Consider the following 72,089-nt stretch of genomic DNA (forward strand, 5'->3'; position numbering starts at 1 on the left):
ATCAGTATTTTCTGTAGAGCCTAAGTAGATTTTCAATGCTGTAACGCTTACACGCAAGAAGAAAACAAGTGTCACCGTAGGTATATCCCGCGGAGCGTTTTTTGTGTGCATTCAATGGTACACGGTCGGGCGCAAGCGCTGAAAATCTGAAAGCTGTCCGTTTATGACGTCATAACTGAGCTTCTCTGGACTTATCCGACGCTGTGACAAGACTGAACATCGCCACTGTTTTACTCAGCTATTACTTCACCATTTAAAATTCCAACGCCAAATGACTTGCCATGTTCACCTACAATCTCTATACAGTCGGATCCTTCGATGTCGTCAAATTCCCATAAACCTGTTCAGCTTTCCTTTAAACATACTCCCTCCGACTATACTTTTTACTATTCGTCACTAAGCGGAGAGGGATATGAGTGGATGCTGCACTGGCCCTCGTTGACAGGCGGTCTAGCATTCATACAGACGATTATTATTTCTCCGCTGAACAGTTCTACTCTGAGCTACACCGAGGCCACGATGTTTGGCACTAGTAGTCGTAGGTACTGGCAAAATCCATAGGGCCTGTTTTAACGGCAATAAAAAGGAAATGTTTTTCACACTTCCCTGCGGACAAAACATTGCAGGCTTGTTTTCATCTGGCCACAGAATGAACTTGGTATTGACGAAGTGAAGGTCATGTGAAAAAAGGGCGCGATATGAACTACCCTTCAAGTCGTGTACTTCGATGCCTCTTGCTGCTAAATATCAACTTTATGCCTAAGTTCTGTGTTGCATTTTTGCGAAAAAATGAAGCGAAGTAAAGCGAGATAATGTGTGCGGCTATTGGGCTGCCAAGCGCGGAAGGCGCTCGAATAGCTGAACACGTTTACAATCTGTGAGCCGAAAGGAGACGTTACATGCTTTAAACCTGGTGGTGGGAGAAACACTAGCACGAGAAGGGTACCGATGAGTGCGGGAGTAAAATACTCCGAAGATATGCGTCTCTCATGAAAGATTTCAATTTAACGGCAAAAAGGAAATGACGCGAGGCTCGCAGAGCACATATCCCTCAGCCATCTCCAGTCACTGGAGCACCTGTGCTGGTTGTGATGCATACTCAGTGTGGGCGAAAAGCACCACTAATCCGGTCTCTCAATTCGACGTGGTTGCAAGGGCGGTGGTATCAGGAGCGCTGAATTGAACGCAACCTCTTCCGAACGAGGCACTTCTCGAAGTTTCAGTCCTTGCTTGACAAAAGCTGGGCTTCGGCCAGAATGTCCAAAAGTAAATGCTGTACTGAGTATTTAACTATACATACATACCTGCTGTCAAGCACATAAACCTCAAAGGCGTTAGTGGTAAACCACGCACATTACTTCAATGTATGCGAATGAATGCCAAATTTCACTAGCATGCTTTAGAGAAGGTTACTCCGACTTTCATCTCAAGTGTGGCCAATTATGCAGCTATTCGATTGTTGCTCGTGCATCCTAGGAACTTTTGCCTATGTGTGTGTGTGTGTGTGTGAGTGTGTGTGTGTGCGAGCGCGTGCGTGCGTGCGTGCGTGCGTGCGTGTGTGCTTGCGTGCGCGAGTATCATCAGTAGGATATATAAACCGTAGGAAGTTGCTATCGCTGCATACAATCTAAATTATGAGCGAAAAATATGCTGGTAGAGTCCCTGCAGGGTAATCTACGTCATTACTAATACACTGTTTCACTAAGCTCGTATTTAACCAGAGCAGACGATGACACGGCCTCCAAGACAAGAACGACTCGCAAACATCAGTTGTGCCTCCCTATGTGATCCTTTCGGGCTGGTCTAAGGCCTGAAGCACACTACTTACGCAGTGCAAATAAATATGGACAAATGCTTCTAGTTTTTACGGCTGCCACCGTGCTCAGCCTGGCACTAAACCCTTATAATTTCCGCGGGCAATTTCGAAGACTCGGTACATGCCATTCATTTTCTATGGTCATCTGGACTGATCGATGTGACTGTAGGAAGCATTTTATAGGTTACAAGATTACACGTTTAACGCATACCACCGGCTGAAGTTCGCTGTATTCGCTATTGGCAGCCAACAGGTGACTCTAGTTGCTGATGTCGAGGAAAACTGGGCATGGCTTCCCGACGATGCTTCTACCCCTGATTGCTCACTCGATTGGTCGAGGCTACGGATCTGCGACCGTTAATCTCCTCATGGTGAGCGGTCTTTGGCATGAATGCAAGAATAAACAACTACGGTCAAAATTTTTGTATGGGCTATTTGGTGGTCGGTGTATGGAGGTGTGATATCCGTTTCAGTGGCTTTGATGCTGGCATTATATAATCTTTTGGCGAGTCATTATCTTCTTGGAATTGTGATGGCCTGTTTGTATTTAAAGCTCTGCCGTTTTCAATAAAATTTCAGTCGTTAGTTCAGCGCCAGTCCTGTTGGTTGTGTCTCTCTTGTGTCCCCGTTTTTCTTTTGCGCTGCTATTACCTTCCTTAAAAACAACTACGGCTATGAAAGTTCCTATACCTCCCTTTGGCCACAAATTACAAACGCTGGCACAAATTCCTCCTCTAGTTACGCTGATAACGGCTGACGCACGAGTTAGGGTTTCGGTGGAGGACTGTATAATTAGTCTGGACGGAAGTTGCCGGCGTTTTCCTCCATGGGGAACAAACCTGAACTGCAAGTACGCGCCGCAAGCTTTTTCACCAGCAGCCAGACTCTCAAGCACTGAAGGAGGGAAACATCGGCGAGCTTTGCAACGCTTGATAAAGAGCAGCGGTTCGTTCACACTGATCTTCAACGATTATCATTTTGGCACTTTGCCGGAAATTATAAGAATAAATTCATATAGGTGTATTCACGTTGTTCGGCTTTGATCTCTAACTTTGGATTGTACTTTGAATTAAAAATGAAAAAAAAATAACCAACACTCTCTCTGGTGATGAAAGTAGATGGAAGAACATAAAAGAGCCGCAGGAAATTCTGCGAGAGGGCGAGTAACCACCGTTAACAGGACCACCCGAGCTTGGCTTCCGGCTGCAAAGCTATCTAAGACGATACAGCAGCGAAGCGTTCATTTACTATCGCACTTTAAGTATTTCAGGGAGCGTGTTCTGGGTAAAAAGTATGTCGCAGCTTTACCTCGCGATCAACTCAGATGATATTCTTACCACCGGATAGAGCATGCACGTTCCCTCGAATATTAACACATTTCAAGCGACTAGATTATACGACTGCTCCGATATTATTTTTGTTTTCCACACACTCGCGCCACGCAAACTTCTAATAGCGATAGTAAAAGCTACCAGCTATAATATAGGGGGGGCGGGGGGGGGGGGGCGCTGAATTGTTCAATAAATAATGGCACCCACCGCGGTGGCTCAGTGGCTTTGGAGCTTGGTTTCTAAGCCCAGAATCGCGGGATTTTCCCGGCTGCGGCAGCTGCATTTTCATTGAGACGAAATACAAAACAAGTCCTTCGTCTGTGAGACTCCACGTTAAAGAACCCCAGGTGGCCTTTACATTTCAGCGATCTTTCAGCGATAAAATGATTTCCTTATTTATTTCACCTTGATTAACAGAGCAAATAAAGAGAAAATAAACATTCTCCTATGCTTCTTGGTTTTGGTGACTTCATACGTATGTCATAACGAGCCCCTCATTTCCCTTCCCTTTTCAGTACGGGCCTAATCATTGACGCATAGACTGCTGAGACCTGCAGGTTCTCGAGTGCTAAAGTGTGAACTTTGAATTTCTATATACGATTTTTCCAAGTGCCTCCGAACGCTTGATCGAACGAATTTCTTCCAGCCGAAGTAGTTCGTTTATGTTTATGTCGACTGACTGCTCCTGGCTACCAAATGTACTCTTCAAAATTATTTCGACCTGTCCTTAGTTCGGCGAAAACTGCAGGCCTTGAACACACACTGCTTCGCGTGTTGGAGACGTCATCAGGTAACTAAATTTTTTTGCGTTACTGATATTCTGTCAATTCCACACTCTAAATTTTCCTAATTAGCATCACGAAGCATTGGCTTTTCATCGTGAGCATTTTGACACCTTTCAACGGCATTTTTCGAATTTCCCAATTTTTTATTTGTTCCTTTAATTATTCAATTACAATGGTTCTATTAACTGCTCATCGCCCATCACACACCAGTCAATCATGAATCACTAGAACCACAAATAACCATAATAAGATTTTTTGTACGGAGTCCTCGATGATTTTCGACACGTGGTGCCGACTACGCCGACGGCTTTTCGATCGAACGAGCTGTGTGCGCTACGGTGCAAAAACAGAAAACTGGTAAACTGCACGTAGGCCGTCCCTCTTGATACACGCACTTCTGATGTGAAGCACACGCTGCTGCACGCCAGCAATGTACGATACCATGTCTTCTACGCTGGAGCGGGGACTCCGTGATTGCAGGCATGGAGAAAGACCAGCACAAGTGAATAAAATTAGTACGGTGATGGGCTTGACATCATGTACGTCTATGTTTTTCTTTTTTCAACACACTGCATTTACTCAGAAGCAATATACGAGGACCGCCCTAGTTCTCTGTGCTCAAGCGTCCAGTTCTCTACTCTCGTCCACAACCGCTTGAATGCTAGGAATTATGAACCCTGACGCTCACCTACAGGCTCAACTCTAAGCGCTAGCTCATTTCACCAGAATTGCAAGGCCCGGGCGATTAAATCCGTGCATCGAAAATTAAAGCAGACATAACTCCGACAAAGGGACCATAACTGATGCTCCACTGCCATGCTGCCCAGAGAGAGCACATTTTCTATTTCGGGCCAGAAGTATCTTAACAGCCGCCGCGGTGGCTCAGTGGTTATGGCGCTCGGCTGCTGACTCGAAAGACGCAGGTTCCATCCAGGCCACGGAGGTCGAATTTCTATGGAGGCGAAAATAGAGGCCCGTGTACAGTCCTATTCAGTGCACGTTAAAGAATCCCGGGTGGTCGAAATTTCCGCAGCGCTTCACTACTGCGTACCCGATAGTCTGAGACGCTTTGGCACGTTAAATCCCCAATAAACAAGTCTCTTAGCGCAGCTTCGCTTAATATTCTCCTTCAAAGCCCGTCTAAGATGGCCGATGGAGATGACGACGAAAGAAAGCGAAAGGCCGCAAAAGCGTTAGTTGCCTATAAACGCAACAAAAAAGTTTAAGCGACGACGAGACAGGCAGCAAGCGGCTGGTTTTCGCTTCCAAGAGCTCTGTCATGTTTCATCATTTGCATGGAGGCTGGCCTGTGTCGGTAAGCAGCGTGATCCAGCATTTGCATGGATACCGCATGGCGCACATATCTTTTGATGCAGCGATTTATTACAGCGAATGGGTTCTTACCTATCTCAGCCTTCCTTCTTTTTCCGCCTACAGGATAGGCTTATATTCTTTTTTCTTGCCTGTCGTTGATACACCGCCTCGTGCCATGACTGCCTGAAGGCAGGCTTAAATCAGGAGGCCTAGGTTTTATTCATCAGCAAGGCTGTGGCTTACACTTCTCGCGTTCATATTAGGTTTCCCTTCAAATCATCGTGCGCGATTTGTGCTTTTTCATTTCAGGATGGGGCCAATTTGAAATCTATGGCGCAGTAATCTGTGCGTTATAAGACCAGGTTCGCGTCCTTTACTCGCATCCTTTGTATTGCGCAAAGCTTTGGTTGCAAAAAGCCAATGTTTACGGACCAAGGCACGAAACTCGTCGTTTAAAATGCTGCTTCGTTTTCGACGACCTCCTAGCAGCCACAGTAGGCCGGTTTTAATCTCGACGTCAAGAAACTGCTGAGCTTTCTGTGCATCATAAGTTGCCCAAATCGCACACACTTTGGTAGTGACAAGGCAATTCAGTTATCGTAGTGAATACGCGTAACTTAGCCAGCTTTGCAATCCATCAACAACCATCGCAGGAATTTTCAGAATTTCGCCTGCTAGGTTTCTGCAGAGCCTCTTAGCGTTTAATTCCAGCCTCAATCCTTGGGAATCTGCCGTTGCTGAAAAAGAAGAAATGAGTGGCGTGCTTGGCACCCGCGAGGCACGAGCCAGCGGAGCGGCCACGACGCGCTCTTGCCCTGCAGCTCGCAGTGATAGCCACGCTCATCAAGGCGCAATCGGCAACCTCGCAATGGAGCATTCCCCGGAAGAAACACAGCAACAGCCTGCCGGCGACGAGCAGCAGAACAAGCCCATCGCTGAGGTGCCGCCGAAGCCGTCGCGCCCCGGGATCTTGAAGTCGACACAAAGTTCATTCGAGCCGCTGAAGCAAGCATCCACGAAGACGTTGAGGTTTCAGATGGATGAACCCGAGAACCCACTGCCTCCGGCGCCTTTGGTACCAACAACGCCGCCGGCACATAATCCAGTCTCTGAAGCGGGCGCCCAGACCACTCTGCACACCCAGGCCGCTCCGCCCACCCAGGACAAGCCCAAGGAAAGCAAAGAAGCGGGAAGCAAAATCGACATATCACCACCTATGTCCCTGAGCATCGAGGACAGCCTCAGCGACAGCCGCAGTTCAAACACTTCGTCTTCGCTGTCGCAGGGCAGCGGTGACTCTGACAGCCCAGAGCTGTCGGAGTTTATGGAGGGAAGAGGAGTCCCCTCGGCTGCGGGCTCGACGGTGCCAGCAACCCCGACCGCGCCGAAGTTCAACCTGCTTGGAGGACACAAATTCAAACTACCTTCCTGGTTCCCCGAAGACGTCATGCGCCACTTCGTAGCCGAAAGCCAAACCCAGGACGATAAAGCCCGAGGCGCTGAGCCACGGCGCCCGCACGCGGAAGGCGGCGACGCCGAAGAGGAGGACGACTCGTCTACGTCGCTGCCGTTAGAAGACGCGCCCTGGCGACCGTCGCTTCCCCAGCAGACGCTGATGGCGCTTCTCGGTGGCCTCGCGCTTGTTTTTCTCGTCTCGGCAATGGTGCACGATAGTCGAAGAAGCGGCGATGTAAGCACCAGGAGGCGCCAATTTGAGCCCGACGTGGCCGTCAGTACTGTGAATGGCGACGAAAACCAGGAGTCCATGCCTTTGCCGCAGATCCCCCTGAACGATATCGAGGAGACCCCCCGAGGGAAAGCTAGCCCGGACAAGCCTACCACGTTTGCGGAAGGAGACGCGGACTCCCTCCCCGTACACAGAGAGCACCCGGCCGAAGCTGTAGCACCCACTGAAGCTAGCGACTCTTCAGACCGGCCAAAGCTGCAAGGGGTCCTTGGAAAGGTGCGCCAAATCAGTAGCGACACTTTGCGACCTCTGCGTATATCAAAGGTGAGTCCAATTCTCGAGAGCAACTAATTCAGTGCGATTGCTTTACTTTCGGGATATCGCCTGCGTTAGGCATTCATGCGTACTAAACTGGAGTTTGTTACCGCAATCATGACAGCGAAATAGGGGGAGAAACAATAAAGCAGATAAGTCGCTGAATCATTGGCTCACCTAGGGTGGAAAACAGCGGAACACTTCCTTGTCCACCGATTAAGGATACTTAAGTGAATCAGTCTGGAATGCAGGTTTTGGAAAGGCTTGAATGTGGTATTATTGTTGTACTGTGTTTGCCGTCTAAAGACTGCTGACTTTGCTAGGATAAACACCTTCCATAGAATTTTTTTATGTCCTTCCTAACTACGACTCCCCTAAATGGACAAGCATGTCCGGCATTCTTCAACAAAAATTTTGAATATTTGAATATTGCAAGGTACTGTTGTGGAAACACTGAAGGTCACGGGTTATTCTTCTGGTGCGTGATAAAATCTTCCTTTCGAACACTACCCATCGCTCGCATTGAGCTATTGACACTACCATAGGAAACCAATGGGGAGGTTTTTGACGATAGCAAAAACAGTAATAGCAACAAAATGCAAACTGCATGCAGACGGGATATCTGCCGATATGTTGATTGTTATAGTGCAATCTCAGAATATATGAAAACAAATTCCATTCGTAAACTGTTTCCCGTTGAAAAATGATTTTGTCCAGAATTTCTGGAAGTGAAAGGCTGGACTACATATCCCGAATGACATATGAGGGTTTTTTGTGTTTATTGGTTTGGTTTATTAGAGTTTAACGTCCCAAAGCGACTCAGGCTATGAGAGACGCCGTAGTGGAGGGCTCCGGAAATTTCGACCACCTGGGGTTCTTTAACGTGCACTGACATCGCACAGTACACGGGCCTCTAGAAGCTCGCCTCCATCGAAATTCGGCCGCCGCGGCCGGGATCGAACCCGCGTCTTTTGGGCCAGCAGCCGAGCGCCGTAACCACTGAGCCACCGCGGCGGGGCGTTTTGTGTGTGCGTGTGTGTGTGTGTGTGCGCGCGCGCGTGTGTGTGTGTGCGCGCGTGTGTGTGTGTGCGTGTGTGTGTGTGTGTGTGTGTGCGCGCGTGTGTGTGCGCGTGTGTGTGTGCGTGTGTGCGTGTGTGTGTGTGTGTGTGGTGTGTGTGTGTGTGTGAGTGCGCGTGTGCGTGCGCGTGTGTGTGTGCGGGCGCGCGCGCGGTGTAAGTGGCAGTCATTGGCATTAAATATTGGTGCATTGCAAAGATATGGAGACGTGAGCCTAGCAGAAGGCTCTGTAAGCAACTGTGCGCATAGTTAGCTATAAAAAATTAGTTGGGGGCACTTAGATATCTCAAGTGCGGGAGGGCTCACTGATTTGAATTTGCCGCGCTAGAATTCATTTCACTACAGACGAGAAGAGCGTGGCATGAGGAAGCGGTGACGTCACACTGCGCGTGAGCTGCGCGTCGGCAGTTGTTTATTGGCGGCGGATTACACTGCTTCGACGTCCTTTCGTCTGATGTGACGTCATCATCCGGTTTTCCTCGTTTTTGAGCAATTTTACCCAAATCGACCTTTCCACAAATTGCAGCGCCGCGCCATCCCCTAGCGGATCCGCGCAAAGCATGATGGGAGAAAGGAGCGGTCGCCGCCCGCGTCGTCTGCTGTCAAGCGTGTTGCTGTGTTGTGCCGCCGTGTTCAGGCGTTGTGCGTCTTCTCGTGCGCGTTGTAAATGTTGCAGCGCACTGCTGTGGTGGTTATCTCTTAGTCTTTCTGCAATTATGTGGGGATTTTTTTAGAGATTCGACATGTCTGCAGATTAGAATCGCGGTGGCGGTGAAAGGTGCTGCGTGCCCGGCTGTAGTAACAACACCAGAAAGGACATCAACATTTCATACCACGTACTCCCCAAGGACAAGAAGCTGAAGCTAGAATGGGTGCGCAGGATAAATCGGCAAGGTTTGCAAGGGCGATTTACCCTGTGGAAGCCTTCGAAACACCACAAAATATATAGTACGCATTTCAACACTAGCGGGCGCAAGGGATACATGGATCGTCTCTCCACGATCTTTCCACACCGAGTGTATGCGGAACGGACGCCTGCTGTGATTACGCAGAGCAATGGGAACATGCGAATCTCCAACTTCGGCTGGTGACCGGGGCAGAGGGCGTCGCGACTAGGTACGGCCAGGACGCCACAACCGGCAGCCTGAAGGCCGCCCGCAATGCTGCTGCATAATTTTCGTTTTTTTTTTCGGGGGGGGGGGGGGGGGGGGGCTTTTATGAATAAAGTTATTCACCACCACCATGGGCACATGAGCGGCGAGGGCTCTGTGTATACATGCATTGGGAGAACGCCGTTCTGCGTCTGCTGGTGCTCGGCTGGTTATCCGTGGCCGCGGAACGCAACATCCGACTGTGTCACGCTTACTGTGTCAACCAACTGTGTCATGTTTAGCAAATAGCTCGTGTTCTGTCTAAGGGAGTGCTTGAAGATTATATATTACAGCAGTGAACATTTACCGCGTCAGCATGAAATTTCCCCAGGAGTGCGCCGATGAGGACAACTGCACTCATACTGTTGTTTACATCGCTGCGTACGAACAGTTAGTACTCGTTTTTATGACATAAAACGCAATCGGCGCTTTAGTTCTATTAATCAACCTGTTTTCTTTTTTACCGGCTGTAGCCGTGCTTGTTTACGCAGTGCGATAATGTGTGGGAAGCGATGGTGCGATCGCACGCCTGAGAAACACTTAACAACCGCGGGCTGTTGACATCGCGCAGGACCGGCGCTTCTCGTTTTTTGTCCCGGCTTCCTCCGACGTGACCAGTACTTTATTTTAAACTACTTTATCCAGAAGTATGTTTGGCGACCGTTCGCTTTAACTGAAACGGCCTAATTTGTCATCCACAAGCTAGCGACGGCGACGACTGCTGCTGGCCGTAAAGCACGGCTCGGCAGTCTGGGTCACACCGGCGTTTCACGTTCATCATATGCGTGCCCAGCGATCTAAGCAATAATTAATTTCAGGTCACTATTGCCAAAACTACACTCGGTGACCATTTTAATTCGCTAAAGCTAGTGATTCGCTCATCACAACCGCCGCAATCACAGATCATATCCCACGGACCCGCTAGGCCTAGTCGTCGCGGAAGGGAAGGGAGTCGTCGTCGACTGAGATTAATTTGGCAAGCGCTTATCGCTGGTGACTGTTCAGGTGTGCACATGTGAAATATGGCCGTTCGTTTCGCTCATTTAGAAGCGCGAACATATTTGCACCGCCGCCTCATCACCGTGTTTTCGCTCAGCCGCCGACAAGGCTGACCGTCCGCCGATCGGATTCGTCGGTGTCGTTGGCCTGAAAAACGTGTCCCACTGCAATCATATTATAGTAAACTAGATATTTCACTATAATCACATGCTGCTGTTGACCGTGATAGTGTCGTTGTCGGAGCAGTGTGACCACCGCCGTCGTCATCGTTGTACACTGAAAACGAGCTGAGGCTTTCGAATGCGCTTGGAAGGTTTCGTGTAGCACCGCGCGCGTCCGTCGAGTCCGAATGTCATTCGTTTTCGAATGTCATTCGTTTTCGAATGTCATTCGACTCAGATGTCATTCGAACGTTCCCGTGTAGCACAGGTATAAGAAACAGCGATGGCGACGAGATGGCAGAGGTAGGCTTTCCGGTGATCAGGCGCAGTCGGAGAGACGGAACGAAAAGACGCGAGCGCGGCGCCGCGGCGCTCCGTTTTCCCAGAGTGCTTTGCGCGGCCGCTTGGTGGCGCGGCGGAATTTGTGGAAAGGTCTATTGTACATCTTTCGGTACATCTATTGGTGAAGTACTAATTACGCTTAATTGCAGATTTTTCAGTCAATCTAATTTGACACAAATCCGGTGTTTTTCCGCCCATTCTGTGATAATTTTCACTAAGCTGTGACGATTTCCGGTGGATGTCCCGTCACACCTTTCTTATCAATATATCGACGCCCGAGCGACGCATTTCGTTGTTTTTTTGGTTTTCTCGCTCTAATTGGCTATAAGTAATTAATTAACCACTGTACAGTACTCAAACTTGGCATCGGGGTTAAATTTTGACCCTCTATCTGATGCTACCATTCGTTTTTCCTATCCTGATTAGTTGCCGCTTTATTCGTGGAAGAAAGCGTTACACCGGACGTGACCTTTGCCGCGAGTGTGAGCCATAAAAGGCCTTCGCCTTAAAAGGCATCTGCTGACACGCAAGACATTCGAACATCAGTCATAAGCTGCAGAACAGCGTCTTCCTTTCAGACAAAACGTGCCTGCGGCCCTCCCGTCTTCACGTACTGCCGCGCAACGCAGCCAGAATTTTACTACAACAATTCAACAGGACACTGTTCGGCGACATCAAAACGACACCAGCTTTGCAACCGCGGTCCCAACAGTTTTCCGTCGAAACAGAGCTGTCGCCTCAAGTGCGTGGAGACCAAGCGGCCAGAGAAGCCCTGCTTCCGTCCGGCCAGCTTCGTTATTTGTGTCAGGTGAGATGGCAAGCCAGCTCATGCGGTCACGCACTTTAGATACACCAGATGTCGGCTGCAGAGAACCAGTCACTGAAGCGCTGCTAACTAACAAGCAGAAAGCCTGACTAGAGGCTAGAGTGCTTCGTGCAAGGCTAAGTTTGTAAGGAGAAAGAAACCCGCACCGGAGCCGTAGATAAAATAAATTGCTTTTTTCTTCAGAGTAGTAGCTTCAAATGTCCATTTCACATTCGTCCCGGGGGCGGCAGAAAAATTTAACTGATGGGGAGCCTTACGGAACTGTAACGTGACCTTGAGCACTAAAAATGTCGTCTAAGGACTGAGTGCTCTCTAGGATGTCGTGTGGGGTCATGTGACCAGCAGCTGGTGCTGTGAAACGCCGCCCACAGTCAGCTGAAATGGAATCTCTCGCACTGTATTTAGAGAACGTAAAGGCGGATATGAATACGTGGAAACGGCACAAAGCACACTCGTCTTCACGTCCGTCTTTAGGGAATGGTCGCAGTGCAGCGCACACGCTTCTATGTCGGCCCAAATCACTAAACAACTAGCCCTTGCTGGTCGGGTGAGTGTCTCGCGCTTGTTTTTTTTTTACTTTGGGTGCTTGCTCTATAGCGTAAGAACAACGCAGTGAGCTATGGAAAGTAAAATAATAGAAATAACATTTAGAGACTAAGAGAGCAGCGGGTGTCAGGGAACAAGCACGAGTTATTTGACATATCCTAACTAAACTAAGAATTTGAAATGGGCAGGGCCTCTAATGCAACGAGAGGGCAACCAATGGTAGGTAACGGAGTCTATTCCAAGAGAAGACAAGCGTAGCAGTGGGCGGCAGGAAGTCAGGCGGGCGGATGAGATTAGGACATTTGCGTGTATAAGGCACGGCCGCATGCAGCTGAGAGCCTGGCGCAGAAAAGGGTTAACTGATGATCAGTGGGCGAGGTCTTTGCAGTCAGACTGATTATGATTGTAATATCGCTGCGGTTTCGCAATTATGTGCTGTCAGTAATGGTGGCCGCCTTACAATCTAATCTTACGTGGAGGTTTTGTACGGAGGAAAAAGGGCAGGGGCTAATTCAGGTTACCTACTCAGATTACTTTTTTGTTTTATTAAAGACTGTTGTTTTCTTAGGAGGATTTTAGAAAGAGGCAAGGCGTGGACTTGTACAAGCTGCGTTTAACAAGAATTTTTGTACAAAAATAAAAGATGGAGTCTAGTACGATGTCAAACACAAGCAGGTAGTAATCAATACTTTATTCCAAACAAGTCAAAGGGACTTCTGAGCATAAACTTTTTAGCGCCAGCTGTGTTAAATATTAACCTCCTTCTTGCACTATGGAACATCTTTTGTTTGTATCATCCTCCCACTCAGGAGAAAAGAGCACAGCGCAGTGAACCTGGCAGCAGGTCTGCCCTCAATTTCGTTATCACAGCTGTCGTCCTGATATTTTGCACTGCGAGTGCCCGGCTGTGTGTCTCGAACAAAAACGAAGAGTAATTTTTTTATTATTCGAGATGTTTGCCATTAGGCATAATGAGAAAGGGAGAGGAAGTTAGAAGAAGGAGTGTAAACAAGCCTCGTTTAAAAAGTGGCAAAAGCTCTCTATAAAGCGATTATCATGTGTACGCTTGCGCTAGTCGCCTGCAGCATCCCATCGCAGGCCCACCTTCCTTAGAAAGCGCCGTTTCACGGAGGCTGTAGCCGGGTAAGTCCTCAACAAATGTTTTTCTTCACACAGGTTGGGCGCAGCACCACAATCGGGACACTTGTCAGTCACTTCTAAACGTTTTTCACGCAACCGATGACATTCAGAGGGAGTCCGAGCCGCTCCTCAATAAATCCGGCGTGCAGATACATCCTCCTGGGTGAGGCTACGGGGGAGAAGCCTGTTTCTCGGAAACATGAGACAAGAACGGATCTGAGGGAAGAGGGGAAGGTGGCGAGATGACTGATGTGTCAACGTGTGTCATTGTATCCACATGAATATTACGCGGATAGCGAGCATGGCCGCGAGTTCCGTGTATACGCACAAGACAGGGGTATTTTGTGCACAGTTGGTGAATGGATTGTGTAATTTGGAATGTGCGCCGGACAGCCTCAGTCTCCTTAAGTGCGGCAAGGGAGTCAGTGTAAATGTGAACAATATCGAAAGTGGGTACGAGTGGAAGGGAAGCAGTTGCATTGTGTATCGCTTGAAGCTCCAAGGCAAGGGGGGTGCAACTTTCTGCGCTATATAGCAGGAGTTAAGGTGAGGATGGGAGGGACTGTAAACTGCGGTAGCTCCCAGCAGCGCTGTCTGTGATGCATCGCTGTATATTATGCACACTGAAGGTAGATGCGCGGTTGATATCGATGGCGAAGCAGAGGAGCGATTGTCTGAGTTAGTAGGAAGAGTCTCCGAGTCTGCGTTCTCTATTCCTTTGCAGAAAAGACCCCAGGGATGTCCTCCGCTGGTACTTTGATGGAAAGCGGTGCCTCCAGTGGCGCTCCCGGTCAGACCGATGTCCGTCGCATGGGAGGCAGTTGTTCACCACTGCGCAAGACTGCAGGAGGAGCTGCGAAGCAGCGAATTCCTCCGAGTGCCGTGCCCCAAACTCGACGGCATGCGGGTCCCAGCTGAAGGGCGCTTATTTCGCACACAGGGAGGCGAAAACGGGACTGTTCCGCTGTATCGGCATGTCGTCCATCGCAACCGGACGCAGCGGGAACGTCTGTCTCAAGGGAGCCAACCGATTCTCTACCCTGCAAACTTGCAGAAAGGCCTGCGTTTACGCCGAAAGATAATGTGTGGCGTTAGTGGACATGTGAAATACAAGCTCTCTGCGGGCGGGCCTCTTGCGTGGTCTTCTGGGACCGTAACACAGGGAAACAGTATTTGCATGCGCACAGAAGCAGCTCATAGGGCTTTTGATGCGCTGTCTTCGACATTCGCCAGGATTACACATTCGTGTAATGCTGCAGCCATTTCAAAATAAACTACTTACGAAAAAGCACGTACTGAGGAGAACAAGAATACAATGTATGTATTGAATTCACCTAGCAGATTAACACAAAGGATAAGTACGTGCATATACAGTTACTCCGCTCATACGAGGAAACGAACAAATTTAGATTGTGCTAACTTCTTGAGAAAGCCAAACCAGGCTAGAGAAGTACAGATAATAGAAAGTTTGAGCATAGCTCCACCCGTGTTACGCTACCCCCATCCGCTTGCACAAGGACCCAGTGGCGCCTGCGCAGTGACGGGAGTGCGCCTGAAGCTGGCACTCGGGCCATCTGGCACTCGCAATTGGCGCCTGTATGAAAGGGACTGTGGTAGCTGAATGCCGATCCTGCTATTATAAAATGCACTACTGCTACAAAGCACTTGTGTTAGTTTTTGCATTGTAGCTCTTTGGTACAAGTTTGAGTCTTCGCGTTGGTGTGGTTCGCAATCCGAGTTTCGTAGAGCCGCCGCATGGCGCGCTAGCCGCCCAACCACGCGACAGTGACGTCCCAGCTGGCCATAGTCCCGTTGAAGTAGGGCTTGCGTCATTCTCTTCCGGCGTGGAAGAAGACGGCGCTACTCTGTAGGATAAGGTAAGGCTGTTCTGCGTCTCGCGCGTGATCGAGAGTGTAACCTCTAGCCCGCGCGGATCCGGAGAGTCGTGCCACAGAATCGGCGCAGCAACGGCACGCTGCACAGGGCCGTCTGCGCATGCGTAGACAGCCTTTGAGCCGCCGCTGATTTCGCACATTACGCCATAATCGCGAATGTCATAGGATAGGGCTAATTGCAGAGAGATCAGGGAGTCCTTTGTCCTGCAGTGGTGTTAGTTCAGCTGTTGATGACGTCATAAGCGTAAACGTCGCCAGTTGGTTTGTTGACCAACTTGGTAATTGACACATTTTCCTGCTTCCTGACGTATGCCTCCCGTAAAACGGCAATTTAAAGTATTTCTGTGAGGCTATGCAGAAGCACAATTGTTATAAAGTGAAAATTAAGCAATAGCTCTAGTTTTATAATGATTGTAAAAAGCCAATACCATCTCGCCACGACGCCCAGCTTTGCGAGTGATGCAAGTGAGTCAGTTCACGCAAAATAAACCACAGATGGAGCTAATTCGAGCCGGCCGTGTGTGTTTGGGCGTATGCGCTTCGCCCTATGAGCCACCCAACGGACTGTAGAGAAAACAGCTCCAGCATGTCAAGCTGCATGATCCGAGACATAATGATCCACGCTCAATGGTGCGCTGTCATCGAACCACTACCCCACGACTCCCTGGCCATCTCAGCAGCCTCTCAGCGCGTCGACGATCAGCGAGCAACGAGCGCTATTCTAGAAGTGTCAAAGTCTTCGGGTGTACCACACCAGGCCCTACGATCAACGGACTCCCGTACCGGCGGATGCATACTACGTGTATTAAGGCGAAAGCCTTTAATGGCTCATGCTCGCGGTATCCGTCCATGCTCGCGGTGTCCATCCGTGCGCTGGAATCGTACCAACTGTGGCCTCTTCTCCGCGCAGCGGCGCAACCTCCTCCGTAATTTCCTTTCCTGCAATTCATCTTCTTCATTACGGCCCCTCTTTTTTTTTTCACTCCCACTTCCTTCCTCTACAAACGGATGACGGCTGTCCAGCGAGATATGCGAGACAGTTACTGCATAATTTCCTTTCCTCAAATACAATTTTCATTCCCTTCACTACGACCCCGCTTTGTCTTTCTTCTTTCACTCCCACATCCTCCCTTCCTGTACGGTGCGGTTCGGGTGTCCACCGCGACGGTTGCTAGGCAACGGCTCATACGGCCGCATCAACAGCACAACACAGCGCGATTCAGGCGTCCACTGACACAGGGAGCCAGTTTGCGCGCTTCTGTTCTTTAAAATGATCGGAGTGTAAAACGTCAACGCCAACGCCAATGTACGCAATGAACGCCGAACCGGCAACGGCGACGCCGCGAAACGGGCTCCGAAGAGCTGCGCTCTGAAACACAATAAAAAAAGCGACCGCAGTCGCCAAGGACAACAAAAACTGCACATGCGGGAAGCCCGCCACGCACCAAGCGGTTCGGGGAAGAGGCAGTGGGTTGACCACAAGGCTTTCGCCAAGCACACTTTAGAATTTCCAAAGTGTCTTCGGTAATTATTTGTTCTGCAAATATCATTGCTACTTACCTGCAAGTAATGTCGATAGGGTCCCTTTCTGTATTTTAATTGCTCTCTTATGCGTCGCTGGTTTTGCATATGTGCGTTTCTTTTTTCGTATACACGAATGCTTCTACCTATGCCAACCCCCGTGTTTTTACAAGGTGTCGGCGTTCCTCCGTAGGCCACTACCTTTAAACCCCAACCACCAAACCTCTACACAAAGGGGAGGGGGTGGGGGGGGGGGGGGGTGGGGGTTGGCCACCTCTGCAGTGTGTAACTGCATGGCGCTGCAGTGAATAGCCTAACTGCCTAACTTCTGGAACGCCTTTCTGTGTCTGCGCCAAGCCACACGTCGAAGTATGGCAGCCTTTACTAACAGCCATTGCTGAAGCCCGCTTGGTCCTTAAGATAAAACCAATCTAACGCAGTGTAGTGTGCTTCTCCCAGTTTGCATAGACTTGTTTAGGCAGAAGCAATGCTCACTTGTAATGCGGTCAGGTTGCAAAATCACATGTGGAAACAAATTCAACGAGTACACAGACCATTGTTACAGAACCCGACGCAGTTCCGAGCTGCGCCCCCAGTACGTAACTGTGCGCCATAATCCAAAAACGGAAGCTTCACGCGTATACGTATGCGGCGCCATAAATGCAAGAAGCAAGGACAGAACGTTGGCGGTTAAAGAAGCTTCATGTGATTTGCAGCGTCAGTGAATGTTTGCAGGGGCAGTTTTCAAACGACTTGATACGGCGAGTATTTTACGGTTGTATTTTTATGGGGTGCATGCGCACAAACGCTGTAAAGGCAACGACTCGTTAACTGATTAAAATCAGCACACGACCTATAAGTGGCCTCCCAACGCTTCGCCGAAGGCCGCTGATTCAAGTAGCTCGTTCATTTCACTTAAGAAAGCAAACAAAAATTTACCAGCACGAACTTTCAAACAGCAAACCTGTGCCACGAATCTTACCTCGCAATGATGTCAGGAGAAAGACTGTCTGTGAGAGGAAACACTGTCTTCACGCGCAGCAAGCATGGTATCTACTACTATAGGTTAACCACGATTCTGGATCGATTTCCTTAGAGCTAGTGAGCTTGTGTCATGTGGACACGCTCTGCTAGCGCATCATTGTTGATGACCGTTAAGTCCTTGCTAATTCGGTGTGTGTGTTACAACACATTCCTTACTTCGTTATTCATGACCCCATGCAGTGCGAATGGTCGAAAGTGATCGCGAACATTTCCTACACTTGTTTTCTGACGGGTAGCCTGAGCTGTCCTGTACGCTCTGGTTGCTTTAAGCTTGATTTTGCTTGCTACCAGCTCATCGCGTACTTTTCTTGCATTTAAAAATTTAGACTCGACTGTTTCGTGCTAGAGACAGGCTTGACAAATAAAAACAGGTTCAGCAAAGAGCTTCGACATGGAGAACATGGCACAAGAGGGCACAGTGGCACGAGAGGGCGACACACAGAACAACTAGTAAAAAAAAGAGCACCTCGTGTGAGGGTTCATGGGCGTGCGGGAGCCGCAGTCGAAGGCTCGGGAGAACTTGACAGTTTGCGACAGCCTTGTTGCAGTCGCCCCTTAGTAAGCTGAAGTTGCGCGCCAGGTTACACAAGCTGAGGCAGGCGGTGATGAAGAACACCTGATCTTCGGTGAACACCTTAGTGACACGTCCCGGCTGCGGTATGTCAGCAGGTGCCGCCTCGTACACGGCGTGGGCTAATTCTAGCGCCGGAACCTCCGGTAAAAGACTCGCTCCCGAAGACGACCCAGAGCACAGGGCCGACTCGTTGGAGAGCGCGTCGATCCACTGCTGTGGCACCCACGAGTTTGGGTTGAAGTTGCCGTCAGCGTCCACTCTGAGTACTCCCTGGTCGAAAGCCTTCACCAGCTGCAGAGCGTAAGAGAAGCCTAACCCGCCGTATAACATCGCCCTTGCTCCTTGGCCTTAGTTGTGGCCGATATGAGCACTCTATTGGAGAAATAATCGTATCTGAACAATGACTGCATGTAGTTCAAAGGCAAGTCCAGTATCTCTTCATACTCTGGTTTGCTCTGAAACGCTCGCTTAGCTATCATGGCGCTCAGCCAGTGCTCGACCAAGCACGTTTCACTGGACGAGAAATTAGCGTGCACAGTGGTCAGACCATCTTCGGTTAGCAGGTTTTCTGGTGGCTACAGCGCCACCCGAGTGCTGTCGAGCTTTGAGGACGCAGTGCGTCGGATGGATTCGTCGGGAGCCCAGGACAGGTTGGAAATTTTGTCACGGGCCAGCTGCGTCACGTGACTGAGATAGCCATCGACAGCCTTTCTGGACGCCGCTGTAAAACTATTAGCTACGGAGAGCGACTTGATCAGGAGCTGATACGAGCCGTCTACCTGAGCCACACATAGCCTGTTGCGCCTAAGGGCGGACGGCCAGTCCTCTTCCTGCCGTTTTGGCCGTGGGTTACGGTCTCCAAGTGGAGCAAACGCTTGTATGAAAAACCAGGACACGTGCATCAGCAAAGAACGTGCGTCAAACTTAGAAAGGATATTATACACAGATTGCAGGAGTGCTACATCGCTGGTCACAATTAAGTCTGATGGATCGTAACCACCTTGTACTCGTGCGTTTAAGTTCAGCTCTCGTGTCCAGTCAACTGAAGACAAACTGGCCGTGACATTAGAAATGTCTTTTCGCAAGAACTGAGCCGGCGTGGCAAGTTCGATGTCAAGGATCTCTTGAAGCTCTGCGAACACGCTCCGTTCTACACTTTCAATCTTCTCGATTTCGCCATCACTACGCCGAGGCTGGCTCACGGCGAAGGCGTCGTGGAACCTAGTTCAGTAGGCCACAACGCCCTCCGATTTTATAGCGAGTTCCTTATAAGCGATCCAGAACGGGGCGAAGTCAGCTGGCCTGAAGAGCAGGGCATGCTGTGCTTTCTTTGGCGTCCTTAGCCGTTTCAGCCGAAACCAGATATTCAGCCCTCAGTTGTACGCCAGGTCGACGAGGACAACGAAAGGGCTAGAGCCAGGGAGGGGATCGTCTGCCAGGGAGGGGATCGTCTGGCCATGGTATCTTTCGCTGTAACATGAACTGCCTCAGTAAAGAAGCAGAAGAACCATTAGCGCCACTGTTGGTCAGGCAGGCTTGCAACATGGCTTGCGCCTTCGTTACCGCGGAAACTCGGCGCGCGCCCCTCACTACCAACGAGTGGAATCCGTTGAACCAGGCCGCGACGGCGTGATAGGCCAGCGCCGATCCGTACGCGTGAGGGTCGTCGAGCGGCGGCCTCCACTTGGAGCAGACCAACGCTTCGAAGTCGCTGCACGGATCAACACTACAGTTCACCTTGGCCAAAATGAGCTGCCAGTGATAGCGGCACTGGGGGCTCAGGCACAGGCGGCCGTCCCGTTCCTGGGGTGCGGGCGTATGGGCCAGTCGAATATAGGCCTCCAGCGCGGCACTGATCAGCACGAGGACCAAGCAAGCCACTGCCGAGGCCAGAGGCGCCTGCGGCCCAGCGGCGGTCGAATCGGGAGACGCAGCCTTCGAGGCCTGGAAAGAAGGCGCACGGTAATGAAGCGGTTTCGCAGTTCTTCTTTCATTGGATTTATGTACGGCGTGCAATCAGCGAACCAGTGGGCCCTGCAAGTTCAAACCTAGAGCAGAAAACGAGTTCGTCGAAGCCTAAATTTATCATCTTCCGCCAGCGGTGACACACTAAAAAAAAACACTAACGATAGAAGCGCTTCATCTTGGTCTTAAGTGTCTGATGAATAATGAATAAGGTCGAGATGAAGAGATGAGGTTGGCCGTACAGACATGGACAAGCTGACCTGAACTGCCGGAGCGACTGTGAACACCTCCCGGTCCCTCCGTGCAGGCACGAAAATACGAATCAACAGAGTGATGACCACACATCGAGAAGAGGTGTTTCCTTCCACCCTCATGCCGGTGTTTCTCTCGCTATCGAGATATATGCTCATCTATAGCTGCATAACGCCACCGGTAGTTGTCGATCATCGCGCCGTCAGTTCTGGTTATATTCTCCGTGACTCTACAAATTAGCAATAGGCTTTAAAAGGTAGGAACTTCTAATCCTCTCTGCTCCTCTTCTTCGCCTTGTGTTGTGTTTCAGCCTGTCGGAGAAATGCACGTTTAAGTTCGCTTCGTGCATAAAATCTGAAATTCAGTGATATCAAGCGTAAGCGTTGTGACTTCCTTTTAAATTTTCCGCCCCTTTCACCCCTTCCTTAATCGCTATTTTTACACTACTGTACAGGTGTATATCTACAACAAGGCTGCCGCCAATCCTTCCCTTATAGCTGCTTAAAACGCACGCCCTCTGTGACTTCGGCAGAGCGAGGACGCTCGCACCTCGAGCAGCGCAGGAAGACGCGCACGTTGTCAGTTTTAGTCCATGAAATATCGAGCACAGACTTGCAGACGTTTGCGGCCAGCGTCACAGTCGCGTGCTCCCTCCGTGCAACCCGTCCGCCTGTTTGGGGGCAGTCGCCTCCCGGCTACGTGCAGCGCCTGAGAGGCGTCTGAAGCGCTCGGCGGCGTCTCACGACCGCGTGCCCCACCATACACTTTACACGAAGCGCGAGGCTCGAGGCTCGAGGTGCGTCCAGGGGTTGGTCGCGTGTCCAGTGTGAGCTCGGGCCTGTAGACGACGAAGTCATAGCGAGGCACGTGCAAGGCCTGGTCAAGTGATGGGTGTTAGTGGACGAACTTGTCGGCATCGGGCGACGTCGCAGATTGAACTCTCACTGCAGTACTTATATATATGCGCATATAAGCGATATATGCGTTTGCTTACGGATTGCGGTAGGGTTTTCGTGGTTTCCTGTCTATCCTCCCGTCCAGTGGCATCTGAAGGTGTACTGCGTTTGAAAATCCTGGCGTCGACATAACATCCGCTTTTACAGAGAGCCTCGCCGCCAAGCATTCCGCTGGCATTGCTTTTATAACCCCTTAAAAATTAATTAATTTTTAAAACCATAAATATATCCGCTAATATGCAATGCGGTGCTATATGTAAAAAATACTTGATTTGCGCCCTCTGCGTGGCTTACAAATGTCGGGAAATGCAGCGCTTCAGTGTTACAAGTATGATTAGAGCAGGGTAGGAAAAAACGAAACCACAATGCGCTCCGGAGTTTGAAGAAGCGTCTACTTGTGCGAGAATCATTGCGAGTACCAGGCGGTTGAGAAAATAAACGCATGCAGTAGAATGCTTCTCTCGGCTATACGAGTGGATTGTTCGAGCTCGAATTTCGCGCAGATTTGGTCGTCAGAGCTTTACCAAATTGAAAAACAAATCTGGCTGGGCTAGCTTCTTGGGAGTCACAAAGTTTCACTTTGTGCTCCGGCGGCCGCTAGGAAAGCGAAACACTCGTTTATGGGTATATGTTTAGGTTCAAGGGCTTTAACGTCCCAAATCAAGTCCGGCTATGCGGAACACCGTAGTGGAAGGCTCCGGATAATTTCGACGGCCTCGGGTTCTTTAAAGTGCACTGATATAGCATAGCGCACGGACGTCCAGAATTTCGCCTCCAGCGAAATGCGACCGCCGCGGCCAGGGCGATTTATTTTGTTCGTTCTTTTTTCTTGGGATTGGTTTTGTAGGGCCAGGACAACTTGAATTTTTGAGGAAATAAACAGCGCCTCCCTTCTAGGTGGACAACTGAACCTCGTCTTGAGGGGAGGGAGGCAGGTGTGAATGAAAGGAGAGAAAGAGGTGCCGTTGCGGAGGGCTCAGGAAAAATTTAGCCCGCCTGGGGATTAACGGGCTCTCAAATCGCGCAGCTCACGGGCGCCTTTTTGCATTTCGCCTCCATCAGAACTCGGCCGCCGTGTGACTCGGTTTGAACCTGGGTACTCGGCTCAGCGCCGAGCACGCTGACCACTAAACCAGGACTTAAATCCTGCTTTTAAAATGTGCCCCACGAAGGCAGTAGTAAACGTTCATCGAGTAATCAAATTAATATTATTAACTTTTAATAACGCCCTCTCGGGGCACTAATTAACGAGCGTTTCTATTGCACAGTCACTGCCGGGGTACCCAGCTCAACTGTAGGAAGCTAGCTCAGCCTGCTTTTTTTTGTGCGTTAGCATTAAAACAGTGCTACGAATGAAAACCAGTCTGTTGGCTTGTGTACGGTGTCACTGAAAGAGGAGAGGAGGCGACGCGCGGTGCAATGCAGCCCCGCAAGTTGTCGATCGGCTCACGTGCCTCTTCCGTGGCGTTCGGCGCTCGGACACAGACGGACACGTGTCGCGCGTTCCAAGAGTCGTGTTGCGTTTTGTGCGCTGTAAAGCTAGTGCTAATGCGTTACTGTTGCATCAATTCCATTTATTGCACTTCATTCCTTCCAATTTGGGGGAATTACAGTGAAACGTGGGATATATTCCAGTAGTATAGCAGGGGGCAGGGCGATCAGTGGAGGGAAAGGAGAGGGAAAGGAGAGGGGGCCTACATGCGCATTAGCCCAGGGCCTCCATTTCTCTTGATCCGGCCCTGCGCAGCCCTGACTACGCAGGGCGTTGTCGCCATTGGAACGATGTCGTCGCTGGTAGCCGCTCACGCATCCTGAAGACCTTTGTCCACCATACACTTGAGTGGCGGCCTCTTCTATTGGACTCGCGTGTACCGCGCGTCCCACACTCGACGATCGCCAAAGAGTGCTTGCTTGTAAGTCTATACTGCTGATGCCACGGCGGCACGAAACACACGCCGGCTACTGATGGCAAAGGCAAGCGCATCCGTGCATCGTTCTGTGGAGCAGCGGGCAGCTGCTCCTGTGACGCGCCGAGTGTGTGCCGAACAGCGCTGTACGCAACGTTTCAAAGCGAGCGTGCAATGAAGAGCTACCGATGTTAACGCGATAGGGTTAAGGGTCCCGTTCAGCGGAGAAACCGTCGCAGTTGGCGTCGGCGTGTCGTGGAAATCGGGATTGGTCGACAGAGTCCTGGCATCGCAAACGCATGACCTCGCTCTTGTAATTCGAACATCCCGCAACGATCATACAGTACAGCAGTGAGGATGTCGCTGCACATTACTCGACGTCATTCGTGATGTTATTCTACTGCCATTACGTACGGCCTCTAAGGAAGAAAAGCAACTGCGTTGTGGAGAAAAATGGTCGCGCTTCGATTCGATCGCTGCCCCTCTACTAATGAGGAACGTTCGCTCGACTTCGTTAAAGGAAGGCCGTGTATGTATTTTGGCAAATAATAATAATAATAATAATAATAATAATAATAATAATAATAATAATAATAATAATAATAATAATAATAAAACAAGATAAAGCAAAACGAAATAACGAGAAGTGTCCGTGTCTGCGAAGTGGTATGAAAAAGGAACCTCAGGCAGCTGAAGGGACCCATTAACTCCAACGCGTCATACTTTCAAGGCTTTCGAGCAGGTAAGGTTTGTTACATCCCGCAGCCGGAAAATTTCGTTTCGTTAAATAGACATGGAAGCCGTAAAATTTCTGAAGGAACTTGGAAAAGGGCATCGTGTTTTTGCTTTATAGACTGTTTTCTATTAAGACTTATAATTAGTGTTCAACGTTTTATCCACGACGGCACGGTGCTTGAGCGCGACGTTTGCAACAGTGCAATGGTTTCTATACCCTGCAGTTTTCATGCGCCTTGCGATCGTGGCTGGAAGGGCTAGCCGGTAAATTCATGGCAGCGAAACACGCAGAACAGCGCAACTTTTAAGACAATGTGCAGATAAAGGGCGAAAAAGCACCAACGCGCGGTGGTGTTCGTCTTTTATCTGGTCCTTGTCTCAAAAGTCGCGCTGGTTTCCATTTTTCGCTGCTTTGCATGTGCTTCTCGTTGCAACCGAATTTCTCAAAAAACGCAAGAGTTTGTTTACCTTCCACGCGAATAGAGGCGGGTGGTGCCCCGCGAGTACGTAGCGTCGTTGTGTGCTGCGTTTCTGTCCTGCGCGAAGCGTAAATGCTCGCGAGTGCGCATTGTCGTGTGAGTGTACCGCAACAGACATGTTAAAGAACTAGCAAGGAGCAACGGTGCCGTGCCTAAGGAACGGCGTCACCTCTACTTGTAAAACAGACTTCGAGGCTTCGTTTTGTTGCAAAATATGAAATTCGTCTTACTGTACAAGTACTATGTGCAGAGATGCCGGGAAAAATACGCCGGAAGGCCTAAATGACGGCGTTTTCGTCCCATAAAGACAGATGCATATTGATTAAAGCAGCTTCAGACTGCGCCTACAAAGTCGCCAGCTCTGTGCAATAGAGTAGCACCATCTGCAGGCCGTTTTGTTATTTTTCTTTGTAAGGCAGTATTTTTCCACAGTTGATTTCAGGCCCCGTTCTTATGCGCCGCTACCATTGGTAGCTACCTCCTGTGACGTTCACGCCTGAGAGCTATAATGCCAGCCCCATTAGCGAACGCTAGGCTGACCAGTAATAAAAAGGCTAACGAATAAATTGTAAAAATAACCGTTACAAAATACAGCCCCAGGCTAAAACGAAGGGCGGCCGGTTCGTCTGGCCGAGTAGCGTACGTCACATCAACACTAAACGAACTCCTCTTATGCATCGACTCCACAGGCGTCACGGTTGCGCTCGCCACTGCACAAAGTAGGCAAAATGACATACGCTTTCACCAACTCGAAATCCATTGCTTACTTAAGGTCAGTGCAGTGACATGCGCAATATATTTAGGGGAGAAGATTTCTTATACATTGCTGTTAATAACATTTGCAAGCAATGAATTTCAAAGAGAATATGGAATTCGGTCCGATGTGATGCGCAACACCTGAGACACCTGGCAGGTGACTGTAACACCTTCGAACTGGAGCCACCGCTTTCGCCTGGAGAAAAATGATGTTGCGCAATCATGACACCGGAATGGTGATGGATTTAAAACTGCCACATAGTGGAACAGTTGCGAAGAAGGAATGTAAAGCGGACTATGAAAAGAAAAAGTAATTTTTTGGCTTTTTGATGGTTTATACCGGTTGCCAAGGCAAAGTTCGCATGATTTTCTGCAAAAAAAGAGCCATTCCGCTACCTCAGTAGTTCGAAATATCAGAAGAATTTCATTTGAAAGTGTTTCATGCCTTGCTTTGGCTCAGTGGTAATGGCGCGGGGCTGCTGACCCGAAAGACGTGGGTTTGATCGCGGCCGCGGAGGTTGAATTTCGATGAAGGCGAAAAGCTAGAGGCTCGTGTACGGTGCCATGTCAGTGCACGTTAAAGAACCCCAGGTGGTCGAAATTTGCGGAGCCCTTCACTACAGCGTCTCTCATAGCCTGACTCGCTTTGGGACGTTAAACCCCATACACCAACCAACCAACCTTTTTGTTATTATTTTTCAGTAAACAACTATCAAGAAATTATGATCATTATATATGCTGGGTAACCGTGCGGTGGGCGTCGCGCGTTCATTCTTGGTCGTATTGTGGGAGCTTGGTTCTTCCGATTTAGGGGTCACAACAGCACCACATTGCCGACGAGTTTGGGGGCAGGTTTGGTTTGGTTTACGAGGGCTTAACGTCCAAAGCAACTAAGGCTATGATGGACGCCATAGTGAAGGGCTCCAGAAATTTCGATCACCTGGGGTTCTTCTGCACGCCGCAGAAACTATCGATAGCTTCAATCTCGAACATTGCGGTCGGCAGAAATAAAAGGGATAGGGAAGGGCGATAAGTCATAGGAAGTACAGATTGTAAATGACAAAAAAAAGGATTGTGGAGAGGTAAAAACAAAAACAAAGCTATTTACATCCGATTTACATATTTCTTACAAACATGCAGACTCGAAAGTATAAGCAACTGCACGAGTAAAAGTGCCGTATTACAGATTTACCCGCACGAGTTCACTGACATAAATGTTTATGCGTATGTGAGGAACGGAAAGGCGCAGACGCTTCCTAATGAAAGAGATCAAAGAGGGGCGGAATAGGAGACAGAAACAGGCACCGTAGTGGAGGGCTCCGGAATATTGCGACCACAGTGGATCCGTTAGCGTCCACTGACAACACACAGTATACGCGGGCGTGATTTGCGTGGCATCCGCCGAAATGCGGCCGGGATTCAGTCCTGCGACCTCGTGTACATCAGCAGAACGATATCACCACTGAACGGCTAACGCCTATAGGAGACTCACGCTGTCCTTGCTCTTGGCCCTACGCTGCGACCCCTTCTGGGCGCCCCCTCTGCCAGTGGCGTTGGTTCCGCACCGGGACCGTCGGACAGAAGGGGCGCAATCGGCCCGAGCCGAGGACGCGTCTGCCGCCGACTGCGCCGTTGCTCTCTTGCTGCTGCCGCCTGTGCGCTCTGGAAGCCATCGGGCAGAAGAATACTGTCAGCGAGGAATGCACGACTCCGGTGCACTCGGAGCCACACATCGGTAAACCGGAGCTGTGTGCACCACTAAGTCCTCACGACGAACGGTACAGTTCGTGGGGTCATCGCCTACAGCTGTAGCCGATGCCTTTGTGCAGTTTTGTTTGTTTATTTATTAATGCGAGATATATGTCGCAGTGCCACAAAAGCCGGCGTCCGCCATCTGTGGCACGAAATTCGGAGGATGTCACAACACATCTAAGTGAACATGCATAGTCATGAATGATGAAACGTAACGTACTATGACCTATGAAAGTCCTGACTCAGTCATTCTGCTACGTATCATGACTCAGCACTTTACGAGTAACATTCAGTAAGGTGTACAGAGTTTGTACATAGTATGCGTAGTGATGACGCATAGTCATGACGCATCACTCACCACTTTACTTCTGCAATGTAGCATGACTCAATACTTCACAAGTAACGTAATGTGAGGTGCATAAAGTCAGTACAAACATTACGCTTAGTTATGCCTTGTAGTCACAGTCATGACTGATGATTCAGTCATTCTGCAAGGTAGCATGACTCAACACTTTACAATAAACCTACCGTAAGGTATATAGAGTTTTCACAAAGTATGCATAGTCATGGCTCATAGTCTTTCTGCAACGTGGTGGGCTCGGCAGCTGTGCCACTGCGCGGACGAGTAACCCTCTTGTCTTCGCCATGCAGGTGCTCCTTCCTGTGTTCACACATGTGCTGTTGCCTGTTCTGGCTGCTGCCTGCGTCGACGTGCGGCCACGTTATCGTCATCACTACGGCAGTCATGAAGCTGATAACAATTCCATAACAGCGGCTGACGTCACGTTTACCTAGATTTCGCCACCACTTGGCTCTGGGACCATCTGTTCGTCGTGGGAAATGCAATCGCCGCAGACATCATGTTTTTCGCCACCTATAAAAGATCGCCCGTGGACCGCGGCGTCTTGTGGGCTCGGCAGCTGTGCCACTGCGCGGACGAGTAACCCTCTTGTCTTCGCCATGCAGGTTAGAAAATCATACTCTCTTTTTGCAAAGAAATCGAGCAACTACTTCTTAATTCAGCTGCCGAGCCCGCAGTGCTGTACTTGTATTGTCGTTGAATGCTTTGCTGTTGTCCATTCGCTGCTTATGCAATCCGGTGACATAGAAACTAACCCTGGTCCTGACACTGCCGCCATACTTGCAGAACTACAGAAACTAACATCGGGCCAAAGCACGTTAATAAGCGAAGTAAAAGACCTCAGCAGCAGGTTAGTAGCGACAGACAAATCGATCACCGAATTAAGTAAGCGCATTACCGAGTTAGAAACCCACTATCAGGACCTCGCATCACTTAAAACAGAACTTGAATCTATTACGACTGATGCCGCCACGTCGGCGAGCCAAATCAGTAACCTCGAATCCAGAGTAGACGATGCCGAAAACCGGTCGCGCCGCAACAACCTGCTATTTTATGGCTTCCCTGATACTAGCTCAAAGGAAACGTCCTCTGAGTCTGAAGAACTGGTCACCCGCCTTTGCAGTGAAAATTTGGATATCACCATAGACCCAAAAGAAATAGAAAGAGCACATCGTCTTGACCGTCACTGAAGTGAACGATGTCGACCCATTATCGTTAAATTCACTTTCCATAAGACAAAAGAATCCATCCTAAAAAACTCCCGGAAACTAAAAGACACCGACTACAGCATAGGAGAAGACTTTTCACATTCTGTCCGTAAGGCACGCAAACACCTACTACGTTTCGCGAAAGAAACATCTGATAAGTACGCACTGCGCTTTAAAACACTGTACATAGGCCCGAAGCAGTATATATTCGACGACTTGACGGAAACGGTAAAAGAAGTGCCATAGCAATCACACTCTACTCGCTCTAAAGCAACTCCCCGACAGCACACCCCCCGAACTAATCTTACCTTATCTGCGGTATTTACTAACATACGAAGCTTTTTACCGAAACGGGAAATCGTATCTAGTCTTGTCTTATCAACCAACAGCACCCTTCTCATTCTTACAGAAACGTGGCTAACAGACAATATCAGTGATACCGAAATTTTAGCCGCGCTGCCCAACTTTAAAGTTTACCGTAAAGACCGGGAGAGAGCCCGTGGCGGTGGCGTACTCATAGCCGTACATCAGCAGTTTTCAGCATCCTTAATCAATGTAGATTCTAACTTAGAACTGCTATGGCTGCTCTGCCACGCTGCCCCCCGAACTGTGCTGATATGAGTCTGTTACAGTCCACCGCAAAATGATCCGGACTTTTCCTACAAACTAAACAAAGTGTTGAGTGAACTGACATCATCGTATCCTAATGCAGATATTGTTCTTTTTGGTGATTTCGATTGTCCCACCATTGACCGGCGTAACCTCACCTCCATGGCAAATTCTTCAGATGCAAAAAATTTTGTCGATGTCTGTCTTAACTTCAACCTTACTCAGCTAATATTAGAGCCAACGCGCATTGCGCAGAATTCCGCCAACACTCTAGATCTGATATTATCCAACAGCTCAGATAGCGCAATAAGTATTACATACCTAAGGGAAATAAGTGATCATAAAGTCATTCATGCTACCTTCAGTTTTACACCCATGCTTCGTCAAGTTTCCAGGAAAACAATTCGTCTTTATGAAAGAGGTGATTTTCAAGCAATAAATGAAGAACTAACTGCTTTTTTTCCAACTTATGAAACCGATTTCCACACAGAGTCTCTTCACGAAAACTGGACAATTTTCAGGGCCAAAGTTCACGAACTAACAAACAAGTACATTCCGGTGGCTAGTTTCCGTGCTAACCAGCAAAAACCGTGGTTTACTACGGCCCTGAAACGCCTGGAAAACAAGAAAAAGCGTCACTATCGGGCAGCAAAGCGGAACCCAAGCCAAGCATCATGGGAAAAGTACTACACTGCCGAAGGGTATTACCTTGCTGCTATCCGCAACGCAAAACACACCTTTTTCCACTCTGACTTGCCAAATATGCTAATACACAACTCTAAAAAATTCTGGCACGTAGTAAACCCGCAGGATACACGTACAATCGTTCTTACTAACGATACGGGTCAAACCATCAGCGATTGTGAATGTGCTGACATTTTCAATAGAGCCGTTTCAACTGTTTTTGCGAAAGAGTGTGATTTACCTGCTAACGCCTTCATAAGTTCCTTCACAGCGTCAACCATGGATCCAGTTTCTTTCTTCGCAGATGGTATATCATCTCGTATCGAAAATATCAAGCTAACATCATCAGCCGGGATCGATGAAATTAACTCGAAATTTCTGAAAAATACTAAGCACATTTCCGCGGCCTACTTATCACTATTGTACTCTCAGTCTCTCTCTTCAAGTAACATACCGGATGACTGGAAAGTGGGAAAAGTCGTCCCAATCTTCAAGTCTGGTAACAAAAACTCGCCCTTAAATTATCGACCCATTTCCCTAAGAAGTATTCCCTGCAAAATCATGGAGCATGTAATTTATTCTCAAGTCATGAACTTTCTCGATTCCAACAATTTCTTTCATTCATCACAGCATGGCTTCCGTAAAAACCTTTCCTGTGAGACACAACTGGCTACATTTGTTCATGACTTACATGCTAACCTTGATTGCAACCAACAGATTGATGCTATTTTTTTAGATTACGCAAAAGCCTTTGACAAAGTACCACACCAGAGATTACTACTTAAGCTCTCTTACCTAAATATTCACCCTAGCATTCTAAACTGGATTAAGGAATTTTTAACAAATCGAACCCAATTTGTCATAGTTAATAACGAATTTTCTGATTACATTCCAGTAACCCCAAGGATCAGTGCTCGGACCGTTATTATTCTTAATATACATTAATGACTTGCCCTTTCACGTATCATGTCACATTCGTATGTTCGCAGATGATTGCGTCATTTATCGTACCATTAATAACTCTTCCGACCATGAAGCCCTCCAGACTGACCTAACTAACGTTCAGAAATGGAGCGACCTGTGGATGATGACACTTAACCCTCAGAAATGCAAGATTGTATCCTTCACTCGTCGCACTAAACCATTTATTTTTTCGTACAATATAGCTCAAATCCCAATAGAAGCAGTTAACTCATTTAAGTACTTAGGAGTCACGCTATCTTATGATTTATCTTGGCGCACACATATTTCTAATGTAATATCATCCGCGAATAAAACACTAGGCTTTTTGAAACGCCACTTACGTCACGCTCCCCAACAAGTTAAACTCCTGGCTTACCAATCGCTAATCAGACCGAAACTAGAATATGCATCCCTTATATGGAATCCACATCAAATATACCTCACCCAGCGCTATCGTCGCAGCATACTCGAGCACTTGGCCAACCCTGAGCAGCTATATCGCCGTCCACATAGCGCACTCCGGTGAGTGGAGGCAGTGCTCCTTCGCCGAGCCCAGACCGGCCAGCTTCTATCACCAGCGAAGTTGCACCTCATAAACCCGCGCTCATACCCGACTCCTCAGTGCCCGACGTGCCCTGCCAGAGGCACGGCCCAACATCTTCTGTGGAGTTGCCCTACCTTTGACGCAGTACAGGAGAGAGCACTCAAGTCCCTGGGCGGGCTTCAACCTGGAACCCTGCAGGAATGGGTCGATCCGCCATCGCACATCGGGCCATCAGATGCACTCCGGCTCTGGCGAACTTTTCATTCCTACTTCAAGGAAGATGAAGGGCCAGGCCATCACTTCGCGGAGCCGACCTCGGGACGACATTACCTCGAGGAAGAAGCGGTCACCGGTCCCCCACCCGCACTCCGACCTTCACCCCCACCCCCATCCTCACCCCCACCCTTAACCACTCCCCCACCCCAACCTCCATGAAGCACCTTAGTTCTGCCGCAAGGTATCGGCCTACTAAATGCAGAAATAAAGACGTTTAAAAAAATATACCTCATAAATGCCCTCGAATCCGTCCAGAACCGTGCCACTAGATTCATCCACAATACCTACTCATACCAAGTCAGCGTGTCGTCTTTAAAAGCAGAATCCGCCTTATCAGCCCTTGTTATTCGTCGCCGCATGGCCAGCCTAAACCTGTTTCATAAGTTCTTTTACAGCTCTCATGGTAACGCAGGCTATATCACATCACCAGCTCGCATATCGCATCGCACTGTCCATATTCTTCAAGTTGCCCGGCCTCGGACCCATACGACCACGTTCGCTGCCTCCTTCTTCCCCCGAGCACCATTAGATTGGAACGGCCTTTCCAACGGCATCGCCACTATCACCTGCCCAACCAACTTTTCCAAAGCACTAACAGATCATATTGTATGTTGAACCCACATGGCAACCATTGTACTTATTTTTCTGTATAATCCACCCCTTATGTAATACCCCGACGGGGGTCTTTAAGGTAATAAACTGAACTGAACTGAACTGAGCCTACTTCAGCAATTTAACGCTTTCGCATTTTCACACCTAAGCAGTCTGAAGTGTCTGTACCGAATTTTTATATTAACCTCAAGGAAGTAATGATCTCTTTTGAGGAACAAATGGTTGTGGCAACGCACATAGTCCCCGGAGTACAAACCCTTGTAGCACGCCTTTGTTTTTTTTTCTAGGGTTAGTTGTGCGCACAGGTGAGGTGAGGTGCTGTGCAATGGCGTACTCGCGTAGAGCGAACCGGTTTCAGTAACCTCTCGAGCCTCTCTATAATTTTAGCCGTTTCCGCAGTCACCCCTGCTTCAGCCCTAGGCGAATGCGACTGACACCTGCTACCCCGTCAATGCATTTAGAAAGGCTCAACGGACCTAGCTAAACTGGAGGGATTAAACGGCGACCAGGGGCGGTAAAGGAGCAATCGATAAATATGGCTCCACTGTCATTTCGAACATACATGGAGCGGTGTTTTTAAGAGTGTTAGCTCTTACTACTTACGTCCATCAAGGACGCGTCGGTCTGCAATGAAGGTCAAATTCACCTGAACAGTAACAACGTGACCACATTATATCACACAGCAACAGGGGGCGCGTACCGCCTCCATTCATGCCTATACTTAGCATTCGTTACATACGAGGGGGTACCCAAAAGAAACCGGACTAAATGTTTTCGTCGGCAAAGCTTCTGTGGTACCGCGTTTTGCCACTAGGAGCGCATAGAACGAACATTCCAGAGTCAGTAAGCCGATTGCCGTCGTTGAAGGAGGTCAGACTAGTTTAGGCAGAGTTTTAGAGTGACGACTGTTTTGTGTGAATGTCGTTTTTGCAATGGCTGATTTTCGTGAACAGCGTGCGCCGGTGAAATTCTGATTTTTGCTCGGAAAAAGTTGAATGGAAACTCTTGAAATATTAAGAAAGACGTACAAGGACGATGCTATGGGGACAACTCAAGTGTTCCTGAATCTAATCCTTAATCAAAGCAACAATCATGCCAATGGAAAACTTCAAATTCACCTTGCCTCAAGAAAGCTCGTCAGGTGAAACCAAACCTCAAAATAATGCTGATTTGTTTTTTCGACGTGAGAGGAGTCGTCCATGGAGAATTTGTTCCGCAGGGTCAGACAGTTAGCCATACTTTCTACTTGGATGTTTTGAAAAGATTGGGAAACAGTGTGCGGTGGAAGCGGCCAGATTTGTGGCGGTCGGGTGACTGGTTTTTCCATCATGGGAATGCCCCTGCTCACACAGCCCTGTCTCTACGACACTTTTGGACCAAAAATGGCATGACCCCTATCCTCAACCCTCATATTCTCCCGACCTTGCCCCGTGCTACTTTCTTTGTTTCCCAGAATGAAAAAATAGGTGAATGGAAAGCGTTTCGCTGATGTTGCTGAGGTGAAGAAAAAAACGACGGAGGCACTGTCAAGCATGACAAAAGATGAATTTAAACAATGTTTTGAAAAATGGAATGAAAGATTCGACAAGCGTATCATTGCAAGTGGGGAATACTTTGAAGGAGATTGAAGGTCTGTGCTTAAAATGTGAACAAATAAGTTCAAACAAAAATAAGTCCGGTTTCTTTTGGGTACCCCCTCGTATATGCCAGTATGGCGGCCACCCCCCCCCCCCCCCCCCCCTGGACTACCATTCGCATAAATTTTGAAAGCCACCCGTTTGACGCAGAATGTACCAAGTGGTGTCAAATGACTTGGCATGTCCTGATGGCAAAATGACTAATGTAGATGAAGCCCAAAATATGTGCGGGATTCGCAACGACGATCTCTCAGTCCCCAAACCATGCATTCTGAGGACCGCCAGACGTCCATTACGGCCGAACCATTTGTCGCAGGGGATTCCGGATGGTCTCAAACGATTCGTCTTGTTGTGATGTACACGTTTATGGAATTCATCAACTATATAACGAGGAAATATACCGGACATAGCGATGGTGGCTGTAAACAGCGTCCTGCAACGCTGCCAGGGAGTCCACAGAACGCCATCGCCCGTTCGGCTCTACGCCTTGCTCGTCGGTAAATTGGATTTTGAGGAAAGGAAACGTATCCGGTGGACACCTGAACCTCGCCGTAAGGGAAGGGAGGAAGATGAGAGTGAACGAAGACGCTGTATTTACTAGACGCGCCTTTGTTCATTCCAAACCACGGAGCTGGCATAGCGAAGTGGTTAGCGTGCACGTCTGGCACTCCAGCTGACCCTGGTTCGATTCCCAAACTCGACCGATTTCCTACTTGGTTTTATTCATTTGTTTAACTTGGAGCATCACTATACCATCCTTTAATTGGTTGCATGGTTACTAGCCAAAGTACAATTGGCCCCGTTCGAAATTCGCGCACTGTGACGTCAAGACCATTTCGACCAATTGAAAAGCGTGACATTTCCGTCGACAACTCCTGCTTTACAACGATGAGGCTGCCGCCTTGAAATAATTCTGCAGCTGGTTGCAGGCAAGCAGACTAAAGCAACGCCAATGCATTGAAGAGGCGAGTCTGACATAACCAAAAAATTTAAAACCCAATTGCATGCCCAACAACATTTCACAAAATATACCCCGTTGCTAAATGCAGTGAAATGACGAATCTTTAAAGGACCTTGAAAGTACTCTGACCCGTTGATATTATTAAATTTCCTCATTTTTAGTAAAAAGCATTATCTTTTGACCTTTATAATTAGAATAGTTGTTGATTACTGCGGTAGGTTTTTCTGCCTGCTTCATCCTTATTGTTCGGAAAAAATAAATTAGCTTTCCACTTTGCTTTCTTGTACTCCTTCTTCATAGATTCGGCTTAGGTCACAGTATCAAAACATTTCGCGACTCCTGGATTATTTTGAAGCAGAGGTTATAGGCTGATTCGCTGTCTTCTAGCTGAGACTATTCGCGGCATCAAGATTTGCGAAACTTGTCCGCATGCGATTTTTGCCTATCCTATTTTCCCTATCAAGTCGCCGACGCACTTCAGCCGCCGACCTGCCACATGGCACTGCTTAGTAAAACGCTTTGCCATTTCCAGTGCGGTTGCTGCAGTTTGGCGCGCCGCACCCAGTCATAGCTGACGACTGCGTCCGTCACTCCCACTGGAGAACACCAAACCTGACGCCACAGGTGTGCATGAAAAAGGTATGAAATGTAGCCTACAGCGCGGGCTCACATGAGGCGTCGAGCTGACAAGGGTTCACTCGGCACTGCGCCTGTGAAGTCCGCTTCTCCGCGGAGTGTTTAACACTTCACGTCACGAAAATCGTGTGAGCGCGTCTCGGCGAATGGCGTTCGGAGCGGCGAGGAAAAAGAGACGCTCAACTCTGCTCCCTGCGGGAGCCTATACAGGAACACTGCTAAGAAAGGATGTTTCCGGAGAGGTAACATTCGAGGATATCTGGATTTGGTCTTCTCGACGTTTGCTGAGCACACCGTTGTAAACACTTGAAGCTCGCGTAGCTAACGATCTTAAGTAGGAAACTGAGGCTTGCGCAGACAAAAGCAACGCCGCTAGGCTTGTTGCTTTTGATGGCCTTCTCGCGTAAATAAATACATCGAGCTGCGTAAAACGTCACTTCTGAATCCGAAAAACTAGGCGGTGTCCTATCCCGCGCTTACATGCCAGTCACCATTTTTCCGCGAAAAGTATTTCCAACACGCTTAGGTTTCTCTTCTTAAATTATATCGATTGTGTGCGTAAAGCTGATTACTATAGCAGAAGTTAGAAACAAATTGGAAGACGAAACGATTTCATGAGACGGCTTGTACCTGACGCTTTTTCGTGAAAATTAGGTAACGAGCATACAGACATGACTAAACTCAAAACATTCCCCGCTGAGATTTCAAGAGCAGTGAAGCTGATTTACTGCGTTTGTTTCGTTCTTTTGCTGTCTAAATGTCCGCAAGGCTGATTTCACATCACAGATCGCTGAGAAGAGCGTGAGAGACGGTAGATGGTGGTTTCGTCTCGGAGCATCATAAAGCATGAAGTGGCAGCTCAGGAGACACATTCAGATTGAGAAGTTAAACATCCAGTGTCAAAATCCAACCTAAGAACCGAGAAAATGATGCCGGTACACTACTTACTGGATAATGTAGAGGAGGGGTCAGGGTACAGTCTATCGCAGTGCGATGCCGCTTTAGAAAATAGTGTGACTCTGAATATCTCTGTTTTGTCCCTAGCTTCTTTGAAATGCATTGTCCGTTCTGGAGAAAAAAAATGCTTTGGCGGCCAGTAGTGTTGCGCACGCGTGCTTTCAGTCCCATGCAAAAAAATTGGAGGGGACACTTAAGCTCCGTTTTAACGGTATAACGCGATAGCGTAATGGGTTAATTCTTATATGTACACAAGGTGAATCTCTACTTTACATTCATAGATCCGTGGGAGTCCTCGTACCCCTCCTACTGCAGTGGTGCAGCGGTTCAGCGATGCACCACTTCCCTGCGATGGCAGGTGGTGCTCCCAGCGGTGGGCCTTGTGCGGTCCACGTTGCTCTTCCGGAGCGACCAATCATTAATTTAACTTCCATCTGCAACGGCGGGCAGTGTGCTCACTATCCTGTGGGCGGGTTGTGATGACGCGGCAAGGTGACGTATCCTAGGTAGCCCACCTACCTCCTATGTTTCTCTGGCCGCCACATGACGGTGTCATGCTGAGTAAAGGGGCCTATAACGCTATCACGTTAAACCACAGCAATATTGGCCGCCCCCTTTCAGCGAGAGAATTTCTTTCTTTGAAAGCACCAATCCTTACTTAACTGAACACTATAGCGCATCCCCCACTAACCTCGTTTATGATCCCCGCTCCACTTTCCCATCCTAAAGCGCGTGCCCAGATTGCCCCGTAGACTTGTACCCTCCCTCATAATCCTTATCCATTATCATAAAAGGATAAGTGCTGGGGTGGCCCTTATCCCTTCGTTAACGTGTCGACTCTCAAAAAGACGCATACAGAACATGTCCGAAATGTTCCACGCCAGCCTTTGAAATGGACGTCCGGCCCCAGCTATGGACGTGTCCAGGAACAAGAGCCTCAATGACAACAATGCTTAATGAATTTTGGCATGCGATGTCCTCTCCATGCGGCTACAGGACAATGATAAGAGCAGGAGCCTGCCCAGATTCCTGCATGAGGATAGCCTTGATGATGTAGACCGTCCCAGCAATGCCACATGGCAAGTCCTCGAACTGAAAAGAGAGCATCGCATTAGCCATTCTCTTTGAAGCGACAGCTTCACTCTGCTAGGTAAAGCCGGTTAACGCCGTGTGTGCAGCATGAGCTTCGGGAGCGCTGCCCACCGGATAGTGAGCAAAGTGGCCACCGTGGCAGGTGGCAGTTCAATTAATTATTGGTCGCTAGGAAAGAACAACCTGGGTCGCAAAAGCCCCACGGTTGCAGCACCTGCCATCGCAGAGCAGTGGCGCATCGCTTAAGCACTGCACCACTGCACCAGGACGGGGATGAGGACTCCCAGGGATCTGTTAATGTAAAGTGAGAATGATCAGTTCCGTATATAAGGGCATTAGCCCATTAACGCTATCGTGTCATACCCTTAAGGTAGGGATTAGGTGTCCGAATTTAAACCAATCATGTTGAAGGACTAAATAGACAGCAAATTTTTGCCTTTCTTTTCTTCTTTCAAACAATGCGTTAGACATTAGTATACATGGATCACTCCGCGGTGTTCGCCTATGACCTTTAATCAATGTCTAATTGACTTTCTTCTCTCATGCTGTTTCGATGTCGGATACATTAACCGAACGTTGGTTGTGATGTATAGTTGAACTTTAGGTCACGTGAGGCAAAAAAAAGGGCCATATAATTGCTGGTACGCCATTTGTTGTTATCCTAGCTCTTGAGTCTGGTTTAAGTGCTGTAATTAGTTAAAACTGGGTATCAGTGTTTATATTGCAGTTCTTCCGTGCCTCAGGTGACCTAAACGTCAACTGTACATCACAGCCATGGTTCTGTTGATGAAATGGAAACAGCGTGAAAGAAGAAATACAATTACAAATTATTTAGTGGTCGTAAGCGAATACCACGTGGTAATCCGTGTCTTCTAATGTAGAGCGCTTCACTTTGAAGAAGAAAGCATGTAATAAAATTAGCCGTCTATAATCCTCCAAAAGCACCACAACTGATAGCGCTCATATGCCACGTTTGACCTAACCAAGCTAAATCGTCTGCCAATTTCTTTTTTTTTTCTCAAAAAATGGTTAATGCATGCATTGTACTCGTGAGACCCAAAAGTTGCCCCTAAATCCGCCCCAGGCAGTTGTGACCTTCGTTTGGTCGAGAACGTACCTCGATGCATCAGCATAGAAAGGCATAGCAGGACGGATAAAATATTAGTATATTCTCATTAACACACTCGAAATAAATTTAATAGGAATTACAATTGTTCCGTGTTGCACCCGCATTAATTTTTGCTTGAACGATCACGGGAGGAAAAATAATCGCCAGGCACGCAAAAAAGTTAGCTTCGGTTTAACAACTGCTGAATGTAGTTAAATAGCGAAAGCTATGGCGTATTGGGCAACAATACGCGGCTTGGCGTCTATAACGTCAAGTGCGTTCTGGACACGGGATAGGCAGCGCGCCCACCCTGCCAACCTGGCTGGTGGCAGTGAATGGTTGATGGCGAGAGTTTGCTCACCCAATGAACGCTGCGGCCTACTGCTGCATTGCTGCATTGCTGCTTGTCTGCCACAGCGCTAAGGCATTCAGCCCGCATCTCTTTCTCACCACCCCACCCCACAATGTGCGATTGACGCGTTCACTGACCTAGGGAGCCAGTCATCCGCACTTCCTTTCCTTAAATTCATCAGAGTCTAAAACGTTGTCAACGCCCACGCCAATGAACACATTGAACGCCGACGGCCTATGACGTCAGTGCTGCGTTTCTGACATAACGGTGGTCAATGCCAACGCATGAAGCTCACATCTGTCACTACCGCCACGTAGCTTAAAGCTCGACTGAGATGTCTACTGTCCCAGAGGGCCAGTTATGCGCCTTTCCTTTGCGTTCGAAGGTCCCGCTCTTCATCGGTTTCGTCGCTTAAAGTGCGACTAAGGTGTCCACTGTCACAGGGGGCCAGTTATACGCCTTTCCTTTGCTTTGCTTTATCTGAAGGTCAAATTAAAGTGAAATCTCCACACACGGTGACCTTGGCTTTAGCTAGCGTAGTGAACCTTTCGCTTCAGAAACTTGATTCATTAACTGATTGGAGTCGAACTTGGTGAGTTCTTTCTTCGCAGGTCATGCGGTCCTACCTGGCAATCCACTTACCAGATCCATACTGGGCGGCAGCCTGCGAGTCGGCGTCGCTTCCCACGCCGCGAACAGCTTCGAGCGAAGGCGATGGCCTGCAGACCGCCGACGGCCGAGCCGGTGCCACGCGTCCTACGGCGTCGACACCAGCCAGATTCTGCGCCAGCGTCGACTCGCGACGCTCGCTGGACTGCGGCGAAGCCTCGAGTGGCTTGCCCTGCTCGGTTGCTCCAGGAAAGGTTTCCGGTGGCTTCGTCATGGTCATTTCACCGCTCTTGCATGGTGGTCTCGTGGACCTTCTGCGCTTGTCATCTCGTTGTTGTTGTTGTAGCCTTTGACAGAATGGCACATACCCACACTGGGCAGGGAAAGGATGAAAATAATATATATATATATATAAATATATATATATATATATATATATATATATATATATATATATATATATATATATATGACAGAAGCCAACAGCCACAGAAACCAAGGGGCACAGAAGATTTTTTTTAAATTAATTTTATTTATTTGGATCAATTTAGAATATTACTAAATATGTTATCGCTTAAAGACAATTGATTAAAAAAGCAGAAGAAAAAACAACCACATGCCGCCGGTGGGATCCGAAACCACGACCTCCGAATTACGCGTCCGGTGCTCTACCTCTGAGCTACGGCGACGGCTGTCAATTCTTCTGCTTTCGGGGGTATTTATGTTTACAAGTAACCTAAACTTGAGAGCGTTCATCAGCGCCACCCACGTTCATAAGCGGCGGACGTAGAACGTCCTGAGTTACCGCAGGTGTGACGTAGAACGTCATCGAACGGAGAGGGTGGAAGCTGCGTGAGAACCCTCTTATGCTTCCTATGGCGTCAAGGCTGCCAGAATCGAGGCCCTCGCTAAGCAATTAAGCAAACAAGGGAAGGGTAATGAGGGGCTCGTTATAAATATGACAGAAGCCAACAGCCACAGACACCAATGGGCACAGGGGATATTTAATTGATTTATTTATTTTGTGGTGTTGATCAATTTAGAATATTACTGAATATGTTATCGCTTAAAGACAATTGATTAGAAAAGCAGAAGAAAAAACAACCACATGCCGCCGGTGGGATCCGAACCCACGACCTCCGAATTACGCGTCCTGTGCTCTACCTCTGAGCTACGGCGACGGCTGTCCATTCTTCTGCTTTCGGGGGTATTTATGTTTACAAGTAACCTAAACTTGAGAGTGTTCATCAGCGCCACCCACGTTCATAAGCGGCGGACGTAGAACGTCCTGAGTTACCGCAGGTGTGACGTAGAACGTCATCGAACGGAGAGGGTGGAAGCTGCGTGAGAACCCTCTTATGCTTCCTATGGCGTCAAGGCTGCCAGAATCGAGGCCCTCGCTAAGCAATTAAGCAAACAAGGGAAGGGTTATGAGGGGCTCGTTATAAATATGACAGAAGCCAACAGCCACAGAAACCAAGGGGCACAGAAGATTTTTTTTAATTAATTTTATTTATTTTGTGGTGTTGATCAATTTAAATATTACTGAATATGTTATCGCTTAAAGACAATTGATTAGAAAAGCAGAAGAAAAAACAACCACATGCCGCCGGTGGGATCCGAACCCACGACCTCCGAATTACGCGTCCGGTGCTCTACCTCTGAGCTACGGCGACGGCTGTCAATTCTTCTGCTTTCGGGGGTATTTATGTTTACAAGTAACCTAAACTTGAGAGGGTTCATCAGCGCCACCCACGTTCATAAGCGGCGGACGTAGAACGTCCTGAGTTACCGCAGGTGTGACGTAGAACGTCATCGAACGGAGAGGGTGGAAGCTGCGTGAGAACCCTCTTATGCTTCCTATGGCGTCAAGGCTGCCAGAATCGAGGCCCTCGCTAAGCAATTAAGCAAACAAGGGAAGGGTAATGAGGGGCTCGTTATAAATATGACAGAAGCCAACAGCCACAGAAACCAAGGGGCACAGAAGATTTTTTTTTGATTAATTTTATTTATTTTGTGGGGTTGATCAATTTAGAATATTACTGAATATGTTATCGCTTAAAGACAATTGATTAGAAAAGCAGAAGAAAAAACAACCACATGCCGCCGGTGGGATCCGAACCCACGACCTCCGAATTACGCGTCCTGTGCTCTACCTCTGAGCTACGGCGACGGCTGTCCATTCTTCTGCTTTCGGGGGTATTTATGTTTACAAGTAACCTAAACTTGAGAGTGTTCATCAGCGCCACCCACGTTCATAAGCGGCGGACGTAGAACGTCCTGAGTTACCGCAGGTGTGACGTAGAACGTCATCGAACGGAGAGGGTGGAAGCTGCGTGAGAACCCTCTTATGCTTCCTATGGCGTCAAGGCTGCCAGAATCGAGGCCCTCGCTAAGCAATTAAGCAAACAAGGGAAGGGTAATGAGGGGCTCGTTATAAATATGACAGAAGCCAACAGCCACAGAAACCAAGGGGCACAGAAGATTTTTTTTTGATTAATTTTATTTATTTTGTGGGGTTGATCAATTTAGAATATTACTGAATATGTTATCGCTTAAAGACAATTGATTAGAAAAGCAGAAGAAAAAACAACCACATGCCGCCGGTGGGATCCGAACCCACGACCTCCGAATTACGCGTCCTGTGCTCTACCTCTGAGCTACGGCGACGGTTGTCCATTCTTCTGCTTTCGGGGGTATTTATGTTTACAAGTAACCTAAACTTGAGAGTGTTCATCAGCGCCACCCACGTTCATAAGCGGCGGACGTAGAACGTCCTGAGTTACCGCAGGTGTGACGTAGAACGTCATCGAACGGAGAGGGTGGAAGCTGCGTGAGAACCCTCTTATGCTTCCTATGGCGTCAAGGCTGCCAGAATCGAGGCCCTCGCTAAGCAATTAAGCAAACAAGGGAAGGGTAATGAGGGGCTCGTTATAAATATGACAGAAGCCAACAGCCACAGAAACCAAGGGGCACAGAAGATTTTTTTAAAATTAATTTTATTTATTTTGTGGTGTTGATCAATTTATAATATTACTGAATATGTTATCGCTTAAAGACAATTGATTAGAAAAGCAGAAGAAAAAACAACCACATGCCGCCGGTGGGATCCGAACCCACGACCTCCGAATTACGCGTCCGGTGCTCTACCTCTGAGCTACGGCTAGAAGTATATATATAGATACTACTAGCCGTAGTATATATATATATATATATATATATATATATATATATATATATATATATATATATATATATATATATGAGTTTGGATTGGAGAGACAGAGAGAGAAAAGAGAGAGATTAATTCGAAAAATAATGAAGCATAAAAAAGAAAATACTGAAAGCTTTAGCAAGGCCGTCGATGAGATTCCAGCAAGAAATTTTGAACAGCGTCACAAACAGTCCTCTGGCTGAACCCAAGCGTGGTGGCGCCAAATGATAGCAAGAGTGGGCTGCTCAAACTAAGGCCAAGATGCTGGAAGGGCAACTCCAGCAGTCTTCTTCTTAAAAAGGTGAAACGACGACAATGGAGCCAAAAATGATCGATAGATTCAGGCTCACGGCAAAATGCACAGAGGGGAGATAACGCCAAACCAGATCTGTGCAGATGGAAATTTAGAGGGGGGATGCGGCAGCGCAACCTAGTCAGAGATACTTCTAGCTGGTGAGATTGACAAATTTTCCTGCTCCAGGAATATTTCAGATGCTGATATGCCGCCGATGTTAAAAGTGCTGTGTCTTGCGCGCTTAATAACGCTCGTCGCCGGAACCTAGATACTGTTATATACGCTGTAGCCGGGATGATGGGCAACACGGGGCCGCCTAGGGAAGCCTTTGCAAGGTTATCCGCGATCTCATTTACAGTCACGCTGCTGTGGCCGGGTACCCATATCAAGTGAACAAGGCTCCAATGCGAAGGAAGGAGCGATAAAAAAGTGCTTAAAGTGTACAGTCAACATGCGATGGGAGGGACGAACACAAAGATAAAGAATCGGTAATGACTGCCACAGCAGAAGTAGAAGGATCAAGCTTGCGCAGAGAAAGAACTACTGCCAGAAACTCAGCTTGGAAAATAGGGGTGAAATGCGGAAGGCGCAGCGAAAAGGACCACTCTAAACTCGGGCAGAAAATTCCCACCCCTGCCTTTTCGTTGCACTGAGAGGCGTCGGTTGCTATTGCAATTTTTGTAGGTAGGGACCTTAAATGATCTTCTAATAGTCCATTTAAAATACGGGGTGGTAAAAGTTTCGCGTTTTGAGGAAAAATGTCGAAAACAATGTGGACAGAGGACCCACTGCTTAGCGCTGGAAGGATGTTGTAAATCTACACGTTTAAAGGCTCAAGCAGCCTTTGCACAAACACAACCTGTGGGGTATGAAAACGAGGCCAGTGGACACCAAAAAAGTAGGTCGGCTGGCAACAGAAAATGCTTTATGAACGGTGAACTATTTTGAGGAAAGTCTGCACAGTTAGAAAGTGAAATCGCGATAACAGAGGGGGAATGCGGGCCTCAAGGTACAGCACATTGGTAGCCACGAATTTGGGGACGCCAAGGCACATCCGAAGCACCTCCCTCTCCAAAAGGATGAGAAGACGAAGTTTGTATGAAGCCGAGCCTGAAAACAACACAGAGCCAAATTGTAAAATTGGCCTGACATACAATATGTAAATAATTAGGAGCGTATCCCAGCGCATACCGTACCTGTGACTGCATAACCTCCGTAACATGCCTGCTGCACGAGTCCCTTTCACAGCAACATGGTCAATGTGAGGCCGCCAGGTGAGTTTGCCGTCATAAATGACGCCTAGGTATTTTAGGGATTGAACTTGAGGTATTGGTTGATATTTTCATGAGAGACCACAACTGGATCCTATAGAAGAAAAACAAGGACGGCACACTTGTTAATATTTAATGTGAGGTGTAAACTACTCAACCAGTGCTCAAGAAAACTCAAATATGATTGCAATTGATCATAGAAGGAATGTATATCAGGCGCAGCCGCAAAAAATGCAATGTCGTCCGCATAGACGTAAGTGCGAACATGGTGGTGGAGAGGAATGGAGCTCAGAAGAATATTGAACAGCACAGGCGAAAGGACAGCTCCTTGCGGAACACCTCTCGTCTGTTTGTACCTCTCGGAGTGTACCCCATTATGGACGCAGAAGAATTCCCTGTTATAGAGAAATGCAGATATCCAAGCAACTGAATATTCTGGAAACTGGAGGGACTGTAACCTGTGTATTAGGATGGAATGCTCTACACTGTCGTAAGCTTTAGAGACGTCGAGCGTAACCAAAGCAGCATACAGGCGTTGACGACGAGCAAGAAGAATACCACTCTCAAGATCTACATGTGCATTCCATATCGAACATCGCGGCCGGAAGCCGAGTTGACACGGGCTGAGAATAGTTCTGCGGCCCACGAAGGCAGAAACCCTCATAAGTAACACCCTTTCTATTAATTTAACCACGTTTGATGTTAGAGTAATAGGCCTAATATTTTCCTATTCATAGCCGCCACCCTGGATTTCAAGTAAAGGGATCACCTTGGCCGGCTTCCACTCAGAAGGGATCCAAGCGTGTTTGATAGAATAGTTGACCAGGTGTAACAAGGAGTCCGGAGACGCCTCAAATAGAATCTTGAGCATCTTTGAAGTGACACCATCAGGACCGGGAGCAGCAGCTGGTAATCTCTGAACTTGAGAAAGCTCCGAAAGAGTAACTTTAGCGAAATAATTATTTGGCGTCCTTGGCGCAAACAACACGGGACGTAAAGGAAATGGAGACGAGAACCGCTTATGCAGGCCCGCGGCAATTGATTCAACCGCCTTGCGTCGGGTCAGGCGGCTTCATTTTCTTCTTCTTCTCCATATGAAAATGGCCCATACCCACGCGGGGGGATTGGCCAAGGTACGGTGGTCAATGCCAGGGAGGTATATGTGCGGGCACTAAAGTAAAATACTAGAATGTTTGAAATTAGAAAATGTGTATGAATTGTTAAAAATCTTTAATTAATAAACAAATTAGACACATCAGGAATAAAACAAAAGAAAATAAATTAAATACGCTTTTTGGAAATTCGGTGGAATTTTATATGGATTTAACAGGGTAAGCGACCAGTTGCAATGATGTACTCATGAAGGTAGCCGCAAATAGTGCTTAACGAGAATCCCGTGGCGCTCGCACCAAACGAGAGCAAAACGGGTAGAGACAAAGGGAGTCCTAACTTCGAAAGAGGGACTTCCAAATACTGTTTTCTCTGAAATGCGAACCGCCGGCAAGAGAGGAGATAATGGTCAATTGTTTCAACTTCTCCGCATGTGTTACAAACGTTTGTCGTAGCGAACCCGCATCTGCATAAGTACAAGTTCAGGTGGGGGATTCTGCATCGCAAAAGCGTCATGGACACTTCACACCGCCTTGTCTTACATGATCGGACATTCCATGGGAACTTTAAATGTTGAATGTCCACGGTATTCAGCAACGGATCACCCAAGCTGGCTGATATATTTTGGAACCGCTGGAAACGAGAGGTCTCCAAAATAATAAGGTGCGGTACGGGATATATTACAGGGGCAGTGAGACCTGACCTTGCCAATAAATCAGCCACCTCGTTGAAATAGATTCCCGAATGACCAGGTACCCAGACAAAGCGGACCTCCCTTACTGTGCGCGGAACAAAAACCTAAGGGAACGCATCAATAGAGAGCTGGGGAAGTTTGGAGAGCGACTAAAACTGAAAGGCAGTCTTCAAGGATAACTACCCGTGCTACAGGCGTCGGAATTTTAATAAGAACCAAACCAAGTGTCAAAACTCTGCAAAGAATACAGAAGTGTAATCCGGGATACGAACGGAATAGCTGAAAGACAGATCCTGTGAATATATCCCAATTGCCGCCTTCTCTCCGCTCCCGGAAGCATCAGTGGAGAGAACAGCATGATGAGGAAAATGCTGTAAGTGCTCAGCCAGAAGACCATTTAGGATATTTGCGGGCATGTGTTTTGCATGGGATGGAAAGATATGGTCGTAATAGAAGACGGGATCAGCCTGCGTGTCAGCAACTCGTTGCAAGGAGGTCAGGTTGACCTGAAGCGGGGCCAACAGGTTCTGCGTAAGCCTAACTTGCGGGAGATGGTAACGTGGCCAATGAGTAGAGAAAAACAGGTGTGGGTGGGATAGAAAAATGGGAGTATTAACACCGCGGGCCGGGTCAAAGGACCTGAGGAAAGTACGCACCGTGAGTAGTTAGAAGCGGGAATATAGATCGGGAATACGGGCTTCCAGATAAAGGAGAGCATTGGAAGCCGATCTTGGGAGCCCTAGGCATAGCCGTAGAGCACGCCTTTCCAGTAAGGCTAAAGGCTGCAGCATATAGTTTGCGCTGCCAGAGAACAAGACGGAACCGTATTCCAGAATTGGTCTCATATAAGCCTTATAGAGAAACAGTAAGGTGTCGCGACGCATGCCAAAATTTTTTTGCCTACCCGTGTCAGCCGGCCTAGAGCACGTTCGCCTTTAATAACATTATTCTTAATATGCTGGCGCCAGTCCAAACTTGGGTCGTAAGTAACAGCTAGGTATTTAACCGACTGCACCTGCGGAATTGGGGTGGAACGGTAGACTAGCGAGATGACCAAAGGGGTGTCTGGAGGAAATACCAGCACGCCACACTTGCTGACATTAAGTGATAAACTAATTTGGTCCCTTTCCTCTTCGTCGTCTTCATGCGTGGTGATCGCCATTTTTTTTAATTTAGAGGTTACATGAGTTGAGCACGAGAGTGCCACATCAAGTAAAAATCCTCTTTTTCGCGCTCCGCGTTAAGTAGATTACCAGTCACGGATGCCAAGCGTGAGCACCGAAGGCTCACCACGACTAAAACAAGCCTGCAAAAAATTGCCTTCAGGCACGCTTTGGAACAACAGTTAAGCATCCCGTGAGTCATGCTTAGGAAGCGTGATTATTACAGCGTGAAAATATGCCACGCATAGAGCAAGCGTACAAGAGCCACCGACACTCACGCTTGTTAAGCGTGAAAAATTGTATAGTGTACTGGTTGAAAACTAATGCACGTGGAAGACGCAGGAGCGATCGGGTTCCATGAGGCGCCAACTGCGCATGCGAAAGGGAAAGTGTGTGCTTGACAGCTGCCGCCATCTGTCGCGTGCTTCTGTCATTAAGAAGAACTGCGCGCGAGGAGTAGGAGCTTCGGTTTTGTTTTCAACCAGTGCAGCTGCCTCACATGCGCACAGCGGCTGTGTGAAAGGTACAACAGGCGCATCAAGCGCGGATGCTGTGGTTGCGGTACTGATTGGTGATCGAGATATAGGTCAGGGTGATTTGCGGGCAGCGAGCGGCTACACTGAATCATTGTGGGCACTGCCAGTTGAGCCGCTCCTGTGTCTTGCTGTAGCCGCACTGTTTGCGGTGTGCAATGACCTCCGGCGATGCTTCCGCGGTGCCAAATGGCGCTGTGCTATTCGCAAATAGTGCTCATACAGTGATTCAGCACCACAACTCCCTGTCCACAAATCATGCACGCCACGAATGCCGCAGCGTCCACACTCCTGGGGCTCTCGATCAACCGTGGTCTTCAAACCTGGGCTTCAGACAGAAGTCGCAAGCGCAGCTCGGAGTTGCTATTCGGCACTCTAGACAAGCGTCATCGGCTTTGTACATAACTAGTTTCCTGTCGGTTTCAGTTGCTTCTGCAAAACTTGGAAGGGACACTTAACCTCCGCCTCAAGAGAATGACGCGATAGCTTAATGGTTAATTGCGACATATATGCAGGTCATTCTCTGCATTGCATTCATAGGTCCCTGAGAGTCTTCATACACCTCCTGGCGCAGTGGTGCAGCGGTTAAGTGATGCGCCACTGCCCTGCGATAGCAGGTGCTCCCAGCTGTGGTCCATCTGTGGCCCAGGTGGATCTTCCCGAGCGACCAATCATTAATTTAACTGCCACGTGCCAAGGTGGGAAGTTTGCTCACTATCCGGTGGGAAGTTTGTGATGACGCTGCAAGGTCACGTGGCTCGTCATTTTTTGCTCACGACGCCGGCACCAACGCCAACAGCGCCGACAACAGGGCCTTTAACGCTCTCCGGAAGCTGCTGTTCTTCCAGGCGAGCGAGTGAGTACTTTTGCTGCGTGGTGCACAATCACGCATGCGCGCAGAAGGCTGTTTTAAAGCGAAAGCTTTACTAGCCTAGCGGCGCCGATTTCCCTGTGTCTGCAAGAGTGACCTTGACCAGGAGCAGTGTAGCAGCGTAAGTAACCACGTGACGTACTACGTGACTAACAGCAGCTGCAGCCGCGCGCTCCGCCGTCACCGCGGACGCTGCCCGCTGCCTATCCAGTGTCTCGCTATGGAACAGGCCTGGATACCCGTCTGTGACCTACCTACGCTACCTACATGGTTTACACAGTTTACATGGTTTACATTTGTGTTTTCATGCAGCCCCTACTGTGTTAAGTATGTGTTAAGTTGGTTTCAAGACACGAGTTTCACGTCTACTCACCGCGATGAGAGTGCCAGCCGGTGTGTGTGTGCGCGCGTGTGGACATCACCCATGAAACTCATTGTATTATGCCATCATCAGCTTCATTCGCACTTTCTCTTTCCTTTCTTTCCCTTTCCCCTGTGTGCAGTAGCAGGCCAGGGCCATGTTACCGCCGGCTGACCTCTCCACCTTTTCCTCTCATTAAAATTCCTTTCTCTCTCTCTCTCGCTACGGCCGAGCCAAGTCAGCCGGAGCCGACTTCCTCGAGAGTGCGTACTCGCAGGCGTCAGGCTGAGTCTAATCATCAGGTGGACATTGCCAACCGTGCGAGGAATTTATCAATCGAGAACTAGCTTAAACGCGCCAAAAAGGCAGCCGAAACCGATGAAGAGCGGGAGCTCGAAAGCAAAGGCGTACAACTGGCCCCCCGGGACAGGAGACACCTCAGTCGCGCTTTAAACTACGTGGCGCCAGTGACAGATGTGCACTGCATGCGTTGGCATCGACAACATTGTGGCAGAAACGCGCCGCTGCAGCTATAGGCCGCAAGCGTTCATTGTGTTCATTGGCGTTGGCGGTGACAACTTTCTAGACTTCGATGATTTTGAAAATAGGAAGGGCGCATAATTGGCTCCCTGGGTCAGTGGACGTCTCAATCGCGCTTTAAAAAAGTACGTGGTGGTGGTGAGAGAGAGATGTGCGCTGCATGTGTTAGCACTGTCTACGATGTGGCAGGTATACGCGGCACTGCAGCAATTGGCCGCAGCGTGATTTCACGTTGGTTACGGAAGCGTGACTTTCGCTAGCATAAGCAGGGTTAGCTGAGCTAAGCCGCAGCCATTTTTTAGCTCTGCAATGACTATGCATTGAAAACTTCGGATATAGGTGATGAACCTCTAGTTTTTTTTATCACTAATGGTCCGTTCTTTGCAGAAATCTAAAAAACAACTGGCAGAGTCATTAAACAGACACTGAGGGTACCGCCATCAAATTATGGTCCTCAGTATAAATCGATTATCTGGCTGTTTCTGGCTATGCTGACATTTTCCCGACAGGAAAAGACGCAATTATCGCCTAGCAAATTAGATTTAAAAATCTTCCTGCCAGTCGATTCTTACTCGTGACCTCCTTGCCGAAAAGGACACGTTGCTAACATTTGCCAAGAAATGCGACACCCGTAGTTCGTTTCTTTTTTGCTTTTTCTAGCTTATAACCGCTGTGTTTTCAGCGAGAATGGCCTCTTTGTAATTGGAACGCGGTGCCCGGTCTAACACGGGTCTACTTCTTATTAACGAAAATTTTTTATGACATCTGAACGTCCAAGGACTATAAAAGCGCGCACAGATGCGCAGGCGCATACAGTAAATCAAGAGTATGATTCAAAACTGTTCATCACTTGCCAGTTCAGCATTACGAAATTCGAACAGTAAAGGTGTCCTCGTTTTGGCTACAATCTCCGCACCAGTTCACGAGGTGCAGCGGTCTCGAAACCGATTTGACAGTACAGCTAGCGCCACCTGCATTTCGGCACTCGATTTGACTTTGTGTTGCACGAGTTCTGCACTTCTACACTATAACCTCCCGGCTGGTTCTCTTCTCGTGCAAGCAGTGCAGTTGGTGCTTGGCGAGCTCCGTAGCAGACAAGTAACAGACGGCTCCGTGGCCATGCTTGTTTTAGTGAGTGGCGTTGAGAAGGCCGCATACCCGTGCTGGACGCGGCATCTGTGCAGTGCACTCATCAAACAGCTGAAATGACAGTGCTCGTACTTGCTTGCGTGTGGTGTCTGTGTACGCGTGTAAGCGACTGGCTGGCAGAAGCACTGCGTACGGTTTCTCGCATTTCAGCCTTGCACGTTGCTTCACAGCATTTCTCTTTTGGGTGAAAATATTATTGTACGTGCAGCACGATAAAGCGTTTTTGTAGGAGGCAGACGGTGAGAAGTTTTTTAATGCGTGGGTGACCGCAACGTTCGTGGTGACTCGCTGCCACATCATCCGCACCTCCGCTTACAGTAGCGAGCTGACTTTGAGGTCGCCGTCAGCCCATGCCTTCGCCTGTGAGTCAGTCTGTGGTAGTCACTCCGCCGCCAGCCTCCGCCGACAGTGAAGTTGAGTTCAAACAAGTCCAAGTTATCAGGCCACATTCTTCTGCTGTAAATGGGGGACTATCGCAGATACTTTTAGGATAGAAGCGCGTCACCGTGAACCACGCTCATAAACTGTCAAAGGTCGTCTCGAGCATAGGTGTGAGTAACCCCTTGAATTCACTTTGTTGCCTCTTCAAGTACCCGTTCGCTCGGTAACGGTCGGCCTGCGCCACTTTGCACAACGCGAGAGACGAAGGCCACTGTCAAATTAATTACCAATTTTTGAACTAATAAACTTCATGGCCGCTCCACGAGATGCGCCACTTCGAATAAACGAACACCATCCAATGCAGCTAGCACAATCCCGTGCATATCTCATATATGTCAGTCCAGGCGACAAACGCCAACACACGGCCGCAGCAGACGAACGTTTCTGCACTTATTGCACTCGATGTGGCCGCTGCACCGAGAACATTAGTGTCAACAACTGGCGCTGCACTGGCACGGCACTTTTGCGAACTAGTGCAGAAAGCGCAGCCAAATCGAGAGAGCCTTAGGTTTTAATCTGTTCTGCAGTTAGCGTTACCTTTTGCATCAGTTTGCCTTTCAGCACGCTTCCTGCATCTCTGGCACTTCGACATTACTTCAATAGATATGTGCGACCACTTCTGCTATGTAGTTCTGCAAGTAGAAATAGAAATTATTCAGATTTTTGCACCTCGTAACGGAGTTGATACGCCGGCATTTGGACACCTCCGCGTTTTATGTGAGCGCAAGTGTGGGTCCGCAGAGGCTGCTTTTCGTTTATTCATTTTTCCCGAATTAGGGCTAAAAGACCTAAAATATAATCTGCATTCTTTTTCCTGCAGAAATAAGTAAAAAAAAGTATTATGCTGATACCCTGAAATCAGTGTAGAGTCACACGCTTAGAGGCCTGTCACGTGCTGGTCTGCAGACACTCGGTCATTCTATTTCTTTCTTACGCACGGATGATGTCAGCGCGCAATTTTCAAATGCGCGGTGTGGGGGCGCCAAAAAAAACTAGAAGCATATGCCACGAATTCCTAGTAATGGTTGCATAAGATTTATGTTAATTGCAAAAATTTGAAAGTCTGAAATCGTTCCTCCCACTTCACAATATTTCGTGTCTGTGTATCCGATGACTGGCGAATTGCGAAGGTCGCATCCATCTTGAAATCTGGTAACCGTGCCTCCTCTCTTAAATATATCGCCCCATCTCTCTTACCAGTTGCATCTGGTAATAACTCCAGCATGTAATTCACACTCAAGTCATCAGTTTTCTAGAAGCGCATAACATTATTTTGAAATATGGACACGAATTTCATAAGGGCTACTGCTGTGGAACACAACTCACCGGCTGTGCTAATGACTTGTTATCACCTGCTGACGCTGTATATCAAGCTGACATAGCATTTTTTTATTTTTCTGACCACGTTCCTCATCACAGGCTTCTACTCAAACTAACATATGAACATTCACCCTACTGTAATCACATCGGTTAAAAGTCTTCTTTCCTCCAGAGTCCAGTTTACCTGCGTTAATAATTCTAATTGCAGTTTAGTCAACATGAATTCCGGCGTACCTCAGGGAAGCGTACTGGGTCCTTTGCTCTTTTTAATTGATACTAACGATGTACACAACTCTCTGTCATCCCGAGTTCGGCTATTTGCAGACGACTGCATAGTGTATCGTAACATTACTTGCGACAATGACAGCCATTTCCTTACGAGCTGACCTCGACGCGGTAAATACATGGTGCTCATCCTGGCTTACGAAACTGAACCCCAACAGAACTAAAGTTATGACTTTCATCACCCGGTCTCCTGCGATTCCTACCACCTATCAGCTGAATGGAAGGATTATTGAGCCCACTAGTACGTATAATTATCTTGGAGTTCACTTTTCATGTGATCTATCATGGAATCACCGCATTAACCTCACTCTACCACCGGCTAACTGCTCATTTGATCTTTAAAAATGAAAGATTAAACAAGCCCCTTCACATCTAAAGAAACTTGCTTGCATAACTTGATTGCATAACGCCTACCTCATTAACATTGAATCATTACGAAGCCGTGCCGCTAATTTCATTTTCTCGAATTATTCACGGTACACCAGTGGCATATCATTAAATAAACACGCCGAACTCGACTTTTCACATCGCGGCAAGCTTTCGCGTCTCGCACTTTTCCATAAACTCTATCGTCACCCGCCGCTTCACGCCGACTTCTTCCAATCACCCTCAGTCGTCCTTCCATTCCCCGATCACCCCTTCAAAGTAAAGCGCATCGTGTGCCGCACATCACTTTACTCTAGGTCACTTGTTCCCCGCGCACAGTAGTCGATAGGAATAACCTTCCACCTACCATTGCCATCGAGTTAAATATATCTAATTTTCAAGAACTCATCCCTTCAGCTACTGGTATTTATTCTGTGTCCGATATTTAGTGTTTGTTGTTGCTGTTGTTGTAGTTCTTTTTGTTGTACTTTTTCTATTGCTCTATATATTGTACCTTGATGCATATGTTGTCTGTTGTCTATGACAGCATTACTGTCGCATTTTATGTATCTAATGTCTCGCCGCACCCTCATTGAAGGGCTATTAGGGGTATTTTGAATAAATATATAAATAAATAAAACGGATATCCACAAAATGAAGAAACACTGCAAACGACAAAAAAAATCATCCCGACGTTTACCGCGTCCTCGTCCACTTCTTGGGATCAGGCGAGCACACATCCTTCGCGGAATTCAAGCACTCTCATTACACCCGCCCGACTCACCCTTTCCGGCAGCGTTCCGACCCCTGCTCCAACTTCTCCATGCAAATTTAACGCACTGCCTTTTCTCACGTCCTGTCGCATTGCCCGCTCCCTTCGCGCTGCGTGGAGCGATGGGAGAGGGCATCGAGGCACCCTGCTCAGCCTCCTCCTGGACTCTCTGTCTGTCGTTGGCTCCGCTGGAAAGCCAGCACGGTTTGGTTGAACCGCGCCAAGTGTATTGCGCATCAAGCGCTCTTCAGTAAAATACTTGAGCTTCTCTCTTGCATAATACTCTTATTTAGGAATTTTTCTGGATGAGCTTGTCTGTAATTATATACAAAGAGAACCAAGAGACTGTCTCACAAAGCGCTTCGTCGGTAACATCTGCTAGAACTTCGAAGGCAGTGATAAAAGTATCCCTTGTTCATTGCTAGCAGAACATAAGGATGTCGAAAAAAAATACGTTCCCGTTCTGCGGGTGTCGCGCTGTTCTGTTGTTCTAGTATCCGATTCTCCTCTCACTCTTATTAATCACCTGAAACACCTCCTGTCCCGATCAGTTCTGAAAGTCCGCCTCCAACGAACGGGGCTCTTTTCAAGCACGCATGGAGAGAGAAATAACAAGGGAGAGAGAGAAAGCGGCTGGTGGCATGTTTTACACAGGGTCTAGAACCGGAACCAAAGCGGAACCCGAAACTGGAACCGAAGCCGTATTTTCGCCCCGAACCGGAACCGAACCGAACCCAAAATTTTTCGCCATCTTGGAACTGAACCCGAACCGGAACGATTCAAAGGAACCTATCCGAACCGGTTCGGGACTCTGTCCAGCGCACATGTTTTGCAACCCGACATACTTATTTTTAGGCAGAATGACATGTGGCAGCGCACAGATTCACCTACCCAAAGTTGTCTGAGCTTGGCAGTGCGAAAATGGCTCCCAGGCGGACTGCGACAGCAAAACTGAAGGAAGTTTCGCGCCTAGGAAAAAAGCTAATTCGCACTTGTGCAATGTGCTTTCGATAATTCTAAAGCATTGTACTCCATATGACGTGAAATCATGAGTTCAATAGTATTCCCCTTTCACATGCTCACGTACAGCTTAAATCGAGTTGTTAGCACTTTTAACTCGTAAAGCACTGAGTGAGAGTGGCTTCCCTTTTTGTGTCGTGTGCCATAAATATGTGAAACACAGGCGCAATGAACGAACCACGTTGTGCAACATTTATTTTCGGAGACGTTTGTTTTCTCAGACAGCAGATACTGAATAAGACCCCTCACAATTGCTCAGTGGCTGTGGTGCTCGACAGCTGATGCCAAGGTCGTGAGTTGGATATCGATGGCGAGGCCGCACTTTGATGGCGGCGAAATTGAATTGGTCTTGTGAGGAAATAAAATTGGAGGCTTATCAAGGTTAAGCCCAGTGGATGCGAAGCATGTCCTTAGCGTTTGGAGGCATCTTGACCGCATACACGCCCGGCGCAGACGCTGGCGCGGTTGCGGGCACAGAGACTGACGCGACGGCGGGCGCGCGCCGCGTCATCCCTGGCGTGACGTCACATATCACGTGATGCAGCGATGGTGGCGCCGCCGCCGCGTCGCGCGCGACGGCGCGAACCAAAGCGTGGAGGCCTCCGCCGGGCGACGTCCAACTACAGTGAACTAGAATATTTTCTAGTTCACTGTACTCCAACGGCGCGATATGAGGCCCCATCTGCAGCCGGTGTGACGTCATCACGTGACGTCACATCATGTGATCTCACTTCAAGGTCAATAGACATTTCCGCAAATTGCAGCGCCGCGCCATCCCCTAGCGGATCCGCGCAAAGCATGATGGGAGAAAGGAGCGATCGCCGCCCGCGTCGGCTGCTGTCAAGCGTGTTGCTGTGTTGTGCGTCTTCTCGTGCTAGTTGTTGGTGTCTCTTAGCAAAATGTTGCAGCGCACTGCTGTGGTGGTTATCTGTTAGTCTTTCTGCAATTCTGTGGTGAATTTTTTAGACATTCGAGATGTCTGCAAAGGAGAATCGCGGCGGCGGTGAAGCGTGCTGCGTGCCCGGCTGTAGTAACACGAGAAAGGACATCAACATTTCATCGCTATCGCTGCGAGAAGAGACGGTTGTTTGCTGCTAATGCTTGCCCAACTTTCCCCTTTCATCGTACATAACATGCATATGAAAGTGATCTTACACAACATCACATCACACGCCCAAGCGGTGGCTGCAGCGTTGGCCGCGAAAAAGCCCTCCTCTCGCGCGAACACTTATTCGCGTCGGAAAAGGCATACTATTGCATTCCGAATAAATGGCCGCAACGTTCCACGCATATGCAGTTGCTGCTGAAGTTGAAACAACTCAACCCCGAACGATCAGTGCAAGACCAAGCTGCCTGATGACTTGTCAACAGCACCAGCAAAGAAAAACACACCTGGAAGCTATAACACGCCCCAAACGGAAAGGGCATACTCATTTCAGGCAGCGGGACGCGGAGTGATGGGCACATGCGAATCTCCAACTTCGGCTGCTGACCTGGGCAGAGGACGTCGCGACTAGGCACGACCAGGACGCCACAACCGGCAGCCTGAAGGCCGCCCGCAATGCTGCTGCATAATTTTCGTTTTTTGTGGGGGGTTTTATGAATAAAGTTTTCCACCACCACCATGGCCACATGAGCGGCGAGGGCTCTGAGTATACATGTATTGGGCGAACGCCGGCCTTTGCGTCTACTGGTGCTCGGCTGGTGATCCATGGCCACGGAACGCAACATCCAACTGTGTTAAAAGAGTAGAAAACTGAGCTAGTTGGTTCATACTTCTGGGTGGGTACAGCAGGAACAACAAAACGCGGGCGCAGAAAGAAACACACAGAACGAGGTTTCGTCCTCGTTCTGTGTGTTTCTTTCTGCGTCCGCGTTTTGTTCCTGCTGTACCCACACAGATCCAACTGTGTCATGCGATGCAATGGAACAGCAGACACAACAATAAGACCAAGAAACAGCGATGCGGCGAGATGGCAGAGGAAGGCTTTCCGGTGGTCAGGCGCAGTCGGAGAGACGGACGAAAACACGCGAGCGCGGCGCCGCGGCGGTCCGTTTTCCCAGAGTGCTTTGTGCGGCCGCTTGGTGGCGCGGCGGAATTTGTGAAAAGGTCCATGGTGGCCACCGCCGGGAGGCGACCGACGGCGCGATATGAGGCCCCATCTGCAGCCGGTGTGACGTCATCACGTGACGTCATGTCACGTGACCTACTTGAAAGTCATTTGAAGGTCAATAGTGGCCACCGCCGGGTGTCGCGCGAAGGCCCGAAACCTACGTTAATATGCTTCGCATAAAAATGACGCAGTAACTGTCTCGCTTATCTCGGTGGACACCCAAGTCGAGCAGTCGGGGCGGCGCGGAAACGTCCCCGTCTCGCGGCGAATTGCAAAAACGTGCGCGTGCTATGCGATGTGAGTGCACCTTGAAAAACCCCAGCTGTTATACGTTAATGTGGAGTCGTCCACTACAGCGTTCCTCATAGACTCCGCGTCGCTTTGACGCGTTAAACCCCACGTATTTTTGCTATTATTACAAAACAAAGAAATATAAGTTGGATTTTTTTTTAAGAATTCGAACATCCTTTGCTGCACGCGACGGAAATAAGCAAGAAAAGGTGGTAATGTAGCAGTGGTACTATACTTAGAAACAAATTAATAGCGATTACTCAGAGGCAATGCGGAAATATATGCGCTCACTGGGATGCGATAATTACTACGCACAGAAAGATGCTACTCCAATGAAATGTAACTCCGCTGAACTGACCTTGAGTTATGTTGATGCACTAAAATTGTTGTCCGCATAAAAAAAATGCCAGTCGCTAAAGGGCAGCTTCATGGCGCTGTTCTCGGACTGCAGTATCTTGAATCCTCTAATCGGCGGCTTATGTCTGACTGCCGCTGTAGCACATGACGGAAGCCAGCAGTCACCGAAACCAAGGAGCATAGGGGGTGTACTATTTCTTTAAATAATTTGTGGTGTTCATCAGTAAGAGCTTAATAAGGTGATTATTTTTATGAATAATTGATGAGAAAGAAGAAAAAACAACCACATGCCGCCGGTGGGATCCGAACCCCCGACATCTGAATTTCGCGTCCGGTGCTCTACCGATTGATCTGCGGCGACGGCTTCTGCTTTCGGGGCAGTGGCGGTCCCAGGGGGGGGGGGGGCGGGGGCCCAGGGGGCGGTCGCCCCCCCAAAAGCCTTTGCACATCTTCCCGAACGTCCGTTTTCGGTCTCTCACAGGGCGAGTTGTGATTTTTGATGTAGAATTGGTTGGAAAGCTTTTTCGCCTGTGATGAGTCAAGTAGTCTTCTGCTTTGTGCGTTAAGCGTGTTATCGGCTGTCTTATTTCACACAATGCTACATTCTACAGGTTGGTATTTTACAATTCGTAGTAACTGCCGAGGTATCATAGTTCTGCCGTGCCCCCACCGTTGTTTTGCTCTGGTGCGGCAACCACAGCTGCGCCGGTACCATTCAGCTGCGGTTGGGCTGGCCAGCATACTCGTCGGGGCGGCAAGGAGCCACCCATTCATGTCGTTACCCCATCATGCGACACGGCGACGTCAGCGAGGGTATCATCCCTTTTTGGCTTGACAAGGAGCGCTGACCAGCCGCCTGGTCGGAGGGTACAGTCAGCATGCTGCCGACGGGCACATTTCTCGCCCAGCCCAAGGAAGTTTCAAGAATTCGCTAACTGCTTCGACCTTCGGACAGAACGCACTTTCTACAAATTTGTGGCCAGAAGAAAGCAGACCCCGACGAGAGCGCACCGCGCTGGCAAAGGGATTAACATGTCGGAGCCACCGGCTCGTCTCAGGAAAGAGGGGACCTCGCGACACCTCCCGCACTCCAAAGGGAAGAGGAGGAACATCACGCGACCAGGGGGAAGAAACGGACCGAAGGACACGCGGGGAGACGAGCGCACGAGAGGGAACAGGAGAGTCGACACAGAGTGGACGCGGCGAGAGCAGCGCAGTTAGCCAGCGCCATCTTGAATTCACAAGGCCTACGCGATTTCCTTTTCCCCCGCTCTGACGTCAGCCACTGACCCCTCCTGACGCTGACCCCTCCGCTTTCCTCCGACACTGAGACGTCTCCTTTCTTCCCTCAACCAGTCTTGCACCCTTCCGTAGTCGTGTAGCCGGACGCGTCAGCGTGCGCTGCTGCGTTTTTTTTGAAGCGAAAAGCTCCACTAGGCTCGTCAACACCGCGCTTCACTATAGCCTGGGCTAGAGTTCCTGTATATGCTCCCTGGGCCACCCCTGGGCGCCGCCGCAGCGCGCCCTTCCTCATCCTCGCCACCCCCTCCATTCTCCTCCTCGCCACCGGTTTGCCCTTCGCCGCTGCTAGCGGTTCTTAACGCGTTCTTATCGCGTTATCGCAAGGCGTTGCGATAACGCCCGAGCGGCGGCGGCGGACATAAAAGAGGCCGCGCGCCGCGGCGCGCGCTCCATCACCACTTCTCCTCGCCACCGGTTTACCCCTTGCCGCTGCTGCGCGGTCTCCGCCGCCGTCCCAAGAAAAGGTTCTTTCGCAAGGCGTTGCGAGAACGCACGCGTGAGCGGCGGCGGCGGCCGTAGAAGAGACGCAGACATTCGTCATGGAAGGAAGAAAAGAAGACCCAGAAGTGGTAGCGAGGGAGTTGGCTCAAAATCCACACCGCTATCGTGGTGCTCCCAGTGCATTGTGCGCGAACTGCGACAGCCATGACGTCAAACAAAGCATAACTGCAGCTTTTCGCTTGTATATCCAGGCTTAACCAGAGCTAAGCAGCTGCCAATTTTTTTTGCTGTTGCGTTCGTGAGTGCTGGTTAGGAAATATCTAAATCTTTGCGTGTCCTGCACCTGCTGTTGAAGCAATGAGTCGCTACTGCGTGCCGAACTGCAAAGCAAACTATGACAACGGGCCAAAAGTGCGTGTTTTCGTTCTCAAAAGACGCCCGTAGGATTACGTGGGAGCATGCTGTTTGCCGCGACGACTTCGACATAAGGACTGTGCGAGATCCTAAGGTACGTTGTGTATGCGCATCGAAGCAATCGTTGAAGACTAATAATTTATCATGGCGCTAAAATATGGACAAGGTGCGGTTCTAAAATTCATGGGACGCGATGTTTGCCCTAGACTGCTGGTATCAGTAAACATTATATCTTTTTTCTCTTATGTACCAGTGTTCTTGTGTGGTTAATAGACACAACTTTTCAAGTTCAGTGTGGGCATTCATGTCATGGTTAATTAATTATGCCTATGAATACCATAGAATTTTGCAGAGAGCATATATTCACTAACGAGATATATTCTTACACCTTGATTCAACGTTTCGACTATATTTAGTGAGCATAGTGTTTTGGCTAAAAAATGCTAACTGTATTTAGGTAATTGAAGATATTCTATGCAATTGCGCAATAAATAAAGGCGTCTGTGCCATGGGTGCGCAGTGTAGCATGGAAGTAGCTGCACTGACCTTGGTTCAAACTTGAAATAAAAAAGTGAAAAGAAAGGACAATATTTTGGTTCCTAAAGGACTTTTTCCTCCCCTGCTTTTCATGTATGCGAGCTATATTTCAAGCCTTAAAATAGAATATTTAAAATACCTTAAAATATAATCGAGTTGGCTGGCGCACAGACGGAAAAAGCGTTTCCATTTGTAAATATGTATATAATTTGTAAATATGTGAATAAAGTCTTGTGGCCACTGTTGCTTTCGATCTCTGGCGTTTATTTTACGGAAGTTTCAAATCTGGATATGATACGCGAAACATATACCGCAAAAAGTTTCCAGCAATCCCTTTATAAAGTACGATGAATACCCATTCATTCAACGCATGCCTTCATTTTAGCCCAACGCAATTTAATAGCAGGCGACAAAATTAGTTTTTAAACATCCACTGAGTGTCCGCTAACAGTATCAAGGGCGGAACAAAGCCCCTTCCCAGGACTGAGTTATGAAGGCCACTAACCCAACTCATGAGCTTTGACCATCCTGGACTCGCCGTGGCGGGATGTCTCAGCCGTCGACCTCTATTCCCCCGGTATCGAAATGAATATTGCTCACGTGACGTTAACAATCAAAGCATGACTTATGGTACAATATCTACATCGTTCGCCATTTATTTTTCAGACACAAAGCAGAAAAAAATTGTTGTACGAATAAAATGTGAATTGAATAATCGTTGTTTCTATTTTTTATTTATTTTTTATTTATTTATTTATTTACATATTTTTGTTATTTCCTAATTTTTATTTTATTTTTGGTATAAGGAAGTCCGTCCGCCCCTCCCTAAAACCAATCTCTGGGACCGCCACTGTTTCGGGGCACTTATGTGTAGTGCCGTGTAGTGTAACCGAACCATAAGAGTTTTCACCAGCGCCACCCTCGTTGATAGCGGCGAACGTAGTACGTCTTCTTTTACCGAGAGTGCCACCTAGGAACGTGGTCGAATGGCGAGGGCGGAAGCTGTGCGAGAACCCCCTTATGCAAACAGCGGCGCCAAGACTGCCATGATCGAGGCCGTCGTTAGGGATGGAGAACACAAGGGAAAGGAAAAGAGGGGCTCGTTACGACTAACACATGACGGCCGCCAGCAGCCACCGTAACCAAGACAAAAGGCTTATGCCTGTTGCTATTCTTTCACAGAACGCTTTGGCGATGACATACGAGCCGCATTCAAGCAATCCACCTCAGGTAGATCGGCTGCAGGTAGGGGGGGGGGGGGTTGGGGCATTTTAGAGTGCAGCTCTTATACGCCCCTTCCTGCGTTCCGCGTCGTAGCTGGTGTAACTGGTTGTCCAAGCAGCAGAGCGAATTAAACGCTTCCTGGAAGGTGGCTGCAACGGGGAGATCGCGGAGAGCGGCTAGCAACGTAATACGCCACATGCTATGTGGCGTCGCGCACACACACTCCACCGCAGGTGGCGTGTGAAGTGTTGCGGTCGAACTTCACATTACCGACAATCTCGACCATCTGTCAATTCATTACCATTCACTGCTCGGATGTGCGCCCACCAGACTGTGCATTCCTGTCCACATACAGATGCTAACGAGCACGCATGCACGGACGCACGCTCGCACGCACACACAGGCACGCGCGCGCGCGGCGGCTCAGGTTATGCCACTCGGCTGCTGACCCGAAAGGCGCGGGTTCGATCCCGGTCACGGCGGTCGAATTATCACATAGACACCCGTGTACTGTGCGATGTCAGCGCACTTTAAAGAACCCCGGATGGTCGAAATTTTCGGAGCACTTCACTGCAGCGGCCCTCATAGCCTGAGTCGCTTTGAGACGTTAAACCCCATAAACTACACACGCAAGCACACACACGCACATACACACGCACAAACACACACGCACACCAGGGTATTTTTTTAGAAAGTAGTCTAAACTGCTTACGCAGCAAATAAAACAACTACCGTACTCTAACCCTGAGTGGGCTAAACTGCTTACGCAGTAAATAAAACAACTACCGTACTCTACCCTGAGTGGGAATTGAGCCAGTTGTGGCGGGCGCAACAGAGAAGCTTCGTTTACTGATGCCTTAGGCTACTCAACCATATTATAAGGTTCTTTTTATTCTTGTCGCACGGAATATCAGGAACCTACCTGACCTCCTCTTGCCTTACTTGACTGGGTTAAATTCAGCGAATTCGGCATACGGCCTCACGCCACCATCACTCCCTTACTCCATCATCATCATTATCATCAGCCTGACTACGCCCACTGCAGGGCAAAGGCCTCTCCCATTTCTCTCTAATTAAGCCTGTCCTTTGCAAGCTGCGGCCACCGTACGCCATCAAACCATCCGCCCACCTAACTTTCTGTCGCCCCCTGCTAAGCTTGCCTTACCTTGGAATACGCTTGCCTTATCTTGGAATCCAGTCCGTTACCCTCAAGGACCAGCGGTTATATTGCCTTCGCATTACATGCCCTGCCCAAGCCCATTTCATCCTCTTGATTTCGACTAGGATGTCATTAACCCGCGTTTGTTCTCTCATCCACTCTGCCTGCTTCCGGTCTCTTAACGTTGCGCCTATCATTTTGCTTTCCATAGCTCGCTGCGTTGTCCTGAGCTTAAGGGGAACCCTTTTCGTTAACCTCCACGTTTCTGTCCCATAGGTGAGTAGCGGTAAGATACAGCGGCTGTATACTTTTCATACGCGCTGCCGCCCGCACATGAAAATTCCGGAAGGCGCACACGTCAAGAAAAGGAAACCAGTCAGGAGGTTCAATCTGCGCAGCATATGCGTTCTGAGCTGAAATGCACTGTTGTCTGAACAGTTACCTCGCTGAACACGGCGACTACACGTGTTTATCAATCACGCAGCTTTCCCACACGCTAAACAGTCTGATGAGCAGGAAAAGTTCACACGGAATTCCGGGGTCTTTCATCGCAGACAGAAATCTTATATTGTAAAGCGCGCTCAGTGTCCTTTTTAAGAGACTGCTGAACTAGGCTATGCACCAAACGAGCATATCATGACAACACAACACAAATAATGGCGCTGTTCAATACATTCTCACTTCTCTCACATGTAGCAGTTAACTGATCACAGCCTAAGCGTCCCCTTGGCTCCATGGCACGTCCTAACGCGTCACGTCCACGTTTGAAGTCTGATAAAGTTTTTTGCGGACTACTGAATCAACATCCACTGAGCTCGTTTCATTACACGGGCATCAAAAAAGGCCAGGTAGTGCTGTAGATACATGCGTAGAGGAAGTAATGACCGATCAGAACCTTTGTCAGCTGCCTTCTGGAGAGGCCGTACAGGTAAAAACGAAGATTGAATGTGTCAGCACCAAATTCTCTGAAGACTACGTACACAAAAGACAGAGGGGAATTTAGTCACCTAATAAGAATAGCAGCAGGAAGCGGTTGTTTTCGGTTTTGAAAAAAAAAATCCTAGAACAAGTTGGTGGACAAAAAGTGCTCGAAATATTCGCCAGACACTATCAAGGTAGCAAGAAAGTCGGCCCACACATGAGCTCCCTTTGAAAGCGCCTCAGAAAAGTCACAGAACTTCTATGTAACGAATTCACGTTCTTCCTCGCACAGTGCAGCACTTGCAACCGTGTCACAACGCAAAGTCGCAACGAAGATGCCACAAATTTGTGTCCGTACAGACACGAAGTGCTCCCAAACAATCCAAGCCTGCGAAATTTCTACTTGCCTAGTGAAGCGAAGGTCATCGGCGCCGAAATTTGACCTTCAAGTGGAAGAGCGATGAAGGTGCGGCAGACAAGTGACATGCTTTCTCTCATTCTCTCCTTTATCCTTTTCTTTAAGGCGCAGTTCAGGTGTCTACCGAGATGTGACAGATACGGCGCCATTTCCTTTCCTCAAAAACCAATTTTCCATTTTGAATTTCCTCTTCCTTCCTTTATTCTTTCACTCCCTCCTTTATTCCTTCCCTTGCGGCGTGGTTCAAGTGTCTACTAAAATGCGACAGTTCCTGCGCCATTTCCTTTCCTAAAAAATCCAAACCAAACGAAACAAGTGGGCCACCGGCGTTCCTTGAGTTCACTGGCGTAGGCGTTGACAACGTTGTAGAGTCTGTTCATTTTGACGAAAAGCGCACAACTATAGCTCCCTGGGTCCGCGCACACCTCAATATCGCTCTCATGTACGTGGCGTTGGGGTCCACCTGCGAAAACCTGCTTTCGCTCAATACTCCGAGGCGAAACGCAAAAGGCGCCCATGTGCTCTACGATGTCAGTGTACGTTAAAAATCCCGAGATGGTCGAAATTAATCCAGAGACCTCCACTACGGCACACCTTTCTCTCTTTCCTCTTTTACTCCCACCTTCCTCCCTTGCCTTACGGCGCGGTGCAGGTGTCCACCGAGATCTGACACAGACACTGCGCTATTATTATTCCGTTCTTGGCAATGCTAAACCACCAGCAATTTTTTTATCATATTCTTTTCATCACAGCAAGAGATGGTGACATCAGCATAGGCCAAAATCTTAATTTTACACTATACTATACAGAAGCCCCGATTAGCTCTGTTTTGAGAAAACTTAGCTATAGGTGGTAGAGATACATAACGTTGTAGGTACGAATTGCGCACAAAAGACACACACAGGAAAAACACGAGGGAGACTGAAAGAGCGCAAACTATCAACTGGTGTTTATTTGATTCAGTGCCGCTTTATAGGCAGTGTGCACACGTGCCTACAAAGAGGGGAAGGACAGGATAAGGAGGCAAATCAACCCTGCGCGACAATCCATCAAAAACGCTCCAAAAAATTCTTTTCCGCGTTGTATAATGAAACGGAGGTGTCACTCACACATTCATCACCTCTTGCCTTGATGTGGTATGCCTCTAGAAGTTCACGGGAAACTTTGTCATTACTCCTGCCCAGAATTCTGATATTATTCAGCAGTGGCTCACAACCGGTGCATGCAATGCAATGAGCAGGCAAATTTGCTCCTTCTCTATTCCTAATTGAACGCTGATGCTCCCCTGCGCGTTCATTCACGCAGCGTCCTGTCTGGCCCACATACACGCGACCACACTTGAGCGGGATGAGATACACAACGCCCGTGGCGCATTTTACGAATTGTGCCGCATGCTTTATCACGCATGCTCTTCGTCGAGCGCCTTCCGCACTGATCCTTGGGCACAACCCGGCGAGCTTGCGTGGCGCCGAAAACACCACAGGGACGCCATGCCTATTTGCCACTTTTTTCATGTTGTGGGCCACCTTGTGCATATACGGGATGACCGTAGTCTTTCTTCGCGACAATCGCTCCTCGTTGTTGGCGCGGTTTCCTTTTTTTACCTTCCGAAGAAGGATCTCGGCCACAGCGGAGATGACCTCGCAGGGGAAGCCGGCTGAAAGCAGCCTGTTTATCTGATTGTGAAAGCTGGTGTGCATTGCATGCGGGCATGATTTAGTCAAAGAAGATTCCAGGCACGAGCTTGTAGCGCCCGGCGATGCTATAACGCGCTGGCGCTGAGATCGGCGTTCCCGCGCTAGAGGAAAATAAAGCTGGACAGCGCGTGCTGGGCGCGCACGCCCGGCACGGGCAGTCCGGAACTAGAAGCCTGCCACGCTGGTCGTCTCTGTCTGGTGCTCCGCTGCGACCCCGCAATTCCTCAACAGTGGTGACCTGGCGAACCGTGCCTTCTATCGCAGCGGCGTTCCAGCATGGCGTACTGGCAGCACCCAAGTTTCGACCCGCCGCTCCCGGCGTTCCGGCCTGCAGGCGTCGGCGGGTGGTTCGCCCAACTGGAGGCTGCGATGTACCTGAACGGCATCACCATCCAGCCGTTCAAACACGAAGTCCTTTGTGACATCCTCCCGGCCGACCTCCTGCGTCGGCTCACCTACTCTGCTTTCGGCGGCCGGCCATACGATGAGCTGCGTGCGGCCGTCTTGGCGTACTTCGGCGCCTACTACGTTCCGCCGCCGCTCTACGACGCAGCGGACCCGTTTTCGCCCCCGCCAGCCTCTGGCCCAGCACCGGCCTCGCTCGCGCCCACGCAGCCTTCATCAGAACCCGGCCCGCCTCAGCAGCCCCTCGCCGCATCGCCGCCACTCCCGTCCAGCGTCTCCAGCCCGGCTGTCTCTCTCGACGCAACACCAGGTGGGATCCGCACGAGCTCCGCCTCGCGTCCTGCTCCCACTACCATCCGACCCGCGTCTCTGGCTCTGCCTCCTTGCGCTTCAGTGGCGTTGTCGCCAGAGCCTCCTGCAGCCAAGGACGACTCTGCGGCAGCAGCCGTGCCGAGGCTTCCGGCATCTCCATCTACCTCGTCACTACCGCCAACAGCTCTACAGGCCTCTGCTGTGAGGTTGAAGCCGCCACCGCAGCATATGCCACATACCAGCCCCACTTCCTCGGCGGCCACACCGCCTGCCCAAGAGGCCTCACCCCAATCCCTCAGTACGGTCAACCGCTTCTCGGATTCTGACCCTGGCAGCTCGACACCGCCGCAGCAAGCGTCTGCTTTGGTGCCTGCCTTGAGCTACCTTCAGCAACGAATGGTAGAGCTACCCGCACCGAGTAGCGCGGCAGTTGTCCTTCCACCAGCTGTGTCTGTTGCTGTCAGCCAGCCGTCTGATGTACGCGTCTCAGCTCCACGGCCTGTCACTGGCGCAACCTTCTTGCAGCCACCCACAGCCGATCATGCCCACACGCGCATCAGCACTGGCCAGTTTCTCCGGACTGCCACTCTCGCTTCACCCAAGCACCTGGCATTGAGCCCAGCAACTTGCTCCGGCATCGTCACAGCTGTCGCCGCTATGTCGACGGTCCCACCACACCTGCTGTCAGTCCCTGGAGCCGTTTCGGCCGCTCCTGTGCTTGTGGCCACGTACACGGCGCGTCGGATCCCCATCGACATCAGCTGCAATGTTCCAGCACCGACGACGCTTGTGTCCGCGGGCAGCACTGCAAACAGTGACGGCCCGACCATGGTCTTCCCTGCCCCCATGTCCTTTGTCAACTCGGCCCCCAGCACCATTCGCCCGTTGCGAAGCAGCCAGGCTCGTCCACCTGAGCCCGCGCACTCCACCCGACAGCTCTTCCCGGCCCCTGACATGAACTTACTGGAACCTCATACTCTCCTTTCTTTTACCGAGCGCACATCTCGACGTTCCGTCTAGGCGGGGGGCCCTGTAGCGCCCGGCGACGCTATAACGCGCTGGCGCTGAGATCGGCGTTCCCGCGCTAGAGGAAAATAAAGCTGGACAGCGCGTGCTGGGCGCGCACGCCCGGCACGGGCAGTCCGGAACTAGAAGCCTGTTACGCTGGTCGTCTCTGTCTGGTGCTCCGCTGCGACCCCGCAAATCCTCAACAAGCTAACTATGGCTCTCTTAACTATCTTCGAGTGGGCAGAATCATAGGGAAGAAGCATTTTCTGCGCTCTCGGTGCGTAGTGCCAGCAGATGTGATGCAAACCAATCTCTAGGTTCAGATCTAAAAATTGCAACGAACCATGGTTCGGAAGTTCGTGCGTAAAATTTAAACCCTTTCCATAACGTTTAAAAAAGAGTTAAAATGCTATCCACTGAATGAGTGGGGGTCAAGGTTTTTTGTTTAGATAAAACAATTAGAAAATCGTCAACATATCTAAATGCATTAAGTACACCCTGGTTACTAAACACCTGATTCAGGGATCGGTCAATAGCGGCTAAAAAAATATTGCAAAGGGTCGGTGCGACGCAGGATCTAATGCAAATGCCTTGTCGTTGAATGTAAAAGTCATCGTTAAAAGAAATAAAAGTGGCTTGCAAATAAAATTCTAGCAAGGAAATGAAGTGTCTGCTGGCACACCGGCTGAGTTTCGAAAACTTACTTCACCATTCTTTTCAATACATTCTCTGACGACAACAAACAATTCATCCTGAGGCACGGAATAAAACAAATCCTCCACATCTACAGAGAATGCGCATCCAATAGGAGCGTTGGATTTCAAACAGCGCACAACATCACCGGAGGTTTTTGTGGCAAATGGGTCCTCAACTTGTAACCCACTCAGATGCTTCTGCAAATACTGGCTTATTAGGAACTGCCACGAACCCTTCTCACTAACAATTCCTCTGAACGGCACTGAGTCCTTGTGGGTCTTTGCGGTGAAGAAGACCGATAACGCTCTCTTCCTGCAATCAGTTATCGATCTTGCCAGCTTAGTTAAATCAAGATCACTGCACAGAGCCGCGGCCCTGCTCTTGATTCTTGTTGCACTGGGCTTCACGCGTACAAAGTTCTTAGCGATCGCTTGGCCAGCCTTTTCGTTGAACGCTTCTTCTCGTAAAGTGACGACTCCTCCAGTCTTATCAGCCTGTAGCAACCGCAGGTCGTTTTCCCTGAAGAAAGAGACAACACTTCTGGTCGGGTCTTTGGTGCGTTTAGTGTTCACGGTTCTTGCTAGGGCTTCTACTCCTTCCAGGAGGCACCTTTCACGATCTTCTTGTTCAACCTTGCTTGAAACACGCCGGTTAAGTGCTAGCAGGTCGTGAGCTGGGACCGTAGGCTCGTAGCTGTACTTTGGACCCTTGCTGAGTATACATGCGACTTCTTCAGGTATCGCAACGTCTCCCAGGACTTGAAGACCTCTTCCCTGGATTGGCTTGGACGAAGTTCCATCATAAGCCCGGACCTGGTGCAGGCACTGAGCCCACGTAAATTCAATCAACTGAGCAGCAAATCTTCTGGCGGCACATAGCTTGATTTCAGCTAGCCAGGCCTGGTCTAGGGCATAGCAAATCGTTCCCAAAAGATCTTGGAACCTGCGCACTTGACGCCAGAGTTCCGATCTGAGGTACCTGCATATGCGTTTTAAAAGGCTCGCTCGCGGTTTTAGGATGCCGAACATAGACCTTACATCTTCGGGTATGAGTCCCTTACGCAGGCAAAAGGCAAGGTACCTGGCGCGGCATGTTGAACTGACGATGAGGTTCACACAGGTGTTGACTTGCAGAGGTGAAGGAGGAACATTCATGAAAGGGCCCTCTGTACTAGACAGGTAGTTAAGAATAACTTCTTGTTGGGCGAGTTGGTGCATACTGTTGTAGGTACGAATTGCGCACAAAAGACACACACAGGAAAAACACGACGGAGACTGAAAGAGCGCAAACTATCAACTGATGTTTATTTGATTCAGTGCCGCTTTATAGGCAGTGTGCACACGTGCCTACAAAGAGGGGAAGGACAGGATAAGGAGGCAAATCAACCCTGCGCGACAATCCATCAAAAACGCTCCAAAAATTCTTTTCCGCGTTGTACAATGAAACGGGAGGTGTCACTCACACATTTATCACCTCTTGCCTTGATGTGGTATGCCTCTAGAAGTTCACGGGAAACTTTGTCATTACTCCTGCCCAGAATTCTGATATTATTCAGCAGTGGCTCACAACCGGTGCATGCAATGCAATGAGCAGGCAAATTTGCTCCTTCTCTATTCCTAATTGAACGCTGAGTCTCCCTCGTGTTTTTCCTGTGTGTGTCTTTTGTGCGCAATTCGTACCTACAACAGTATGCACCAACTCGCCCAACAAGAAGTTCTTCTTAACTACCGAGATACATAACGCCAGTCACAAGGGCGATGTAGAGCAGGGGATGCAAATAAAATATTTTTGGTGAGCTCTTGAGATGCATGCTGCAGGTGTGGCGTAGGGAGGGGTGACTGGCAAGTCGGTCTTGCGATGACGGAAAGATGTCTTGGCTGTATATACCTGGCTGGCGATACCGGGCAGCTTCCTCTCATAGTAGGCATATGCGGCAGTCCTCACGAATGACACGAGCTTCACGAGAGACCTATTATTCGCGTGACAGGGACTCCGAAACTGCTGAAGCTGAAGGGTTTAGTAGGTGCAAAATCTATCAGCTTTTCACCTTACGTACCCCATCAGATAGATTCTAGATTTTGCATAGACGACGTACACTAATTTTGAGTTCGTTTTATTTCGCGGCTGTTGTATAAATTTATACCTTTTTGCCGCGTATAGTAAATTAAAGTGGGTAAAGCCAAAAACTCTCGCTTTGAGCAGATTTTGAAGTTTTTATTTTGTATACTGATATTACACAGAAAAGTAAACAGTAAAATAAGGTTGAATACCAACAATCTACTTTAACAATTATTTATAGTCTCAAACCGTTTGAACCGTCTCGACCAGATCCGAACCGGTTCGAACCGGAACGGAATCTCGTTCCGGAGTCGAACCCGGAACTGAACCCGAAAGACGTGAACCCGAACCCGAACCGAACCCGAAAAAATTCCGGTTCGACGCCCTGGTTTTACACATAGCTTTATACGAACAGGGGAAATCATTTTTAAAGGTCTTTCTCGCTCAATTTATTGCACAGACCTGGAACAAGCGATCCCGACTTCTGCTAGTGTCCTTGCTGCTGTGCAGCCTCGGAGTTGAGTGGCCAGCTGTGAGGGCACGGGTTCCCCTTTTTCTTCCAGCCTTTGTGTAGTGCTGCCGACTTACTATTAATGCGAAAACATGACTATTCCTATCACGAGAAAATCTGGCGGCATATGTCGTCGGTTCGAATCCCTGTCGCAAGCTAGCCTCCAACTTAACTAGCAAATGTAAGCTATATGAAACGAGAAATCGTACGACACTACCCGGAATGCCTTACGGCAAACAGTTGCGTCACAATTGTGGTGCGAATCTTGTCGGGAAAACTGGTGCCACGTTGAGGCGGGCCAGTGGGAAGTACTATATACGCACGAATGATAATGTATATGATTGGCTGAAATGGTGGCGCTCACGTCTTCAAAAGCTGAAAAACTTTTCGAAAAAATTGAGTTCCCTGCCGCACTTTATAGTTTCTAATAGGTTGAACAAGAATATATTGTTTAAAGAGGGTGCAGTTAAAGTCAAAGGGCCTTTTTTTTTAACAAGAAACGCCCACCAGCGCCGCCTCAAAGCACCGAGCGAACGCCGCTGTTGCCAGCAGTTGTCTGGGGCCGCCGTGACGTCATGCGCGGGATCTCCGGCCGGCGCCGAATGTGTTGCTGCGTAGCGCGTTGATTCAGGTGGCTTGCCTTGTAGAATTAGAAAATTATGGATTATTCAAGCTCTGTGGAACCGCTTGCACTCTTACCGTACGTGTTCGAGCTATCAGCGGCTGCAGAAAACGGCGTAACCAACGACGCTGTGGAGTGCGTCGACAACGAAAGCGAAGTCGTCACATTTGCCCACGTCGGAAATCTCTAATTGTACGTATTTTTAGCGTAGGCGCATGTACAAGTGCCAGGAGAAAAAAAAGTAAATCGCAGCGAAACGCCA

General features: G+C 48.8%; 1 protein-coding gene and 2 pseudogenes across 1 annotated transcript; 2 read left to right on the forward strand and 1 right to left on the reverse strand.

Annotated features, from left to right (window-relative positions):
- Positions 1-6,114: 6,114 nt before the first annotated feature.
- On the forward strand, positions 6,115-14,572 carry LOC149354468 (uncharacterized). Its single transcript, XM_089577509.1, has 3 exons — positions 6,115-7,257; positions 11,557-11,786; positions 14,215-14,572. Exons 1-3 carry the CDS (start codon positions 6,115-6,117, stop codon positions 14,570-14,572), a joined length of 1,731 nt encoding a protein of 576 aa, XP_089433635.1.
- A 3,825-nt stretch (positions 14,573-18,397) lies between these two features.
- On the reverse strand, positions 18,398-20,863 carry LOC149354469 (endothelin-converting enzyme 1-like; annotated as a pseudogene).
- Positions 20,864-27,971: 7,108 nt separating this feature from the next.
- Positions 27,972-29,345, forward strand: LOC149354470 (uncharacterized; annotated as a pseudogene).
- Positions 29,346-72,089: the final 42,744 nt, after the last annotated feature.

Source organism: Amblyomma mixtum, chromosome 3 (assembly GCF_055824585.1).
Source record: "Amblyomma mixtum isolate Tamu chromosome 3, ASM5582458v1, whole genome shotgun sequence".
In the NCBI taxonomy this organism is placed as follows: domain Eukaryota; kingdom Metazoa; phylum Arthropoda; class Arachnida; order Ixodida; family Ixodidae; genus Amblyomma; species Amblyomma mixtum.

Excerpts from the sequence above, each read along its gene's own strand:
- LOC149354468 (XM_089577509.1), top strand. The coding sequence starts at position 6,115 with ATGGAGCATTCCCCGGAAGAAACACAGCAACAGCCTGCCGGCGACGAG. Across the intron at positions 7,258-11,556 it reads GACCTCTGCGTATATCAAAG|ACAAAACGTGCCTGCGGCCC; the intron begins GTGAGTCCAATT and ends TCTTCCTTTCAG. Across the intron at positions 11,787-14,214 it reads AGCTTCGTTATTTGTGTCAG|AAAAGACCCCAGGGATGTCC; the intron begins GTGAGATGGCAA and ends ATTCCTTTGCAG.